The sequence below is a fragment of the Vigna unguiculata genome, chromosome 2 (genome assembly GCF_037176805.1).
Source record: "Vigna unguiculata cultivar grain cowpea cultivar isolate G323 ecotype 2 chromosome 2, ASM3717680v1, whole genome shotgun sequence".
Taxonomy (NCBI): Eukaryota; Viridiplantae; Streptophyta; class Magnoliopsida; order Fabales; family Fabaceae; genus Vigna; species Vigna unguiculata.
The window spans coordinates 47918-120006 of NC_140793.1; the positions used below are offsets into that span (position 1 = coordinate 47918).

At 36.9% G+C, this 72089-nt stretch overlaps 4 protein-coding genes, 1 long non-coding RNA gene and 1 pseudogene across 7 annotated transcripts; 4 read left to right on the forward strand and 2 right to left on the reverse strand.

Moving 5' to 3' along the window:
- Positions 1–1485, forward strand: part of LOC146888044 (uncharacterized) — a 6233-nt pseudogene extending 4748 nt beyond the window's left edge.
- Positions 1486–7123: 5638 nt separating this feature from the next.
- Positions 7124–9594, reverse strand: LOC114173891 (uncharacterized). 3 transcript variants are annotated; one of them, XR_003602625.2, is made up of 3 exons: positions 9369–9520; positions 7681–9129; positions 7124–7407 (listed from the first exon to the last, which is right to left on the reverse strand). It is a non-coding gene; the product is annotated as an uncharacterized LOC114173891 (long non-coding RNA). The 3 variants fall into 3 exon arrangements; XR_003602626.2 differs by having other exon boundaries at positions 9218–9461; XR_014988228.1 differs by having other exon boundaries at positions 7681–9594.
- Positions 9595–17869: 8275 nt separating this feature from the next.
- LOC146888045 (uncharacterized) lies at positions 17870–18576 on the forward strand. The gene is made up of 3 exons (XM_085669571.1): positions 17870–18098; positions 18176–18337; positions 18412–18576. The coding sequence occupies exons 1-3, from the start codon at positions 17965–17967 to the stop codon at positions 18518–18520; spliced, it is 405 nt and encodes a 134-aa protein (XP_085525697.1). The 5' UTR covers positions 17870–17964; the 3' UTR covers positions 18521–18576.
- An 11305-nt stretch (positions 18577–29881) lies between these two features.
- On the forward strand, positions 29882–35285 carry LOC114173884 (pyrophosphate--fructose 6-phosphate 1-phosphotransferase subunit alpha). The gene is made up of 19 exons (XM_028058544.2): positions 29882–30184; positions 30300–30472; positions 30564–30676; positions 30894–30968; positions 31126–31239; positions 31332–31399; positions 31589–31672; positions 31987–32040; positions 32172–32252; positions 32335–32428; positions 32506–32579; positions 32750–32860; positions 32958–33002; positions 33100–33156; positions 33606–33710; positions 33818–33934; positions 34063–34166; positions 34386–34551; positions 34894–35285. The coding sequence occupies exons 1-19, from the start codon at positions 30095–30097 to the stop codon at positions 35020–35022; spliced, it is 1854 nt and encodes a 617-aa protein (XP_027914345.1). The 5' UTR covers positions 29882–30094; the 3' UTR covers positions 35023–35285.
- A 2651-nt stretch (positions 35286–37936) lies between these two features.
- On the forward strand, positions 37937–41372 carry LOC114167349 (Pentatricopeptide repeat (PPR) superfamily protein). The gene is made up of 2 exons (XM_028052425.2): positions 37937–40793; positions 41059–41372. The coding sequence occupies exon 1, from the start codon at positions 38091–38093 to the stop codon at positions 40089–40091; it is 2001 nt and encodes a 666-aa protein (XP_027908226.1). The 5' UTR covers positions 37937–38090; the 3' UTR covers positions 40092–40793; positions 41059–41372.
- An 8273-nt stretch (positions 41373–49645) lies between these two features.
- Positions 49646–50155, reverse strand: LOC114173541 (uncharacterized). The gene has a single exon (XM_028058010.1). The coding sequence runs from the start codon at positions 50153–50155 to the stop codon at positions 49646–49648; it is 510 nt and encodes a 169-aa protein (XP_027913811.1).
- Between the last annotated feature and the right edge of the window lie 21934 nt (positions 50156–72089).

A 72089-nucleotide genomic window follows, 5' to 3' on the forward strand; every position in this document is an offset into this window, starting at 1 on the left:
GAAATGGAGAAGCTACATCACTCTCTATTGCAGTCAATCATTAATGAGCAACTACATGTTTATAACAAAATTATGACAGCAGTGAATTCAGATGTAGGAAATTTCTTTTTCTTATATGGTTATGGTGGGACTGGAAAAACATATTTGTGGAAACTTTTGTCAACTGCTATTAGAGCAAAGGTAATGATTGTGCTTAATGTAGCTTCAAACGGCATTGCATCTTTATTGCTTCCTGGAGGTAAAACTGCTCATTCTACTTTTTGCATACCACTAGCAATCAATGATGAATCAACGTGCAACATCAATCAAGGAAGTCTTCGTGCTAAACTATTGATGGAAATAAAACTTATCATATGGGATGAAGCTTCTATGATGAATAAGTTATGTTTCCAAGATTTTGATAGAACATTGAGAGACATTATGAGAGCTAGAAATGAAGATAATGCTGACAAACCATTTGGTGGAAAGGTTATTGTCTTGGGCGGTGATTTTAGACAAATCTTGCTAGTAGTAAGGAAGGGATCAAGGTATGATATTGTGAACTCATCAATTAACTACTCTAATTTGTGACAATATTGCACAGTTCTTAAGCTATCACAAAACATGAGGCTAAAAAGTGTTGTTTCAAATGAAAGTGCAATAGATATAAGAGAATTTGCTGATTGGATTCTTAAAATTGAAGATGTAAATATGAATTTGAATGAAAGTGGTGAAGCCAACATTTCAATACCAACAAATCTTCTAATTCAAGAAAGTGAAACACCTTTACTTTCTTTAGTGAAATTTGTTTATGGTGGTCTAATTGAAAATATCATGACTCATGGCTTCTTTGATGACAACGCTATACTTTTCCCTACAATTGATAGTGTTGAACAAGTAAATGACTTCATTTTATCTTTGATTCCTGGTGAAGAACAAATTTATTTAAGTTTAGACACTCCTTGCCAATTTGATGATGATCAAGAAATTCAAGGTGAGTGGTTTACTCAAGAGTTTCTAAATGATATCAAATGTTCAGGAATTCCAAATCATATGATTAAATTGAAAGTTGGCGTACCAATTATGCTTTTAAGAAACATTGATCAAGCAAATGGTCTTTGTAATGGTACCAGGTTGCAAGTTAATGATTTGGGAAAGAATGTTATCTCTGCTACTGTCATAACAGGCCAAAATGTTGGTGACAAAATTTTCATTCCAAGAATGAACTTGACACCTTCTGATTCCAGCATCCCGTTTAAATTTCAAAGGAGGCAATTTCCAATATCCTTATGCTTTGCAATGACAATAAACAAAAGTCAAGGACAAACTCTTTCTAAAGTTGGACTTTATCTTCCTCGCCCAGTTTTTACTCATGGACAATTGTATGTAGCAATTTCTAGAGTCACAACAAAGAAAGGACTCAAAATTTTAATTCTAGATGAAGATGGAAAAGTAAGCAATACAACTACCAATGTGGTTTACAAAGAAATATTTGAAAATCTTTGATAAGAGGTATACAACTTACTTAACAACATTATTATAATTTGTCAATTATTGTATCTTTAATTGTAATTCCTTTCTTTTGTTGCAGATTATAATATGCCATAGTGTATAGTATACACTTTCAGGATTTTTTTGATAGCTGCAGCCATATTGAAAAGTACATGGTCATTGATACATGTTTGAATTGCATTATTTGTTGTCCACTCATGGATTGATATTTTGAACACCATGGTTGCTGTAGTACATATATTATAACTCTTATAAAGATTCTCAATTGTTGTTATTTTAATTTTTGTTTGTGGCTTTAGTGTATTGTGAAGAAAAAATATCTACCTACATCTTCTTATTCGTTACTGCAGTACATGTGGCTTTACTGTTATAAGTCTTTTATGTATAACGAATATAAAATTTAATATGTTATAGTTATTTGTAAATGCTTTATTTTTCAGTTTCTTTATATATTAAAGTGTCTGTAAAAAACACATACAACATATATTTAAGTTACTTTACAATTACAGCCATTGTTTGCACGTGAAACTGAATTTGTGCTGCCACTTTCAGGTAAGATTCCTTTTCCACGTGATAATCTTTGCTCTTCCATTCCCAACTTCACCTTTACCATTCCATCCACAATTTTCACTTTCCCATATATTTCAACCTTGACTTTGTTCTGTAGTTAGAGGAATGGAGATAGAGCAAACCAGTACAGATGGAGCAAACAACAGAACAATTCTTTGGAACTTCAACACAATCTACATATGCTCTCAGGTATGCTGTAAATTTAACCGCAGAAATACATGTTTGGAAAGCATTGATATTTGTTGTTGTATGTGTTTTCTACTGTCAATTGTATCATCCTGATTCGTACTGTATCAACCACATTAAGATGTTCAGATTTTTCCCACATATATATATATATATATATGTGTGTGTGTGTGTGTGTGTGTGTGTGTTTGTGTTTATGTTTTCATTTCGTTGCAGAGATAAATTTGTTCATGTTTTTACTGTGTTTATTAATTTGTAGCCATTTGGATTTGTCGATCGACATTTTGCTGTTGCTTATGAACACGAATTAGGTCCACAGTGGCACTTGGTAGATGTAAATGGTAAGAGCACGACAATTACCTATAACATGGATTCAAATAACCCAAAAATCATAGAAGGTTGGAGTAATGTGAGAGATTTTTATGACATCAAAAGTGACTCTCACATGCAGTTTCAGTATTTGGGAAATTCTTTATTTTACGTAATCGTGTTTCAAGGCGGTTGTACACCAAGGAGTTTGTCAACATTTATGTGCCGTATCAGTCATCAAGAAACAAGATCTATATTTTCAGTCAAATTCACAAAGTATCAAAGCAAAGCAAGTCACTTGGTGTATGCCTTATGAATTCTTTTTATCATTTCAAGTATTATTTAATATCAATTTACATATAATAAAATGAAAATAATTAATGCACTGACAATAACATTTGAATCATACAGGACTTGCCATCAAAGTTCACCAACTTCATTCGGGACGAGAATGTACAAGATGTGTTTCTTATAGGGCCTAAAATTATAGTCAATTGAATAAGAATAGAAGTTCAACAAAGATAGGTCAAGGTTAGAGGTTATTTTGTTCTGAAAATGAGTTAAAAGAAGGTGATATTATTGTCTTTCAAGCAAACAATGATTTTATCGAACCAAATATTGAAGTGTTTGTTAATGGTTGTTGTTGTGATTAGATTAAGCATATTTCTATAATGTTGTTGTTCAAAATGGTGTATTTCACGACTTATGTTTATTATCATGTCAATAATATCATTATATAAGTTTAACATTTTATATATTTATATTTCATTCAATTCTTAAAACATTTTGTTACACATTTATAATTTATAATCAATAATAAAAAAATTGCACGGGTCAAAAAACTAGTTAAGATTAAAAGACAAGTCAATACATGGGCCATAGCCCTAAGAGAAAGCCTAGTTAGACGGAATCCAGCCCAAACAGGCTACGCAACGGAGTCACCATTTCCCTGTTGGCCACGAGGAGTTCTCGCATCTGCTCACATCAATAAATTGATGATCATCGCAAAAAGAGAAAACCACACACATAACAATCAAACAGGCAAAAGGGTAAGTTAGAGCATAAAATGATTTATCATACAGTTACATACAATTTCGTAGTCCAAGGTACATATGTCAACCAATCATGTTATGACTTACAAACAATACACAAGACACGACTCATTCGGATACATATAATTAGTCAGATTTAGCGAATGCTTGCACTTGTGGTGGTCTTTACTGCTCTACCGAGCTAATTGTTCTAGTGTTACATCCCCCACACACAAGGTTAGCCCTTAAAGTGTTTCAGGCTCCTGCTACTCTCACCACTTGAGTCAGTACACTCTATGTGAGACTAACTAACTCATTAGAGTATCAGGATGTAATCCTTAACTTGAATCCTTACTAAATTATATAAATGAGGCACCACCATGAAATCCCACTAACAGGGGTCATGGAATTACATCCTGACCAACTGAGGCACCACCATGAGATCTCACCTAGAGATTCATGGAATTACGCCCTAACCAATAAGGCACAACCACGAAACTATCGTGGAATTACGTCCTAACCACATACAAATCATGTTTCACCAACCAAGTATGTACTTGTCATGCATACCAATCTCATGCCAACATTTACAACCAACCTTCATTCATATTCCATACCAAACTCATCATATCCAGCCCATGAACCATTCCATACATGCACATCACTCATTTCATGCTTTTAACATATTAATTCACCCAAACATGTTGCAAACATACAAGGACAAAGAAGGAACAGAACCTGGGTACACTTTCGCCTAGGCGAGAACTCGAAAAGGGAATAGCGGCACTATCGCGTTCTCTCGCTTAGGCGAGACCTCCTCGCCTGAGCGAGATGACTTCTCGCTCAAGACTAGAGCTCGTCACCTGAGCGATAGCTCGCGCAACACCAGGGAGGGTTTCCTGATACTCTCGCTTAGGCGAGCACCACTCGCTTGGGCGAGATTATTAGATTTACTCCATTGTTCACGCATGCCAACGTACAGATTCGTCCAGAACAATCGCACAACACATATTCATCTCATTCCAAACATCATTTAATCATCACAGGCACAAAATAGAGTTGAAAGACCAATAATGTATAATGAAACTCGAAAATAGTAAGAGTCATAGCTTCCCTTACCTGGAAAGAGCTAGTACGAGGCTTCGACACCAAACAGTGGTGTACAACAACTCTAGGAACAAACTAAGAAGCTAGAAAAATTATAGGAACAGTAGGAAACGAAGTTACTAAGAGGAACCTTAGCTGGAACCAAGACAATAGTGCTAGAAATAGGCAAGTGCAGGATGAGGGACAGCTTACGTGGAGGGAAAACGAAGTTGAACAAGCTTGAAGATGATGTCCAAACCCTAACAGAGAGTTGCAGTTGCTTTAGGAGGGAATGAGGGAGACTGATTTCTGAAAGTGAGAAGAATGAGTTGGATTAGGGCAGTTTAGGGTCCTTGGTTCCCTTTGGCCCAGCTCTAGGCCCAACTGACTTGGGCAGCCCTTAAACATTAGAACTAAAATATAAGTGGGCCTTACATAATATAATATAATTAAGACTTATATAATTATATTAAGACTTGCTTGTTATTGTAAATAAATAATACATTTTAAATAAAATAAAATATATTTTATTTATTTTATTTTATTTTTAAATAATTATCATTATTTTTTGGTAGTAACTAATGTATAACATATTTAAATTGTATTATAAATATATTAAATACTAGTAAGTACACCATTTATTGTGAAATAAAATACTGTACATTTCTATTTTTATGAATTAAATGTATTTTTATAAAGTATCATTTTATTTAAATATAAAAAATCATTACAAATAGTAAAAAGAAGTATCATGGAAAAAGTCCAATATAAAATTGTGAAACAAGTAATGCACCTAATCCATCATTTTAAGTCAACACCATACTATTGCGTGAAAATTACATTTATTTCTCCACTTTCCGTTGGTGTCATTGATTGGTACAACTCTAACCCATTACAAAACCATTACAAACACATTTCACTTGATTAAATTTCTTTCTATGGAGCCATTCACGTTGGATTTGAATTCTTTCAAACCTAATACTCATTTGAATTTATTATAAAATAAAAGCTTATTTATGTAAATTATTATTATCATCATTTATTAGTTTTATCTGATCTTTTATTTTTTTCAGAACTAAAATAGTTTTATTTTATTTTATTTTATTTTATGCAAATAAAATTATTCACATCCTTTTCATTCATTATGTCATTGAAAATATTAATATATTTCTGGACCGTCCTTCAACTAACCATGTTTCCTTTCTTTTATAGTTTGATATTTTTGTTAAACTAGATTTCATTGTCCAACATTACAAAGGAAAAATAGAATAATACTATATTTCTAGCAAATGTACAAATTTGCTATTCTATGTTTTCAAGAATACATCACACACTAAATGTTAATAGCCACCACCTTTTAACTTTTCTTCACTAACGTGAACTCTTAATAAATAAATTAATTATGTTTTTATCCTACATATAATAATAATAATAATAATAATAATAATAATAATAGTGTTTTTTAATCAAAAAATAATAATAGTTTAGAACATATAACATTACAAGAAAAATTATTTTTAACAGGGGTTATTTTTGACATTTCCGGGACTTTTAACCCTGCTAAAGGCGTTACCTGCAGTTTGCTTTTTTCCTAGAAAAACCAGCGTCGTTAACATATTACCAGCGGTTTTGACTAACCCCTGGTAAAGCAACACTTACCGGCGGTTCTGGAACCCCTGGTATTTACCAGGTCTGAAAACCCTGGTATTTACCGATGGTTCTGAAATCCCTGATATTTACTGACCGTTCTAGAATCCTGTATAACGATATTGAAATTTCCTTTTTAGTTTTTTACCCTTGTAATGTAATTCATTATTTGGTGATGTTTTTACTTATTTTTCAAATTCCCTTAATTTTATCATTTTCATCCTTCCAGCCATAAAATTTGCGATTCTGTTTGCTGAAACTTTTATCCTTGCTAGCTCCCTCTCTAATTTTCTCTTCTCTTCCTAATTGTAGAATACAAATATAATTTAGCATTTCTATAACATTTAATGGTGTGATAACTTTAGTATTCTTAAGATTAAAATTCCAATTATTATATACAAAGTTATATTCCATAGAAGAAAATCGGAGATATAAAAATATCACGTCTTTTCGCTACTATATATGAAGACATTAATGAGTGCGTTACACATCACACTTTGACTTCCTTAATAAAACCTAGCTGCAACATTTTCAATTAAATTAATATGTTTATATATTATATTAACCTTCCAAATTGCAAATTGCAATTACGATACGAATTATGAGATCACACTTTAAACCTTAATATTATGCTTAGTTACAGAAATAATATCCATTCAATTAGAAAAATATTTTTTGCTCTACTTTTTTCACTTGTAAAGGTTTCTTCTAGATGGCATCAATTGCTTCATTTCTAGTTTATGTTTGGAAATCATAGACTTTCCTGAATTATTTATAAAATTCATGCTACAAGTCAGAGAGTATTGGGACCAAATGTCACACATCACACATAAAAAATTTTAGTAGTGTTCTAGAGTAATATAAATGCCACTTTACAAATCAAATTGTATATTAACTAAAAAATAAAAGATGCTTTTTAAGTGTATGAAGTTTATACTTGGATACAGTGGATCCAAAATGGAATAATAACTATAATCTAGTAAAATTCCTTATAGACATCACTTTGAAGGCATTCGTTTGACCTGGTCTTGAAGTTTCCCCAAAAATAATAGCAGACATAGAACTCAAAACTTCTATAGGCTTGCACCTGATGAGCCAAAAGAAGAGAAGCATTGTCTTAATAGAAAATCTATAACAAATTGACCACTTAATATTCTATTAGTAGAGGATCAAAATATGATGAATGACAACAAAAAGATCTTGTGGTTATTCTCTTAAGAATTTTTATTTGCTAGAAGGAGATTTGAGGTAAGCAAAAAAGCATGTTTAAGCAGAAGCTACGCAAATTCGGCCTCAAACAAATGAGATTATACATAATGAGTCAAAGTAGTTATCAATGTTAAGATGGATGTTTACTTACAGTCTCGTCACTTTTGTCTGTCAGTCTCAAATATTGCAAAGTGACATGATCCAAAGGAAAGAAGCCCATCGTTGCACCATACTCGGGACGTGTTTAATGATAATCAGGTAAGTGTTGGCTCCGGAAGGCACTCGTTTGGGCTTGGGGTTGCCATGTTGGAAGTTGGAAAGGCATTCTCCAATAGATTTGGGCTTCGTGACTTGGAGTTGTTCCAGTTCAAGATAAATCCTCTTGCTTTTGTGCCTATTCTGTTGGTTTCTGTTATTCTACTTCTTTGTGCTTTATCATGTATTGGCAACTGGATGCCAAGGTTTGTCCGGAGGCAATATCTTCCCATTTCTAGGCTTAACAGTGTTTCTGCGACTTTTGTTCTTAACATGTAATCTCCTTTTCGGTTCCAGCATTGGAGTCTAGTGAACTCTGGTAAACTATTTATTTATGCAAATGACGCAGACTGCAAACAAACCAGAACCTGCTGCTCATCCTTCTTCCTTGAACTGGTCTTACTACCTGCTCATCCTCAATCTCTCTCCACATTTGCAAGACCGAAGATGACCGGGTGCCTCCCCTCCCTCCATCTCCTTCCCTCCCAGATGACCGAGAAAGGGATTCCCTCAGGAAAGTAGATTCGAGCGTAGTGACAGTATGCACACCCGCAATAGCCATTTCTAATTTAGTTTCATAACAAGAACACAAATCTTTTCGATCCATCTAACTCAAATGCACTAAAACTTGCATATCAGGTGGAGAAATCAAAGTTACTGAGAAACAGGCCTTACATTTCCATGGATTTGTATCAATTTTTCCATTATCATTCCTCTTCCTGATATCATCATCGTCGTCGTCGTCAGTATTAGTCTAGTCAAGAAAAATAACTCAAACTCTGAATTTCGAAAAATTTTCAATTGAAAGGAATTACTGCTTACTCAAACTTACCTTAGCCTGCCAAAATCAAATATAATAATAATAATTAAGGAATACCAAATCATCCAATTCTTATTCTGTAAAAAAAATAGTGCTTATAAAAAATAAAAATAAAAACTCTAAAAAATAACTTGTCAATAACAAAAATAATCAACATGATTTTGAGAGTTTTCATACTGGCTATAATGCTAAGCTAATATTCTCAAAGAATGAGAATCTCAAATTTTCCATGAAAGCAAAACACAGTCGCAGATCATTCAATTTTTCAATAGTAAGCAAAGAAAAAGCGTGAGAGGAATGTTATTCCACACAGAAACTGAGTGTAAAACATTTGAGTATTGAAAAAAAAATCACCACTGAAGCGCGAGACTGAGCATGAAACATGGAAAAGGAACGTACCCGAGAAGTTCCGCCTTCGATTTTGAAGTAAAGAAAAAGTAACCTAATCTATAAAAAAAATCAGAGAGAGAGAATGAAATATCAAAGACACAGAACCTGCTGCAAACAAACCAGAACCATTGAAACCTACAATCGCACAATGCAAAACAGATTTCGATCAAAGAGGGAAAGTGAAAAATTAACATGAAAGTGAAAAAAAATTGAAAGCCATTACCAGATTTGCGATCGATTGATGAAGATTCGAAAAGAGAAATGAAAGCAAACAAAATTGGAAGCTCAGATTGAGCGATTGAGAGAATGAGAAATTCGAAGCAAACAAAAGCTTTTTTAATGAGATTGAGAGAGGGCAAACGAACTTTTTTTACCTGAGAATGAGAGATGCCAATGAAGGAGAGATCAAGCCGAGAATGAAGACTGTGTTAGGTTACCAGCAAGAGAGCAAGAAAAGACAATGTTCTATAAGTGAGAAAAGAGGAACAGTGAAAAAGTGAAAAATGAAATTTGCACGCGGTTCATTTTAAAAAATCTCTGACACGCAGCAAGAGTTTAAAAAACCTCCACTAGTGTATGGATTACCTGAGGTTATTATAACCTCTCCTAATAAACCCCTTTTATAATTCAGAATTTTTGTAGTGTAAAATAGTAACTTTATAATATTATCATTTATATAACTAACTTTAACTACAATTTGTGTTAGTAATGAATGTTAATAAAATATTGAAAAATTTTAGAACATATAATTTTTTTTTCATTGAGCGAATTAAACACAAACATATATGGAAGAAATAATGACTTGAAAAAGTCGTGATTTTATAAAAAAATATTAAAATTTAAAAAGTGAATGGAAAGTGAAACATTATGTAATCCGTCATAATGGACTGATATGAAGGAAAAAATGAAGATAATGAAGAAACCATAATTTATTTTTAAAAAATGAATTTACAATCGACACTTTATTTTTTAGAATATCTCACACATATTGTGTAGTTATTATATATAAATATTTTTTCTCTTATTTAAATTTGGTTTGTTGAGAAATAAAAGCATTATATTGGTTCATTTATTTTTTTATTTGTGAATCAGTTCAAACTTTACATCACATACATTAGACAATAGAGTTATCATATTCTTGTCCCCTTATGTGGATCTGCCACCTATTTTGGTATTAATTGTGTGAGAATTTGGAAAATGATATTTTAGAATGGATAGTGGTTTATGAATAGTAAGACTTACTTATTAATATTAAAAGGATTTATATAAATATGAAGTTTTATAAATGAGTTTTATTATTTTAAACACACAATCTCTTTAGAAATTACTTTTTTAGAGTTCTCTGACTTCTTTTTAGGATTTTTCACCCTTCGTTCGTTAGATTGAAGTTTTGAGACCATAGGAGTGATCTTTGTGGCGAGTTCCTCAATTTGGACATATCAGTTTCTTTGATAGAGTAAGTCATTATTTTCGCCATTTTCATATGACCAATCTATTTTTGTCGTGCATGTGGGCTTTTCTTACTTACATGAGCTATTTGAATGATCAATATGAATCTTTGTTGATCAATGATCATAATAGTATGTATTGATCTTTCTTGTGATGTTTCTATGTGTAGATAGAGCATCTTAGGGAGCTAGTGGTGTTTTAAGAATCTAGAGTTGTTTGAGGTGCTTTCACATGTGAGGGAAGCTAAATTTGCAATCTTTATATTTTGTTTTATATCAGACAATCACAATCAACAATAATTCATAGCTCATGCTTCAACCACATACAAATTGTAAAAGTTATAAAGATTGCAAATCAACCCAAGTTCTCTCCTCCACATTGTTGATTAAGAATTCACCAAAGGCCCACGCACACCCAAAGTCTCTCTTTGCTGAAACGCCTCTTGTTGAAGGGCTTTAGGGTTTGTCTCCTAAAGAGGGTCGCTCAAACGTTAGGATTCCTTTGCCACATGCGTTCTCTTCATCTTTGTTAGGGGTTCCACCCTTTGATTAGCTAGGGCTTTGTTCACGTTTCTTTTCCTTTGTTTGTACACCCTTTCCATTAGGGTTTCATGGTTTCCTTTTCTTTTATAAAAGGAAGATTGATGAATTGTAATCGTTAGCTTGATGAATATATGAGAGTGGTTATTATCCTTCATTTTTCATCTAGCTCATCTTCTAGAGAGGTATTTGTCTCCTTAGGGTTTACAAACTAGTGAGATTCTGAGAGGTTCCTCCGTTGGAATGAGAGAGAGTTTCTAAGTCTTCCATTGCGAGATTCATTGATCTTCACTGATACATCGATGATTTGGAGCTTCACGGAGGTTTTCCACTAATTGGATCGTCATTCTGATGAATCTATGTGAAGTCAACGTCATTAGCACCAGTCTTATTTTATGACAGAATGGTGGTTTTGTATCGTTGAGCACTAGTCTTATTTAGTCACAAAGCATTGAGCAGTGGTTTGTACTAATGAGCACCAAACAGTGTAGTGTCTTTGGTTGTTGTGAAATCCTGATTTTTTATAGTTTAACTGGTTTTGGTGGTTCAAATGTTTGATATTATTGTTGTTTATTATTAGAACATTATTACTTATATGTCTATATATTAGAACATTACACTAGATAATTTACAACAACCTTATATATTTTACAATATTTTCCATATCCTATATTTTACATTCTACATTTTTTCTTTACTAGGAAAAGAAATAATGTTGTTTATTTACAACTCCCTTCTTTATCTACTAATACTTTTACTATTTTTCAAGTGGTTGATGGAAAAAGTTTAATGAGAGGATTGAAGTGGATAGTTGGCGGCATGTAAAAAGATACCCACATTGGTCATTTCAAATAGATCAAAGCATCTAAGGTAGTCACAAACGTACGTGTCGAGAAAGCTATCCCATGAAAAGTTATTAAATTATCAACCACGTTAATTTGCTTGTTGCGGGAAAAGTAGCGATAATTTCTATTATGAAAGTATTTGGAGCATTTGGTGCCACTACACCATTTTTTGTCTTAAGCAACACGAACTTGCCAACACATAAAAAAGTGTTGCTTAAATATATAAAAGACAACAATTTTATTCATATAGTTTAAAATTTACTAAAGACCACACTTTTCTGTAGACGTTGTTTATTACTAAAGACCACACTTTTTTGTAAATGTAGTATAAAAATTACTAAAGACCAAACTTTTTTGTAAATATAGTATATAAATTATCAAAGACCACACTTCATAAAATGTTGACTACTTATATCTCACTTTTTAAAATGTTATCTTCAATGTGTGGTCAAAACCATAAGTGTGGCCTTAAATTAACAAATAACCTTAGACAAAAATTCCTAAATCTTTTTACACATAATATTGGTTTTTGTTAAATAGTCCAATGCAATAAATATATCAAAAACTTATTTTCATGAAAAAAAAAATCTTATTTTTACTTTTTTTTATTAATAAACTAATTTAAATATCAGAAATATTATAATATTTTTTTAAATATTACCATAAATCATTACACTTTTTTTCTACTTTTAGTAACACTTTTTTTATTATAATTATTGAAAATATTACTGTAGATCAATTTGATAAATTATAATAACATTTTTTAAATAAATGTTTTTATAAATTATATTAAATTATATTTGAAATAAATATTATTATAAATTATTAACTTATATTAATAGTTATATAAGAAAATTTCCCAACAATTTTTATATGGAAAATCATTTGTCAAAATATAGGTAGAAAATAAATATCATAAAAAATATATAAAAAACATAAATCAACTTAAATTCTGATTCGTATGATTTTACATGAAATAAACCTTTACTCCTAAATAAAAAACTAAGCATTAGTTCTACACACCACCCCTCTCTTCACTCTCTTTCTCTTTTTCCATTTCTAACATTCTCTTCTTTGCCACAACCCTCCCCAAAATCCCTTTCCTTGTTGACTTCGCCACCGCATTCGTCGAACCAGAAACCAAAGACCTCAAGAAGTTCATCAATTTGAGGGTTCCTAGTGGATTCACCATGCAGACAATCATAAGAACCAGTCGCCATAAAAGCGTCATCGCTCGCGTCATTCTCCAAGAAGGAACATGCAAATTTATCAATAATTACCGCGAGGCCAAGGTCTCGCTCCCTATCTTCCTACTTTCTTTCTATGTTTCTTTCCAACTCTCACCCTACTTTATCAGTTTCGTTGATTTTGTCATTAATTGGAATTTTGAGTTGTGGTTTTTAATTTTCAAAAATGTGAATGGCATATATCTAAGTGTTTAATGTTTAGTTAGTTGAATTGAGACACTCAGTTTGTAGTCAATCACCATTTTAGTTTCTAGAAGTGCATAGTCTAGTCACGTTAGCCCTGAAGCTCAAGAAATTGTAAATAAATGTGGGAAAGTGAAATTTGCATATTAGTTCAAAATATAAATTAAAAGTGTGACTTAAATGATATATTAACATATATTTAGGAATTAGAATGATAGTAACTGGATAAGTTTAGAGAATTAGATACAATGATTCAATTGGAAATTTTAGGACTTCTTTGCCAAATTAAGTTGATTTTTGTTTACTTAATAATTTTTTTTATCCAGAAAGTTCTGTTAGTAGCTCAATCGTCAGAGTCTTATGAGTTTATTACAGTTCTTGATATATGTATGTATTGTGCTACACTATGAAATTTAGTTGATTCAGAATCTTTTGATTCATAAACTCTATGGTATTTCGTGTGGTATTGGAAGTTCTTTGACTTATTGTGTCCATTTATTGAGTATGTTTTTACTTTGTTTTGGGGAGGGAAGGGATGTATCTGAGATATTGTGTTCATTCATTGGAAAGATGCTATAGTAAGATTCTAATGATTTTTTTTTTGGATTATTGAGTTTATACAAAATCTCTATTATGATTTAAGTGATTATTGAGTTTATTCTCAGTTTATATTTGAACCTTATGGCTTAAAGTCCATGTATTTGTTTGCAGTTTGGAATGCTAATAGATCACCTCTTTGACACGTTTACAAACCCATAAGATTTTAGTGAAACAATACTTGGGATCTTCAAGTGAGAAAATATAAATGGAGGTAAAAGTACAATGTGATTATTCTTGGAATATCTTGAAATCTACGATGGACTGGGTTGGTTCTTTCCTTGTAGTAAAAGTGCGGGTATTGTGTTAGTCTTGAGATAATGTTTTCTTAATCTATTTTCTCTATTAGAGTATCGTGCTTTTCTAACAATATTAAACTGAGGTGGTTATATTTCTACCACTAAGGCAAATAAAGCTTTTGTTTATGCCATATTGGGTTGATCGTGAGTTGGACCTTATACAGTGGCCACCATTTCTACTTGCTAGCAATGTTTATTTGTTGATTTTTTTTTTTAAATCATGTAAAAATATGCTATCCTTTTTGTCCATTTAAAAATCATATTTTCTGACCATCATATGTATTTTGCTATTAAGGAGTTCTATGTTAAGTAGTTGGTTCAAGGGGATCGTCACTAGTGCAGATTTGGGATTTTACCTCGCCTTATAGGCCTCGGTTATGGCGGAACCGAAGCCTATAAGGAGGCGGTGGCAATTTTGAAATTAAAGGGAACTTATAGGCCTCGGTTCAGTCAAAAACCGGTGCCAAATGCCGCTTTAGGCCTCGGGTCTTAAGAAACCGGTGCCAAAGAGGGCTTATAGGCCTCGGTTAAGGAGGCCCGAAACCAAAAGGTTGCCAGAAATTGACCTATAGGCTTCGGTTAGGGAGAAGCCGGTGCCAAAGAGGGGTGATAGGCCTCGGGTGTTAGGAAACCGAGGCCAAAGAGGGGTTATATGCCTCGGTTCTGCGTGGAACCGAGGCCATATCGTTTGATTAGGGCTCAAAAACAGAACCCCTTCTTCCTCGCGCGCGTAGCTGCCATTTCTCCTCTGCAAATTCCGGCGACCACGCGAGCCTCCTGCCACCACGCGAGCCTCCTGCCACCACCACGCGAGCCTCCACGCGAGCCTCCACCAGCCACCGTAGTCTCGTCGCGCCTCCAGCCACCACCACGCGAGCCTCCACGCGAGCCTCCACCAGCCACCGCAGTCTCGTCGCGCCTCCAGCCACCACCACGCGAGACCACCACGCGAGCTCTTGCGCCCTCTCGTCTGGCGTCCGTCCACCACCACGCGAGACCACTGCCGCTGTCTCGTCCCTCTCTCTGTCTCTCTGCAAGTGTTCCGGCGTCCCTCTACCACCACGCGAACACTTTCGTTCTTTTGCCGCAATTGTCGCGCCGCGGTTTTCTTTAAGGTAAATTTCGAACGCGTTTTTGTTTGATTTTCTGTTTTTGTGTATGTTAATTTTAAATTTTAGTTATTGTGAGTGTTAATTTGGATTGAGATAGAAATTGTTTGGAGTGTTTTGATTAATTTTGTGAAAGGATTGAGTCTCAATTTAAGAGCATTGTGTCTTCAGACGTAGAGCATTAAGTCTGAATTTAATTTAAGAGAATTGTAAAAACACTATAATTAAATAGGTAATATATGATGTTAAGGAAATTGTTGTTTTTGCTTTTATTTGTTACTTATGACTTTCTCTTGTGTTTTTTGTTATCTCTTGTAGCTTTCGAACGCGTTGAATTGCATCATCTTCCAGTGTCATCTGCTCTTTTTACGTGCTCCCAGGTTCCTAATTCTAATATTTTCCTATTATGCCAATCTGTTGTTTGCTTTATATATTTTATTAATTATTTGTTAAAACATGTTGTTTGTTTTTTCTTATATGTGAGTTAGCCTTAGTTTCCCGTTTGAGATTCAATACGTAAATTATGTATTGTCCCCGAGTTTTCATTTTGAAAAAATTACATTTTTTTAAAATTAGATATAAGGGGATACAATACTAATAATTTAAATGTATTGAATCTTGAATTGTCCAATTGGACAGTTTAAGAAGATTAATCACTTTCTAGTAATTTATTAGTGCATATATATTTAAAATACATATCTTAAAATTCATGAATATTTGTCAATTGTGTTTTGTATTGATCTTCGGGTGCATATTTGATTGTGGTTTATAATCACTTTCATTTCGTGTATCCTGAAGGCCAATGCGAAATGCTGGCAAAATTTCGTGAAATTTAAGATATGTATTTTAAAAGTAATATGTACCAATAAAATAAGGAAAGTGAATCTTCTTAAATGGGATAGGGTCACACCTTGATTACGACGTGAGCATTGATTCAAAGATTACTGAAATTGTTCACGCAATTTCAGTATGGATCGAGATTGGATTAATTTACCACGTATTAGCGCTGAGTATGAGAATGGAGTAGAAGAATTTATAAAATTTGCGCAACGTTATGAGGGGAGAAGTGACGATGAAGTGAAGTTCAGATGTCCGTGTGTCAACTGTTTGAATGGAAGAAAATTGAATGCAACTCAAGTTAGGGAACATCTTATTTGTGATGGTTTCCTTAAAAGTTATACAATATGGACATGGCACGGCGAATTAATACACATTCCAACTATTTCTCGATCTGAATATCTTGCCAATTCCTCCATGAAAGAGCGACGAGAAGAGCGACGGGAAGAGCGATGTGAAGAGCGATGTGAAGAGCGAGTAGAAGAAGACAATATAGAGGACATGATACGGGATGTTGGCTCAGAAGCTTTTGCACAAGCGCATGTGTATGAGACGATGTCTGTTGATGAGGAAACTCCGTTGTATGTTGGTTCAACTAAGTTCACGCGATTATCAGCGGTTTTAAGACTTATGAATTTGAAAGCGACCAATGGTTGGACAGATAAAAGCTTCACAGAATTGCTCGTGCTCTTGAATGAAATTCTTCCCGAAGGAAATACTCTACCCACTCGAAACTATGATGCCAAGAAAATTCTTTGTCCGATGGGTATGGAGTATAAAAGGATACACGCATGTCCTAATGATTGCATATTATACAGAAAAGAATTTGAAGATTTGAAAAAATGTCCAAAGTGTGGGTCATCACGGTACAAGCAGAAAAGAAACAGTGAAGATAATGGTCAAATAGAGAAGGAAGGATCTGCTTTGAAAGTAGTCTGGTACCTTTCAATCGTGCCTAGACTTAAGCGTTTGTTTGCAAATCCTAAAGACGCTAAAAACCTTAGATGGCATGCAACTGAGAGAAGATGTGACGGACTCCTTTGTCATCCAGCTGATTCAATGCAATGGAAAAATATTGATCAGGAATTTCCCAAGTTCGGTGAAGAATGTAGAAATATTCGTTTTGGCTTAGCTACCGATGGAATGAATCCATTTGGTAATTTAAGTACAAATCACAGTTGTTGGCCTGTTATATTATTCATTTACAACTTATCTCCTGGACTCTGCATGAAGAGAAAATACATGATGTTGTCTATGATGATATCTGGTCCAAAGCAGCCTGGAAATGACATAGATGTATATCTTAATCCTCTAGTTGAAGGCTTGAAGGTGTTGTGGGTTGATGGTGTTGAAGTATTTGATGTTGTTGCTTCTGAAACTTTCATGATGCATGCAATGTTATTTTGCACCATTAATGACTTTCCAGCTTATGGTAATTTGTCAGGGTACAGTGTCAAGGGTCATAAAGCATATCCTATATGTGAAGAAAACACTGCATCTCATCAATTGAAAAATGGAAGGAAGACCGTGTATCTGCGCCATCGAAGGTTTTTACAAGCTAATCATCCTTATCGAAGGTTAAAGAAAGCATTCAATGGACATCAAGAGAATGACAAAGCACCAACTCCATTAACTGGCATTGAAATTCATGAAAAAGTTAATAAAGTACATCATGTATTTGGTAAAACGTCCAAGAAGTCATCTGCATCGAGCCCTTGGAAGAAAAAATCAATATTCTTTGAAATTGCATTTTAACTGAAATTGCATCAATATAGGAAAAACCTCAATCAAAGAAGATTCTTCTCTCTTTGGATGATCCTCTTGGTGCATTGCTCCAACTTGCAGAAATCATAGCTGATAAGCCGATGCAGGTTCCTTGGGATGCTAACATTTTTGGGAGAGATCTTGACATCCCACTTTACTTGCATTCCCAAGATGTCTTGGAGCTTGCACGAGGACAAGAAGAACTCAATATTACCATTATTCAATTATGGATGATGTAAGTCTTTTAGTCATTATATATAGTTATTTGATATATTTATGTATTTACTTATATCAAATCAATTTTTGGTTTAGGTATCTGTCTGGTGTCACTGAAACTATGGGGCTGAATGATGTATATGGGTTTATAGACCCCCAACTCACCCATGAAGGCAACAAGTTTGATGACATTCAAGCATATGTGACCAAATGCTTTCAACGTGGAAAAGAAATTTATTTTGTCCCTTATCTTGCTGGGTAAGTCATTTTTGTTAACTTATGAATATAATAAGTCATTTTAATGCATAACAATGAATTTATTTTCTTATCAGGCGTCATTGGCAGTTACTTGTGGTTTCCCTAAGGGAGAACCTTGCTGTGTGGTTTTGCTCTTTGCATCGCCCTCCCCCCAACCATCTTAGACAAGTGATAGATTGGTAAGAACCTCAATATCAATCTTATGAATATGACATGTTATATAAAAATATCCTAACTTATTCCCTATATCATAGTTCAATTGCTGCACATAACATGTTGTTAAGGAGATCAACGGCTAAGGCAAAAGGTCTTGTATGGTGTTCTCTCCAGGTTTGATATTTCTATCCATATCTTCATGATTGTTTGCTTGATTTTCTTCATTAATTAATTGTAACGTTGTTAATATAATGTAGTGTAATAGACAAACCGGTTCATATGAGTGCGGTTACTATATAATGCAATGGATGACAACCACTGTGCGTGCTCGTATTACAACAAATTGGGAATTGGTAATATATATTTGATACTTTGCAATATTTCCTTTTTATATACTAACTTAACTTAATCTATTATTTTGTAGACATTCAAGAGTCCTGCAGCAATTCCCGCAAAGTCCATCAAGTTTGGTAGGATAGCATGTGCCAAATATATAATTGAAATGTACAATACTATTGATTAGAACATGTATCTTGATTGTAAATGATTTGTAATTGTCTTTTAAATGAATTTGAATTGTGGATGTGTTTTAAAATATTTTGTTCTGGTCTATTCTGGTCTGTGCTGAACAAAATTTGCAGGTTTAAATGTGGGAATAACACCAAAACAGAAACTGCATTTAAAAAAAAACAGAGTATTAGGCCTCGGTTCATACCACAAACGAAGCAAAAAGTGTGCTTTTGGCCTCGGGTGCAGCCAAAACCGAGGCCAAAAGGGTATCGAATTTAAAAAAAAAAAAAACACCATATGGCCTTGGGTGCAACAAAAATCGAGGCCAAAAAGAGCCCATATGGCCTCGGGTGCAGCCAAAACCGAGGCAAAAGGCAGGGTCTATGGCCTCGGGTGCTTGGAAAACCGAGGCAGAAGCGCCCTCTATGGCTTCGGTTCTTAACCGAGGCCAAAAACTATGACTTTTTGGCCTCGCCCCAATATGCTTCGGTTCCCGAACCGGTGCAGAATATTAAAAACAACCGCTGCCAAAGGCCCTTCCTGCACTGGTGCGTGAAAAATAGTAAGTCTCTCAAAGAAGTATTATGTAGTTGTTTTTACATTAAGTAATATTACTTGTAGTATTCTTTTGTAGATCTAACTAACTTCTAAATGATTGAATTTTTTTATCTAAACTTATTTTCTAGTTTGGTAATGTTTAGTAGCCTTATCAAATTTTCATTTCAGTTTATAATCTTTAGCTTGTTAAATCTTATCCAGCTTTTTACTGATTAAAGTGAGAGAATAAGCATGAAGGTAGGGATCAAATTGAGCTTCTATTCCAGGATATGCTGGAGGTAGTGATTAGTGATATAAAGATGGAGGATCATATATTCAGGTACTAATAATGGATCCCATGTCTCCAACACTTTTAAAGGGCATCGTCCCACGAAATATTATTTTGTATCATGTTTTTTAGTAGCTTGGTAGATTCAATTCATGGTGCATCTGGACATTAGGGAATGCTTCTTCTTGAGCAACAATATCAGTTATTTGCATTTAACATCAACATAGAAGGGGATATCAATCTTCCAATTGAACGACTTTACTCACTTCTTACAACAAAAGAATCAGCAATGGATGTACCATCTAACTTAGAAGCCAAAAGGTGCATCTCGTTTATTATGTATATTACATGTTTTGTAATAATTATATTTGTAATATAACAAGATTTAGTCACATTTTAAAATTATAATTAATGTTACATAAATCAATAACAAAAAAATAATATAAAAATTGCTTAAATGAATAATTATAATTTTAAAACTATCGATCTACATGTACATTTATATTCTTAATCAATTTAAAAACATGTTGTCTAAACATGAAGCAACATTTCAAGTTTGTTGTCTAAAAACAATAAGCAACATTAAAATGTGTTGCCTATAAACAACAAGCCACATTAGAAAAGTGTTCTTTAAAGGATAGATAAGAGGTATGGTCTTTACCTATGACAACATTTAAAAAAACATGTTGTCTAAACATGAAGCAACATTTCAAGTGTGTTATCTAAAAACAATAAGCAACAATGAAAAAAATGTGTTGCCTATAAACAACAAGCAACATTTAATATTTTTTGTTTATAAACAATAAGCAACATTTAAAATGTGTGCCTTATTCTAACACTATAAGGCAATAGTTTTGTAAATTGTGTGGCCTTTAGTACAAAAACTATTGCTTATAACCTAAGTCCACAACCATATCCTCCACGCCTACAAAACTGTTGCCAAAATGTTGCCTAAAGTTTAGGCCCCACTTTTTTAACTTCAAACAACACCTTTTACCTATTACTTAAAGTGAAAAATGATGTAGTGTGCTTCCATATTTAATATGAGATTTTCAAATTTATTTTCCATACACAAACAACAAAACAGAGAAGTGACAAAAATATTATGTAAAATTACATCATATTCAAATAAAATAAAATAAAAAGTCGTTCAAATCTAATAACCTAATTTTTATCACACCTTATAAAGACTTTTAGATTAATTTTTAGTGACTAGTCGGCAAGTAGGAGTCTTGTTGTGTTTTGTTGAGATTCTTGTGGGATTCAAAAGTCTTGGTGTGTTTTGTTTGAAAGTGTAATCTTGTTGAATTGTGTAAATCTTTTGAAATAGTGCAAAGTCAGAGTGTGCATGGTTTCTTGACCACATTTCATGCATTGATGTGGTGGTGTGTTTTTGTTATGGAATTATTGTTAAGCATGATGTGATAGTATGTATTTTGTTGGCAAATTATAATTTTGATGGGTTGCATGTTGAGAGTGTTATGCTTGACTTGAAACCTCTTGGTGGAATTAAATGTTGTGTGAGGTTTTCCGTACCTAGGAACTCAATGAAGAATCTTTCGCCTGTGTGAAGTAGTGGAAAGGGGTCCTCTTCACTTGTGTGAAGCAGTGGTAGAGGATTGGTTCGAGTGTTGTACCCTCTCGCCTGTGTGAAGCAGTGGGGAGGGAAAAATGTTTCACCTTATTTCGGCTCGTTGCGAGTATAGTGCTCGATGATGCATCAACGTTTTTACTCATAATTCCTTGAGGAATAAGGGAGACAGTCTGGCTGCGATAGTGGGACACATCAAACCATATGTTCTAGGAAACTAGACGTTGTTGTGGGGTGAGAGGCCGCGGAAAACCAAAGTTGATTATGATCACTATATTTGAAGATTTTAGATGAATATGATGCTCTGTTTGGTTTGGCATGATTAATTGGATTTTGATTAAGTGTTACTTGAATGCGATGTTGAGTATTATTGGACATGTTTTATTTATGAATTTCTTTTATGAATATCATTGTTTATGGTTAGCTTACCCCTATTTGTTTGTTTATGTGTTTGTTGCATGTGTGATGATCGCATAACGTGTGTTATACGGGAGCAGACGATAATGCAGATGTTTCTGACTCAAAGTAGATTGCGAAGAGGATGGAGTGAATTTGGGGGATTATGATTTATTTTGTTGATTTCAATCAAAATGTGAAGACTATGAAAATTTCTTTTGATTTCTAGTATTTAATTGGAACTTTGTTTTTTTTTATTATTACTATTTCAGATCATGTTTGGATTATCTATTTACATTTAAATTTTAAGTTTCTTTTAAGTGCCTTTTTGTGATATAATCGTTTTACTTTTAAACAAAAAGGAGCAATGATAACTTCTCGTGACATCCTAAATTTGGAATGTTACAATTATACACTAAGTTTTAGGTCATCTTGATTCAATTAAAGGTGTTTTTACAAGTTTAAAAGGAACTAAAGTTTTCAAAAACACCAATTCAAACCCCTATTTCTTGGCTAATCACTTCTTTCATTACTTACAATGACAACTATCAAAATTGTCCTTTCTATAACTACCTCCAATAGAGGGTATCATTATGAAATGGATGTTAAAAATGTCTTTCTTCACGGTGAGTTAAATGAACATATTTACATGACTCTTCAAGTTTTGTTCATTTTATCTCCTATCATGTGTAAGCTCAATTCTTTTTATAGTTTTTAAAAGGCTCCCAAAGCATGGTTGGACAAATTTTGTTCTACTTTCCATGGATTCTCCTTTACTTAGAGTTAACATCACTACTCTTCATTCATTTGTTACACACTTATGGTAATTGATTGTTCTTCTACTTCTTTTTGTTGATGATATGATTATTACTGACTCTAATAACCATTGCATTTCATACGAAAGACCATGATCATTTGTATTACTTCCTCGGCCTTGAAGTTCATTGTACCTCTAAAATACATTTTTTCATAAGCACAAATGTACCACAAACCTAATATTTATGAGGCCTCCAATTAGTTAATCCTATGGATGTTCCTTTTGAAGTTAATGTTTGAATATCACTATGATGAGGGTGATCTTTGGTCATTCCTTCCTATTTGTTGATTATTTGTGAGTAGAATTAATTATTTGAACATAAACTTAAGCCATTATTTGTTATTCAATATGTAAGTCAATTCACAAAGTCCACTCAGATACCATTGATATGAGTATGTTGTATAATTTGTTATTTGAAAGAAACTTCTCAACACGGTCTATTCTTTATCATTAGAACAACTCTTAAATTGATTGCTTATAATGATGTTGATTAGGTTGGTTGTCTCAATATTCGATGATCGATGATCAGTTGATGCATGTTTCTTGGTACCTTTAGTTGATTTTAAGAAAAAAATAAGAAACGAACACAAAATTTCTAAATAATATACTAAATTAAATTATTGTGTTGTATTTATTTCTTATCATGAAATAAACATTTTTATATTCATAAATATTTATATAAAAATTATTTTATATAAATAATTTATTGATATAAAAATTAATTATACAATTATTTAATTATAATCGAACACTTTTTGTTTGCCAGACAATTTTATCTTAGAAATTTCCATACTTCAAAACTAATTGTGGTTAAGATGGATGAAATTGTTTTCACTTCATATTTATACAATATTTTGTTTTTCTAAGTATCTCCTTATAATTGACATATTTTTTGTGGTTGGCTCTACCGTTTTATAAAAGAATTAAATTATACATGTTTATTATTTAACTATCGTAAAATCCTCTTTTTCTGCCCTAATTTTTAAAGGGTTGCCCCTAATCTAATGGGCCTAAGGGCTGGCCCATATGGTGTCCAAGGCCCTTAAGGCAGCCAAACCCCTCTCACTTCTGTCATTCTTGCAAAAACAGTACTCTCACACTCTCATTTTCCCTAAAAGGCTCTATTAGGGTTTAGCCCTAATCTTGGTCAAGTAGCTCAACCTCATTTCTTGCTCCACAAGTTATTCTCCAGTTCATACTTCTCCTCTCTAGGCATATTTTCGTATTTTCCAGTTAGGGTTTCGTAGTAAACTCATTTTAAAATCTGTTCCGCTATCTTGTTCAGTTCATAAAATTGTTTCGTGAGCTGTCGTGCTCGGCTATTGGGTGTCGAAGTCCTTGCTAGCTTATTTCCAAGTAAGGGAAGCTAGGGTTTATGTATTTAAAGTTATTTTGCCGATTTTTGGTCTGTTTGTATGGATGTGATGCTTGAATAAGGTTGTTGGTCGAATAAAAATGTATGGTGTGTGAGTATGTTTGATTGATGTGGCGCTACTCTTTTTTTACATTGCACACTTTTCGTAAATTGAAGATTCCTACTACGTTAACCGTTGGATCGAGTTGACATTTTAACAGCTGATTCTTAACACAAAATTCTTGACTTTGACCGGTCGGATCTTTAAGTGGAGCTCTGTAGTGAGAGCAGTTTTTATCGCAAGGTCACTGTAGTTTGGTTGTTGACAACACTACACACTTTTCGTAAAATGAACATTACTACTTTGTTAACCGTTGGATCGAGCTGATATTTTTAAAGTTGATCCTTAACAAATAGTTTTTTGACGTTGACCGGTGTGATCTTCAATCGGAGCTCTGTAGTGAGATCAGTTTTTATCTCAAGATTAATGTAGTTTAGTTGTTGACAACATTGACCTTGTTGCTTGTTTGGTTTACAACTTTCTTTATAGTTATTCAATTAAGTTGGTTCTTGTTTCATTTGGTTCTTGATTCAATCATATTTAATTTGAATATAAATACAAAAATTTTCTGAGCTTTACACAAGTTGCAGTTTTATTTCTAAAATCCCTAAATCGTTTGCATAATGTGATGTTAAGTTGGATTACTATGTTAAAGCATGAGATGAGTGAATATGCATGAGTAAGAGGGTGTATGAGTTGTGAATGATGAGCTTGGATAAATCTTGGCATGTGATTTCAATGAAATGGTTGGTATCAAAATGGCATGGTATTGGTATGAGGTGAAATTCTATATTCATGGATTGGGAATGATGAGTTGGAATGGATTCAACATCGAATATGAATGAGGATTTGGTTATAAAGGTTGGCATGAGAGTTATGTGCATGATAAATCTTTCTTGATTGATTGAGTATGATTGGTTTGTGTTAGTGCGTAATTCCTTGGAATCTCTAAGTGAGATTTTAGGGTCGTGCTTCAGTGGTCGGGACGTAATTCCATGGCCCCTGTTAGTGGGTGTCCATGGTGGTGCCCCATCTATATAACTTGGTAAGGATTCAAGGTAAGGATTACATCCTGACACTCTAAGGAGTCAGTTAGTCTCACTTAGAGCGGACTGACTCTTGTGGTGAGAGTAGCAGGAGGCCTGAAACTCATTAAGGGCTAACCTTGTGTGTGAGGGAATTGATTCATTGTAACACTTGTAACACATAGCTCAGGGGTGAGCATCTCGGGGGTGAGTAGTGGTATCCACCACAAGTGCAAGCATCCGCTGAATCCGACCAGGTTATATGTATCTGGATGAGTCGAGTCGAGTCTTAGTGTATTGATTTGAAAGTCATAACATGCTTGGGTGTTGTATGTATATTGGACTGTGAAAGTATACCTGATTGCACGATGAAAATCTTTTTGGCTCTAGCTTACCCTTTGCTTGTTTGATTGCTTGTATGTTGTTCTTCTACTTTTGTGATGATCATCAATTTATTGATGGGAGCATATGTGAGAGGAAATCGTGGTCAACAGGGGAGAGATGAATTCGCTGCATAGTCTTCCTGGGTTGGACTTCTTATGCTGATTGGGCTTTTCTTTTAGGGTAATGACCCATGTATTGTCTGGCCTTTGGGCTTCTTTTTTTGAAAACTTTGTCGTTATTTCTCTATGTTTTATTTTGGCATTGTGGTGTGCCTTGGTTATTATACGAAGTTGTGATTGTACTCCAGGACTGCTTAACATATTATTCTACATGATGTTTCCTTTTAATTTGGTTTATTAATTAAATGGAACGTTACAACTATTATTATTTTGTAATTTTTTTGTGAAGAAACAATAACAACAAAAATACCAAAATATGCACCGAAAATAATTTTTCCAAACTTGCAAGAATTTATGATGAACAATAACAAAAGAAAATGACAACAATAATCACAAAAAGAGAACACCAATATTTTTAACTTTCTTTACTTAGTTTAAAGAGTGAGACAAGATGAATTTGACTAAATTAGACTTTTTAGACATATATAGATGTGAGTGCAACTCAATAAGTTTATTAAATAAAATTTATTAATTTTCTAACTTCATGATGTATGATGAAAATATTTAAAACATAAAACGTGGTTTAAAGAATAATATTTGCAAAAATTAGTATCAAAAGTTTTAATTTGTTGAAGTATTTGAATTAAAAAAATAATAGAAAATGGAAAATAAAATTATACTAAAATATACAAAAAAAAAACAGTAGTAGTTAAAGCGTAAAACATATACTAAAAAAATCTAACAAAAGAATCTCATCCATAATTTTAAAGGAAAGAAATATAACTTTTGAAGCATTCGATTCATGGCTGTGGAATGTGACACCATAGCAGAAGAAATTTGGAGGTAAAATATAAGTACCAAATTTTACCCATTATTCCTTCTTGAGATAAGGAATCTGAATCCAAACATGCATAACTTAACCTTTTTCAGATCTAAATGTCTATACTTTTGCATCACACTTTTTAGTTTTCAAAACTATAAAGTAAATTTGGTTTCTCTCCCTACTTTTTCTTGTACATGGAAAATGACAAAAAAGCACAACCTAGTGGGAAACAAAGTTAAGAATAAAAAACCTCAAAATTGAAGAGTGGCTTTGCATGAATGGCCACATGGTATGAAAAGTAAATAGATTACAATTAATTTTCCTAAATTAGGGCTTTAGTGTTTATATGTCTGCATTTTAACATATAAAAATACAATTTGTAAGAAAATAGAATATAATGATTTTGTAAATATAAACTTTAAAAGTTGTGTGATTATTTAAATTGAAAATTAAGCAATTACTTTTGATCACATATTTATCAAATAATGATGTTATTTTTAGTTCAATAAAATATAAAGTTACATGATTAAAAACAATTTATAAAAGATTTAATATATATTGATATTTGTATTTGTTACACTATTTTTTTTTTGTGAAAGACTTTTTGTAAGGCCTATTAAAATTGTTTTATTCTTTTTTGCCCTAAGGTAAAGGGCTGCCCCTTGTAATTGGGCCTAGGGCTGGCCCAAATGATAAAATCAAACCCTAATCTGTCCTAACACACTCACTCTCACTCTTCACAAAATCAGTCGTCACTCCTTCTATTCCGAGAGAGAGCTCTGGTAGGGTTCAACCGCATTTTCGAATCAAGTGAGCTCGAACCAGTTTTTCCGCTTCTCGTAAGTCTATTCCAACTCATGCTCGTACTCCCTTCTGTGTTTCTTCATATTTGTTTTCAGTTAGGAATCTGTAGTGAGCTTATCTTGAAATTTGCTCCATTGTTTTCCAGTTCATAAGCATACCCCAAGAGCTGTGGTGTCCGTGTTTGCGGTTAAGTTCCTGTTCTAGCGTATTCAGGTAAGGGAAGCTAGAACCCCCTTGTCTGGTGTGATTGTGATTTGTACTATTTTAGTCCCATGATTTTCGAGTTTGATATACTGCCATGGATGCTTGGACTGGCTGGTTTTTCTTGTTTGGTATATGTTTAGGTGTGATGTAGGCGTGAACAGTGACGAGCACTGATAATCTCGCCTAAGCGAGCTTGTCTCGCCTAGGCGAGATGAGCGGAGGCTCGCCCAGGGCTTTCTGCGCAAGCTGTCGCTTAGGCGACCAAAACCTCATTTTGAGCGAGCAGATGTCTCGCTTAGGCGAAGGGGGTCTCGCCTAAGCGAGATTGTGTAAGGGCTACTGTTCTCCTTGTCGAGCTCTCGCCTAGGCGAAGGGGAGCTCACTTGAGCGAGAGTCCGTCTCGCTTGAGCGAGACCTTCCAGCCTGAGCGAAGAGCTGGGCGAGGATGCGTCCCGAGTTGATTTTCCCTCTGTGTTTGGATGTTTAGCTTGTGCTTGTTTGGGTTATTGAATGAGTACTCAATGGGAATGATTATGCATGATTTAGGAAAGGATTATATGTGGGGAATTGTGAGCTTGGCTTGATCTTGTATGAATTGTACATGATGGGTTGGATGCATATATATATATATATGTGTGTGTGTGTGTGGTCACGAATTTGGCATGAGCAACAATGGACCTGGATGGTTGGTAATCCGGTGGCATGGTATTGGTATGAGAGGAAGTACTTTATGCATGGTAGGGAATAACGAGTTGGCATTGATTCAACCTGTGATAAATGAGGGTTGGTTATGGAAGTTGGTATGAGGATTTCTAAGCATGATATCTATATTTATTGCCTGGTTGTTTGTATATATATTTGGTATGGAGTCAGTACGTAATTCCTTGAAGTCTCTAGGTGAGACTTTAGGGTCGTGCTTCAGTGGTCGGGACGTAATCCCATGGCCCCTGTTAGTGGGTGTCCAAGGTGGTGCCCATGGTGGTGCCCCATCTATATAACTTGGTAAGGATTCAAGTAAGGATCGCATCCTAACACTCTAAGGAGTCAGTTAGTCTCACTTAGAGCGGACTGACTCCTGTGGTGAGAGTAGTAGGAGGCCTGAAATTTATTAAGGGCTAACCTTGTTGGAAATTGATTCATTGTAACACTTGTAACACATAGCTCGGGGTGAGCAGAGGTATCCACCACAAGTGCAAGCATCCGCTGAATCCGACTATGTTATATGTATTCGGATGAGTCGAGTCTTAGTGTATTGTTTGGAAGGTCTTAACATGCTTGTGTGATGTAAGTGAAATGGACCGTGAATATGTATCTGATTACTTTGATGAACTGGTTTTGGCTCTAGCTTACCCTTTGCTTGTTTATTTGCTCTGTATGTTGTTCTTCTACTCTTGCGATGATCATCAATTTATTGATAGGAGCATATGCGAGAGGCATCGTGGTCAGCAGAGGAGAGATGACCCCGCTGCATAGTCTTTTTGGGCTGAACTTCATGTTTCTTTTGGATTCTGTTAGGGCTAGGACCGATGTATTGCTTGACTCCTTAATACTCTATTTCCTCCTGTTAGACTTTTATCTAGTTTTCTTTGGCATCGTGGTGTGCCTAGAATTGTAGGGGTTGTGTCTCAGACCCCAGGGCTGCGCTATTGTACTGTGTGTGACGTTTCTTTTAATTTCGCTTAATAATTAAATGGGATGTTACACTTTTTTTTCCCCATTTTTTTTTCTGAAAATATGATGACGAAAAATATATTTTCTATTTTTTAATTTTAGAAAAAGTTTACCAGGAAAAAATGTCTTTTGAATGATTTTGTTGTCAATATTACTTCTTTAGAAGAATAACAATCTACCCTGTTTGAGTTCTATGTTGGTTTATCAAATCGTTTAATCTGATCATTCAAACTTTTTAGTATAAAAATTTATATATAAACACAAACATCCTAAGGAATATTTTACAATTTGCAAGATTCATCTTCAGGAATTTGCATGTAAAAGAAGTTTCTTTTGTGCTAAACATTTGTTAATTGTTTCAAAACAATTATTTTGTGTATTTCTATTAGGAAAATCATTATACTGTATGAACATTAAAAAACAAGGTAGATTATTCATAATACAAAAAAACACCAGGTGACAATGGAATTTATTGCTATTACTCTTAAAAAAGGAAGTTTCCTATTTTTTTCCAAGTGAACACTGTAATATTTTAAAACAGTTAATAGTGTTGTTAAACAATGAAAAAGTTAAGGCAAAAAGTAGTGTTTTTTTTTTAAACCAAAGAAAGTTAGGGTGAAGATAAACATAACAGGAAGAGGTTATGTTTGTTTTGTTTATCTTCACCAAACTTGTTTAGAGTAATTTATTGAAAAAGAAAAAGAAAAAATGAGAATAAGGAGAATATTCGAATAGCTATATGGTAAAAAGACCCTAATTCGGTGGGCTTGGTTGGTCAGTTCTTGTTGGATAGAGTAGTCATTTGTTTTGAAGAATCAGAGAAAAAAAAAACGAGTTTGGTAGGTGCACTTAAAAGGGTACCCTACCCATCACCCAACTTTCACCACTCAACAACTGCACCAAACCACAATAGTTACACTCACACAGTAGTAGCTTAGAACAACAACAACGTCGGAGTGTGTTTCTTTCGTACGTTTTTTTGTTCTCTCTGTTGAGGCATCAAAGGGGTTGAATCCATGGATTCTGATTATGGTATTCCCAGGGAGCTTTCAGATCTTCAAAAGATTCGGTCTTTGTACCAGCCGGAGCTTCCCCCTTGCCTGCAGGTGCTGGCTGGTTTCAGATCTTGTGGGTTTCAGGGGTTGTGGGAGCAGTGGGGTTTTCAAAGTTTTGATTTTTATTTTTCATTTGGGTGATGACCCTTTTGGCTTTTTTGTTCAGGGAACCACTGTGAGGGTTGAATTTGGTGATGCTACCACCACTGCTGACCCCACTGACGCCCCCACCATCGCCAGGGCTTTTCCTCACACCTACGGACACCCTTTGGCTCACTTTCTCAGGGCCACTGCCAAAGTCCCTGATGCTCAGATCATAACCGAGTTCCCTCCTATTAGGTCTGTGTCTGCTTATCATGTTCGTGTTTCCTGGGCATTGTTATGAATCTGTTTTGATATGAATTTCATAATACTGATTGGGTTGTTGTAGAGTGGGAGTTGTCTTTTGTGGGAGACAATCTCCTGGAGGACACAATGTTATCTGGGGTCTCCACAATGCTCTCAAAATTCATAATTCCAACAGTGTTTTGCTTGGATTTCTTGGTAATTGAATTTATTTGCTCGATGGATCTTCAGCTTTTCTTTTTGTAAACAATGTTGTAATTGGGCGTCTTTACTGTCTTTAGTTTACTTTGAATATTCGTATATCTCATGCTATGTATTACAAACAATAAAAGTGTTTACATTAACCATGAAATACTGTTGTTTGTTTGACAAATGAATAACCAGGTCTGCATTTCCTTGTTTCTTCCAACTGCAGGTGGTTCAGAAGGTCTGTTTGCCCAGAAAACTCTCGAGATAACCGACAGTGTTCTTTCCACATACAAAAACCAAGGTTGGTTGTGGCAGGCGAAGTTTTTTGATGATGGTCATTAGTTAATCAATTGGGTTATTAGCTCCTTATTGGTCAATTGTGGCAAGTGATAATAGCCATTAGTTTATCATTTGTGTTATTAACTATTTGCTGTCTGATTATGGTTGTTGTTTCACAGGTGGTTATGATTTACTTGGCCGGACAAAAGATCAAATTAGGACCACCGAGCAGGTTAATGCTGCGCTTGCAACATGCAACAATTTGAAACTGGACGGCCTTGTCATCATCGGAGGTATGCCTAAGCGTCTTGAACCTTCATGTATCAGTTATTATCATTACATCCTCAAAAGAGGTTTCTAAATGCTGAAATGCATTATCTTTCAGGGGTGACTTCAAACACGGATGCTGCACAACTTGCAGAAACTTTTGCTGTAGCCAACTGCCCCACTAAGGTATTTTTATTCGTTGTTTTGAATTTTGTTCATTTTCTGTTAGAGTGGTCTTTACTGAAGCTTTATATTTGGTATCGCTTTTTTGTATTCATAATTAATTAATTTTAATTTGTTTAAGTTTTAGCTGTTCTTTACATCACACTTAATTTCATATAAATTTCCAATTTATGGATTAGTTCGATTCTGCAGGTGGTTGGTGTACCTGTGACTCTTAATGGAGATCTTAAAAACCAGTTTGTGGAAACGAATGTTGGTTTTGATACAATTTGTAAGGTATTTTTCTTGTGATTAAGACATTTATTCATAATATAAATATTATTTTTGCGTTAACATATGGTAGATCACAGTATATTTACTATTCTAAATACTTTGTATGGAAAACATGATTTTATGTAACTGGTAATCTTGACACTGTATACCATCTACCATAAAATTTGATAATGGCTTAATTATTTTCATCATGACACGGCCATGTGTGAGAATTTTTCCCCTCTCTTCAGGGCATTTTGTTTGATAAAATGATTGCACATGCTATGAAATAATGAGCAATTGAAGTACCAGTAAAATTTTACTTTCTGTTTACTCAGGTCAATTCTCAGCTCATCAGCAATGTCTGCACTGATGCACTGTCTGCAGAGAAGGTAATGAGTCTAATGTATCTTGCATGATTTTCTTTGATATCATTGTGTGTACGCGTGTGTATAAATTTGTAAAAGGGTAGGCATTGCTACTTTCATTAGTTTTCTTTTCATTACTTTCTTTCGTTTTCCAGTATTATTATTTTATCCGTCTTATGGGGCGCAAGGCATCACACGTTGCTTTGGAATGCACTCTCCAGTCCCATCCAAACATGGTGTGTATTATTGTCTCACATCATTTATGCTTATTTTGTTATGGTTCCATGCTTACATTTATCTTTAATACGTTTTATGCAGGTAATTCTTGGTGAGGAGGTTGCTGCATCAAAGCTGACCCTTTTTGAAATAACAAAACAGATTACTGATGCAGTTCAGACTAGGGCAGAGCAAGGTTTGAACAATCTGAATTGCCTCTTTATATATATGTGTGTATTGAGATCTAATGTCACATTCCTCTGTTTTTCTCAGACAAATACCATGGAGTAATCCTCCTTCCAGAAGGGCTGATAGAGAGCATTCCTGAAGTGTATGCACTCTTGAAGGTATAAACTCCTCTTTCTCGATGGTCAAGTATACATTGTAGACTGTTGAAGCATCATAAACTGATAGTTTCTCTCATTGTGTTTATATATTAGTTTTGCAATTTTCGTCTCTTGTGGGAGAGATTAACCATAATCTAATCTGTTCCTTCCAATACCTTTTTGTACCTCAGGAAATTCATGGATTACTCAGACAAGGTGTTGCTGTTGACAAGATATCTTCTCAGCTTTCACCATGGGCATCTGCTCTATTTGAATTTTTGCCTCCCTTTATTAGGAGACAGGTAAACTCATCTACCATGCTGAACACCAGCTGGTATTTTGTCAATTTAGTTCTAAAGTCTATGATAGAAAATCTGACTATGATCTTCAATACTGCAGTTGCTCCTTTACCCTGAATCCGATGACTCAGCACAGTTATCACAGGTAATAATCACAAGAAGATACTTTGCTTGTATGAATTGATAGAGAATTTCAGATTCCTTCATTCATGTCTCTGTTCTTCCTTTGTAATGATTTGCAGATTGAAACTGAGAAATTACTAGCATATCTTGTGGAAGCAGAGATAAACAAGCGCCTGGTATGGTCACTCAATCTCTGTTCCATTCTCTCCCCAATACTCCTTCCTTTTACTTGACTCTCCATCATCTTTGTACTTCTAATGATTATTAACATGAGTTTATTTGTTTGTGATCTCTGCGATGCATATTTTGATTTAAATAGGCAACCCTGTCTGTCGTGCACATGCTTTGTCACAGTTTACCATGGAACTCTTTTTATTCCTTTTCTATTCCTTGTGATTTATAAAGTAAGAACATTTTCTCTTTGAATATCATCATGAAGGGTCAACTATGTCAGTTATGAATGATATAATCTTGAGCCATACTTTATATGATGACTATCTTGATTAATTTCATTTTGTTGATGGTTTGAAAAACATTGTAGAGCTGTCTTTGCTTTTAGTGACTTAAAGGTAAATTTTCCACGGCTGTGTTGACATTTAAAATATTTTCTTGTTCCTTTTGACAGAAAGAAGGCACATACAAGGGAAAGAAGTTCAATGCCATCTGCCACTTTTTTGGTTACCAAGCTCGTGGATCGCTACCATCAAAATTTGACTGTGATTATGCATATGTATGTTGATTCAGTAATCTCCCTTTGTTTATTAGCTCTTGTAGTCAATATCATCTGAAAGTGTTTCCCATTCAAACTTTTGTTATTAACCTTTGATATCATTGCAGGTCCTTGGACACATCTGCTACCATATACTGGCCGCAGGTCTTAATGGATACATGGCAACTGTAACCAACCTGAAGAATCCTGTAAACAAGTGGCGATGTGGGGCTGCTCCAATCGCAGTATGTCATTATTATCATTATTTTTCTTGTATTATTTACTTTATGTTTATTTATGATGATAGCTTTGTGTCATATCTCAATGCTTTCCATGGTAGAGACTCATGGATTTTGCCTCTGGTGAACTTTAGGCTATGATGACTGTGAAGCGATGGTCTCCAAATCCAGGAGCCACATCGATTGGAAAACCTGCTATTCATCCAGCTACCGTGGACTTGAGAGGCAAAGCTTATGAGTAAGTTTTCTTGTCATGTTGTGTGATGCATGTGTGCATATATACCTTTACATGGAATATAAGTCTTTTGCTAGAGATTTTATTTGAAAATCAGTAAGTTCACATACATGGATTAAACATTTACTTGACAATAGTAATCAGCTTGCTTGGTCTCATTTCTTTGTAGTGTTTCTATTGAGGGCATTTCTCTGACTGATGCATGATTTTTTTTGGTTGCAGGCTGTTGAGACAAAAAGCAGCAAGCTTTCTCATGGATGATATTTACAGAAATCCAGGTCCACTTCAGTTTGATGGTCCTGGTGCAGATGCCAAAGTCATAACTCTCTCTGTTGAAGACCAGGACTACATGGGCCGCATTAAGAAGCTTCAGGAGTACCTTGAACAGGTCTTGCCTATAAAAACTTTCATTTTTACAGAACTAGAGCACAAGCCAAACTTTTGCAGAACCTTATATAGAGCTAGTTTTTACATTAACATTTTCTTTATGGTTATTGCTACCTTTTTATGGAGTTAGGACCTAGTTCTTGAGTACCAAGTTAACTCTTGATCAGCATGTTTTGTTGGTATGAGGCATAACATTGTCAAAGAGTTGTTTACTTTCTATGCTGCATCACTCTAAAAACTTAAACTATCAACCAGTCAGAAATCATCATATAGCATTATGGTAGTTATCATTGAAGGTAAAACTATTTTCTCATTCTGATGGAATTTGTCCTTAAAATTTCAGGTCCGAACCATTGTAAAACCAGGGTGCCCTCAGGAGGTTTTGAAGGCGGCGCTCAGCGTGATGGCGTCGGTGACTGAAGTTCTGGCAGCCATGTCAACCACTTCTACGAACAGTCTGGCAGCCCTTTGAGAGGAGCAGATGGAAGTTGTATTCTTTTCCAAAATTTTCAGGCCTAAGGTTTAGTTTCTTCATTTTGTAGCCATGGAAGTAGCTGATGATTGGAAATAAGTTAGATCTGACATGGTGCATGTCAAGGGTGAGATTATACTGTAGTCAAAGTTTTGGCTGTGTTCCCAAATATTTTTTTGTTTTTTCAAGACATGAGAGTTCATTCCATGTGAGACAATGTTTGATAATTTAGCTTGGTGCTTAAGATTGTTACTGTTTTGTTATCTTTGTTCTTCCTAGGACATTTCTCTTTTCATATTCTGATCTTATGTTTTTGTTCCAAACGTTTATATCCCAAAGTGAAATTCCAGCCCTTTAAATTCTAGCATTCAGAACTAGCACGTGATTTATTACATGTTGCTTTTAGAACTTTGCATCTGCGACCGAACACGTGGAAAGTGCTCTGCTTTTCTATAGGAGAATGATACCATTAATGTTGACCAAGTTTCCTAATAATTATGCAATATTCACCTTTCTATGATGCAAGAATAAGAAAATAATTCTTTTCATAAGTTTAAATTAATCTATATACTTGTTTAAATTAATTTTTTTGAGATATTATGAGAGGGCTATTACATATTAGCTTTAACTAATATATAAATTAGTTTTTTTGTTTCTATTTTAGTAAGAATTTACAGAAAAGTTTCTCTAAATAAATCTTAAGTCGTTTTGATTAAAGAAATCAATAAAAGATATTTCTCTTCCACCCAGTATTAAATTAAGGTTAAAATACTTTCTTGATCCATGTTTTTGTTGAAAAATTTCAAATAGGTTCTAAGATTTTTTTTTAGTCTCCCATATTTTTATAAATGTGTAATAATTAAGCTTATTCCGTTAGTATGGTGTTAATGGTGTTAAAGATATGTCACGTGTCAGCTTCTCATTTTTTTGAATTTTTTTGAATTTTTTTTGAATTTTTTTAATTTTTTTTGAAAATTATTCATGTCATGTGTCACATCAATATTGTGTCACGTGTCAAGTCAGTAAGGTAACACGTGTCAAGTCATTATTTGAATCTTAATTTGATCTATATATTTGTTATTGTAATTATATTTCAGTCCATTTTTTTTTAATTTTCAATTTCATCCTCTCCAAATTGAAATCAAATTTAACTTTTATATAAATGTTATAATGATATTTTTATTAAACATTTTAATAATATAAGTTTATTTTATATTTTGTTTTAAAATTTTAAAATATTTATTTTAACTTGTTATAAAATTGTTTTAAATAATTTATATACAAATGTTAGAGTTGGTTTAAAATTAACAATTTTATAAATTTAAATATAAAATTTTAAAACAATTTTGTAAAAAGTTAAAATAAATATATTTAAAAAATTTTAAAAAAATGGACTGAAATACAATAAAAATAACAAATATATGGACCAAATTGAGATTCAGATAATGATTTGACACGTGTCACCTTACTGACTTGACACGTGGCACAATATTGACGTGACACGTGTCATGAATAATTTTCAAAAAAAAATTCAAAAAATTCAAAAAAATGTGAAGCTAACACGTGGCACATCTTTAACACCGTTAACTCTATACTAACAGAATGACGGAATGGACCTAATTGTTACACATTTTCAAAAATATGGACCTAATTGAGACTAAAAAAAAATCTTAGGACTTATTTGAGATCTTTAACACCGTTAACTCTATACTAACGGAATGACAGAATGGACCTAATTGTTACACATTTTCAAAAATATGGACCTAATTGAGACTAAAAAAATCTTAGGACTTATTTGAGATTTTTCAACAAAAACATGGACCAAGGAAGTATTTTAACCTATTAAAGTATATACCTAATTGTAGTTTTAGTTCATGTATTTACCAAATTTACAGTTTTGGTTTGGAGAATTTTATTATTTTGCGTGTTGAAGTGATTGTTATGTTTATTTTAAAAATAATAAAATACGATATGCGGTAAATATATTATATATGAATATTAAAAATTTACAATAAGTTTTAAAAATATAATAAATATATGATTATTATTGTGCGAATCTAAATTAAAACTATATGTACTAAAGTTGTCAACATAAAAAATATAAATTATTGTTATTATACAAGTATTATTATAAGAAAACTCTTAAAGAATGATCAATTTTAATAACAAAAAATATGTTAGAAACCAATTTTCTAATTAGAGATCAATTGTTTTGGTAGCCAAAACTTTGGTAACTAATGTTAATGATCAATTTATAAACCAATTCATAATAAAGATTATTTTAATTATCAATTTATAGATCAATTATAATTTTTTTTAACTATTTTAGTTGTCAATAATTTTTAAATTTTAAATTGATACTTAAATTGGTCACTATATAGTGACTAATTATTTTTTGTCATTGATATTGGTCATTAACAATGATTTCATGTATTGTACTACGATTTGATAAATTAGATACTTTGCTAATAAGTATCGATAAAGTATCTTAAAGTATCAAACACGAATACATATAAGATACATATACGTGACCCTAATTGAAATATCGATTGCACCGTGTATATATATATATATATATATATATATATATATATATATATATATATATTAATTTTAATTATATTCTAAAATTAAATAGAATAGAAAATAAAAATACATTATCCAAATAGTAAAAGTGATTGCACCGTATCTTAATAACATCAAATATTATAAGTTATCTACATATTTTAAGAGTATAATTTTTTGCATATTTATAATTATTCTTTCATAAATATCATTCAAATTTCTTCTAATCTTGCCTACTTATGTCTAAAATAACAAAATAACTACCTAAAATTGAGTAAAATTATAAATATTTAAAAAAGTTTTAGGACTAAAAAGTATATTTGCATTAAATAAAGTTATTTAAATGAAAAAAATATAGGTGCAGTGACAGAGTAAAAATTGGTGCTTCACTTCTCCAAGATTCTCTGTCAGGAAAACGCAGCGTAGGCCATAGTTTCCCCGATCACAAGTTCGCATTCCGTTCTCCAGTATTCCTTCGATTTCATTAACCTAAAAGCCATACAATGTACCTGAAAGACGGTTATTCCCTTTTACTAAAACATCGCAAACCGTCAATCCCCTTCGTGCTCCCCACGCGCCACCTCGAACCACCACCCTCCTCCCCCATACCCGAGCCCCACGTCGCCCAAGCGCTTAGCCGCGAGCATGACGTCACGCGCGCGCTCGAATACTTCCAACACGTGGCCACTTCCACGGTCTTCAAGCACACACCTTTAACCTACCACATCATGATCGAGAAACTTGGAAGAAGCAACGTTGAAATCGACAGCATCCACTATCTTCTTCAGCAGATGAAAATCGAAGGCGTTCCGTGTTCTGAGGACTTGTTCATATGCGTTTTGAACTCTTACAAGAGAGCTGGGTTGGGCGAGCGGGCTCTGAAGTTGTTTTACAGGATCAAGGAGTTTGGGTGTAAGCCCACTGTGAAAATTTACAATCACTTGCTCGATGCGCTTGTTGGTGAAGCTGAAAACAGGTTTCACGCCATTGGGGCTGTTTATGAGAACATGAAAGGTGAAGGGTTGGAGCCTAATGTGTTTACTTACAATATTCTTTTAAAGGCACTGTGTAAAAATGGGAAGGTGGATGGTGCCTGCAAGCTGCTTGTGGAAATGTCCAAGAGAGGGTGTGTCCCGGATAAGGTCAGTTACACGACGGTTGTGGCGGGGATGTGTAGGGATGGTCGGGTGGATGAGGCGAGGGAGGCGGCGAAGAGATTTGGGGTGGAGAGTGTGGTGTCTGTTTGCAATGCTTTGGTTTGTGGATTGTGCAAGGAGGGGAGAATTGGGGAGGTGTTTGGTTTGGTGAATGAGATGGTGGTGAAAGGGGTTGATCCTGATGTTGTGAGTTACTCTAGTGTCATTAGTTGCCTTTCGGATATTGGGGAGGTTGAGTTGTCGCTCGCGATTTTCGGGCAGATGGTGAGGAGAGGTTGCAGGCCAAATGTTCACACTTTTAGTTCTTTGATGAAAGGTCATTTCTTTGAAGGGAGAGTGGGGGAGGCGGTTGGGTTGTGGAGGTTTATGGTGTTGGAGGGGGTTCGGCCGAATGTTGTTGCATACAACACGCTGTTGTATGGCCTGTGCTGTAATGGGAATGTGGATGAGGCTGTGATGGTTTGTGATCGGATGGAGAAGGATTGGTTTTGCAGGCCTAACGTGACCACGTATAGTACAATTGTTCATGGGTTTGCGAAGGCTGGCGATTTGCAGGGCGCTTCTGAAACGTGGAACAGGATGATAGATTGTGGGGTTCGGCCTAATGTGGTGGTGTACACCTCCATGGTGGATGTTCTTTGTAAGAATTCTATGTTTGACCAGGCTTATCGGCTTATTGATAATATGGTTGCTGATGGTTGTCCTCCTAGTGTTGTTACATTCAACACGTTTATCAAGGGCTTGTGTCGTGGAGGGAGAGTGCAATGGGCTTTGCGTGTGGTTGATCAGATGCAGAGTTATGGGTGTTTTCCTGATATAAGATCCTATAACGAATTGTTGGATGGGCTGTTTTGTGCAAATGGTTTTAGAGAAGCTTGCGAGCTTATTAGAGAATTGGAAGAGAGGAAGGTGGAGCTAAATTCTGTCACTTACAACACTGTTATGTATGGATTTTCTAGTCATGGAATGCAGGAATTGGTTTTGCAGGTTTTGGGGAGAATGTTGGTAACTGGCGTGAAGCCAGATGCAGTTACGGTTAATATAGTTATTTATGCATACTCCAAACTGGGTAAGGTTAAAACTGCCATGCAGCTTTTGGATAAAATAACAGCGGGAAAGGAATTCTGTTCCGACATAATAGCACACACTAGCCTCTTGTGGGGCATATGCAATTGGTTAGGCATTGAAGAGGCAGTTGTTTATCTAAATAAAATGTTAAATAATGGAATATTTCCCAATATTGTCACTTGGGATGTGCTGGTACGAGGCTTCTTTAACAAATTGGGTCATATGGGACCAATCCGCATCTTGGATGATATCTTGGGCAATGGACAATATAGTATATGATTTTTCAGCTTCTTCTAAGGTAAAATATTGGCCTTCAGATATTTTCAACCATATGCAACAGATGACCATGTCTCTGTACGGTGTACACCTAGTTTAGAGCAGGAGCAAGTAGGTGGAATGAATGTGATTGGAAATATCACTTGGTGAGATATCGTATGTTTGGATCCCAGAAACTGGTTCTGACTTTTGAGGGATAGAGATAACAAAAGACAGAAAGGAATGAAAAACGAATGTTTAGGCAGTATCTATTAAATTATAGGTAAAGAATTGAAGAAGTTTATCCTTAAAGGGGTTTCCTCTTTCAAAAGCAGAGTTGAAGCTTAGTTTCCCAATTTATAATGATCCCGAGATTTCTCCCTCTTCTGCCTTCTCTTTAAACTAATTCCGATAGATGGAGAATCCAGTCTGGATAGGCTAGTTCACTAGCCAAACTGGTGAACTGGTTATCAGTCAAGCCATCATTGGAAACAAGTGGAGTGAAAACGGATGCACTTGTTGCATTCAACAATTTGAAACTTGATGACGAGCTTGTTATCATTGGGGGTATGCTTAATCATCTTGGAACTACATGTATGATTGATTACCTTTGCATTCTCCAAAGAGGTTTCTGAATGTTGAAATACAGTATCTTTAAGGGGTGACATAAAAACCGATGGTGGGCGGCATGCACCAACATTTGCTGCAGCAAAATGCCCCAGCGAGGTATTTTTACTAGTTGTTTTGGATTCTGTTTATTTTGTCTTGTACACAGACGCAAAAGAGTTGTATTTACTAGAACTTTCTATTTGGGCATTTGCCACTTCTTTGGTTATCAAGCTCGTGGATCTCTACCATCAAAATTTGACTATGATTACGCATATGTATGTTGATTCAGGAATCTCCCTTTGTTTATTAGCTCTTCTCGTCAATTTCATCTGAAAATGTTTCCCATTTCCATTTTTGTTAATAACCTTTGATATCATTGCAGGTCCTTGGACACATCTGCTACCATATACTGGCCGTGGTCTTAATGGGTACATGGCAACCGTAACTAACCTGAAGAATCCTGTAAACAAGTGGCGATGTGGGGCTGCTCCAATCGCAGCTTGTCATTGTTACCATTATTTTTCTTGTATTATTTAATTTATGGTTATTCTACACTTTTCTTTTTATTCTTCTTAATATCATTTTGATTCACTAGCAAAACACCTTTAACATGACCTTGTCTTATCAAATTTCTCTCCTTATAGACATATAGATCATGTAACCAGTAATCTTAGAAAGATCCTTTGCATTTTCTAACAAGACCATAGATGTTTCATACTTCACTTTGTTTCATAATTCATTATGCTTTAGAGGATTCTAATATCAACTATTAAAATTATAGTAAAAGAATAAAATAGAAAAGAAAGGAAGAGAGAGTAAGGTGAAAAATTTTGAGCTCCAAGGAAGGAATCTAATATTTTATTTACAAACAGCGTTATATATTTACATTTATATTGATTGAAAGAGTAAAAACAGACTCAAAGATTAACAGATATAGTTAATAAGTAACTTACTTTCACCTCAACTAAAAGTAGTAATAAATATAGATGGCAGTTGCTTCTCTATTAAAAGTGCTAATTCACTATCACTGAAATTATTCAGAAACTGAAAAAATATACATAGTCACAAATAACAATAAATAGAGTAAATATCTATGGTGGTTTCTCTCTTAGCCCTATCAATGGATATCTACTTAGCTTTTGAATATGCCAAACACAGAAAGACCACGCAAAGTACTTCTATTGAATAAGAACGATGAGTAAACAATTCAATTAACAGGTGACGAGGGAGTAGTTAAATGATTGAGTAAACAATTCAATTAATAGGTGGTGATGGAGTATATATAAATGATGAACCTCCATGGCTTTGTTTTCATGTAATTCTTCCATGCAGGTCACATGATGAGATGCCTCAAACCAAGGGACCTACAACAAGAGCCATGGCTAGGAGAATACAAGAGGAATGAGTCTTAGATGCGCATGCAAGGCCTAAGATGAACTTCACATGAGTCAGGGAAGATGTGAAGACCTAGCCTAGGACTTTTTGCTTGTAAATACTATATTAGGATTTTATTTTGGGCTTTTTATTTTAGGTCCAGTAGAATAGGGTTTTCTTGGGCCATGTATTGGGCCTTAGAGGAAATTGAGCTTTAGAAGTAATTTTGGACCAAAAAGGGGAATTGGACCAAATGGGCTGAGAGTAGTGCATCTACTCTAGAGAAGTCTACAAGCTTCTCAAAATTGCTCTCCAAGGATGAGAGTTAGCTTCCCATGGCAAGACAAGTGTGACTTGCTTAGGTGACAAGTCACACCTCCCACATGCTCCTTTTTGGCTTCAAAATTCAACTTTCTAGACTCCTTTTTCCTTCAACTTTTTGGAGACTCCTTGGTCTCATTTTAGCCTATAAATAGAAGGTTTTGGACATGTATTTTTGAGCTTCAAATTGAGTAATGAATTGCTGCCCAAATTTGTGCACAAATATCTTTTGAGCTCACCTTAGAGTAAACTCTTCTCTAGTTTAATCTAGTCTTCTTCCTTAGGAGTTGGCCTCACCTCTCTTAAGAATCCTTTCACCTACACCAAACCAAACACCTTAAGCTTCTTTCCTTCATACTTCCGCATCCAACACCATCCATGACGCCTCCATTCTTCATGCAAGCTTCAATGGAGATAAGAAGAAGCCATCATGTGGTATCATGAGCCTCGGTTGCTCTCGGTTTTAGTGATTTAAGTGCTTCTTCTCCATTTTTCTTTCAATTTCGTGTTGTTCATCCCTTCTTCTACTTGTCTTGGTGTTTTTGTTCCTTTTATTTTGAGTATTCATGTCTTTTTACTTTGGTTCATCTTCATTTGCTTCATCTTGAACCATCCTTGTGTGCTTTAGGTGTTCTATTTGGTTTCTACCGTTTACTTTTCATTTTAATTGAGTAATTGTTGTTTTTGTTCGGTTTATTCCCTTGTTCTTGAGTTTATTTTGATTTTAAGATCCATATGTTTTGTCTAGAGTCATGTTTAGTCCATATATGTCATTAATTCCTTGTTTAACTTTTATTTTGCTTTGAATTTGTTGGTGATGTGCTGCTAAATTCTCTTTCAGATTTGAGTGCAGTTTTTAATCCTTAAAAAAATGAACACTCTCTTCTCTCTTGGAGCCAAGGAAATGAACCTTCATGTAAGACTTGTGAAAATTAATTAATTAAATAAATAAATAATTAATAAATGTGGGTAGTGGGAGCCTTTATGGAATCTAATTTTGACTTGTATGATGTGGAGAAGTACTAGCTCAAATGGTTGAGAGTACTTTATTATGTGAAAGGACTTAGGTTCAAGTCTAATGTATGCCATTAACAATATGCTTGATCATGTTGGTTGATTATTATTTTATTTTATTATTATTTTATTATAATTATAATGATAATGATAATGATAATGATAATTATAATTAAAATTATAATCACAATCATAATGATAATTATAATAATAATAATAAGTATTATTATTTCTATTATTCTTATTATTCTTATTATTATTAATTTTATTTTATTTAATTATTATTATTACAATTACTATCATTTTTATTTTTATTTTTTATTTTTTATTTTTTATTTTTTATTATTATTAATTTCATTTTATTTTATAAATATATTTATTAGTATTATTATTTTATTTTACTATTATTTTATTATCATTTTTTGTTTTATTGATTATTTTATTATTATTATTATTATTTTATTTTATTAATATTACTGTTTTACTGTTATTTGTAAGACCCAATATTTTCTGTCCTTATGTTTAAAGACTGTCCCAAATCTAATTAAGCCTAAGGACTGGTGTAACATCTCTAAGAAATATTACTGATATTTAATAAATAAAATTCGAAATACAATAAGTGTCGCATTTAATATAAACTATTTCCCAAAACACGGGAAATTTAAAACTTTCATACATAAAGCCATAAAACCAGGAGTCCATAATTCATAAAACTGAAATAAAAGTCAATGTCTCCTGTCAGGTTTACATAATATTCTCAAAGATAAAATAATAAACATATAACATATGTATCTACAAAATTTTCCATGCTAGCACTCGCTCCGAGTCTAAGCATCTCCTGGCCCACTTGTCACATCATCTGCTTCCGGATAACAAGTTATCCGATCATCGCCACACACACACAGAAAGGGTGAGCTATGCACAACATATAAAAACAAAACATGAATATAAATATGTTTCCCAACCCAAAATAACATAACTAAATTCATAATTTCCAAATCACCCAAACCATGACCTCATAGTCCTTCATGAATCATATGCATGAACTAGGTCTTGGGACTTCTCTGTGCTCCCACGAAACTAACTCATTCGTGGTCCAACCCTATGAGCCTATCCCGCTCATAGTCCTGCCCTACAGACTCCTCGTCTGTAGTAAAACATCCAAGTCTCACACTTGGACCCTGGCACACACGCAATCACCATACTATGGACTCCTCGCCCAATAGTAGCCAATGGGAACCCAACAATTCCTTGCCCATCGTCCACCCGACACATGCAATCACCATACTAAGGACTCCTCGCCCATTAGTAGCCGACGGGAACTCAATGAGTTCCATGCCCATCATGTGTCCAACCACCGAGCACATCCCAGACCCCTACTGGACTTAGTCCTTCAAGCCCAAACACAACACATATGCATAAACATCCTACACATAGGATCAAAGACCCAAATCGCACATACAAACACACACCCAACATGGCATTTCACACATACTCACTTAAGCTAGGGACTCTCGCCCAAGCTAGACCCTCAGTCTCGCTTAGGCTAGTCTGCCTCGCCTGGGCGAGCCCAAAACAACAACATAGTCACGTTATTTCGCTTAGGCGAGATCCCCTCGCTTAGGCGAGATCATCTCTCGCCCAAACAACTAATTAAATCTCGCCTGGGCTAAAATGCAAGCAGAACATCTCTCATGACCATGACATCTCGCTTAGGCGAGGCCATCTCGCCTGGGCGAGGCCATCTCGCCTGGGCTAGACCCTGGTTCGCTCAAAACCCAGAAAACCCTCGCCTGGACGAGAAGTCGCACTCAACACGCGCAACTTCCTCACTATCTCACTTAGGCGAACCTCCCTCACCTGAGCGAGAGTCTGTGTCGCTCAAAACCCATCCTCTTCGCCTGAGTGAGACGCTCGTATGGCAATAGGGTATGCGTCTTTGCCAAGCTCGCCTGAGCGAGAAATGCAGACTCCTTCACTGATCACGCACTCAACTCATTCCAACGTTGCTCAATTCGAACACTAAAACGTACCAAACATAATTTCGATCATACCAAATCAATTTGCACAATTTACCACATTGCATTGGCATAGCATAGACGCCAGAAAGTCCCCAAATTCCAAGTTCTACCCCATTTCCGCATATACCATGTATAACCCCTCTTTTCATGCATTTAGTCCAAAATTCAAAACACAGCAGTACCAAAATTCACAACCCCAATTTCCATCATATGCATCAACAATTTCAGCACATAATTCCATCAAAACATACAATACACACAAAAACACGAATTTTGGGTTCAGCTCCCCTAACCTGGAATGTGTGATCAAAATTATGAAGACAGGACCCCCTTGATTCACGATTTCCCTCTTGCTTCAGCCCTTTGCACACTCAAAACCTCCTCTCACAGTCTCAATTTCGTGTTCTTTCTATAGCAGCTCACCACAATTACCAAAACCCTTCCTTTTTTCTTAAACTTTGGCTTTTATAGGTGCCTTTAAAATAGGTTTTAAAAATAAAACGAACTTGGGCTTAGGGTGGGTTTTAATTCCTCTTAATGTTAATTATTTGATAGTTTTCCAACCCTCGGAATATGGGTGTCTGATCCTTATGGACTAACTGGAAGGATACAATGTCCTTTCTAGGAGTATTGCTGCTGTCTTTTTTGCAGCTTTTGTCGTTGCTTGGCTACCCTCTCTATCTTTCCACATTCACTCCAAATCAAATTTTAAATTTAGTAAAAATAAAGGTTAAGTTCTGTCTACCAAGGTTTTGAACCCGTGACCTTCCACTCACAAGGCCAAAGCACTACCACTATGCCAATTCCCATTTAATGATATACACAATCAACATAAGTTTACATTTCAAATTCCACGCTCTTACATATTATCAAAAATAAATCATAAAACAACAACACATAATTGGCATACATAGGACTCAAACCCAAGTCCTCTCACGGAATCAAGTACTCTCAACCACTTGAGCTAGTGCTTTTCCACATCACATTAAACCACAATTAATGTCATAAAGACGCCTTCTACCCGCATTTATTAATTAATTAATTATTTAATTAATTAATTTTCTCGGGTCTTACAATTCCCCCACCTTTAAAAGTTTTCGTCCTCGAAAATATGACTTACCAGTAAAGAGGTGAGGATAGGACTTCCTCATGAGATCTTCCATCTCCCAAGTCATCTCTTGGTTGCCTCGTCCTAGAGAACCTTCACAGTCTGAATCTCCTTCCCTTTGAGCTGTTTGACTTGAGAATCTAGAATCCTCACCGGTCCAACTCCAAGAGTTAGGTTCTCACGCACTTGAACATCATCCTGCTCCAGCACATGAGTAGGATCTGCCTCGTACTTCCTCAAATGTGATACATGGAAAACATTGTGCAGGTTTCCCAAGTGCGGTGGCAATGCAATCTCGTACGCCACCGGTCCAATTGGCCTTGTGATCTGATATGGACCGATGAATCGAGGGGTCAACTTCCTCGACTTCAATGCTCTCCCAATACCTGCTATAGGTGTAACTCTGAGGAATACGTGGTCACCAGCCTCAAACTCAAGTGGCCTCCTCCTCTTATCTGCGTAGGATTTCTGTCGACTCTGAGTTGCATGCATCCGTTCCTGTATTACCCTTACCTTCTCAGTGGTCTGTTGTAAGAACTCTGGACCAAGTACCACAGCCTCCCCATCCTGCTGCCAACACAAAGGTGTTCGACACCTCCTGCCATACAAGGCCTCGTAAGGTGCCATCCCAATGTTGGAATGGTAGTTGTTATTATAAGTGAACTCCACCAGTGGTAGCACATCACTCCATATCCCGAGATGATCCAGAACACACGTTCTCAATAAATCCTCCAGCGACTGTATGGTTCTCTCAGACTAACCATCCATCTAAGGATGATATGCCGAGCTCATTCTCAACTGAGTGCCCAAAGTGTTCTGCAATGACTGCCAAAACCTCGAGGTAAACCTCAGATCTCTATCCGATATGATACTCTCAGGCACACCATGTAATCTGACTATTTCCCTGACGTACAATTCTGCCAGTTTATCTAGAGACATCTTCTGATTAATAGGTAGAAAGTAAGTGCACTTCGTCAATCTATCCACTATTACCCATATAGAATCATGTCCCTTCACTGACCTCAGTAGATGAGTAACAAAATCCATGGAAATGCTGTCCCATTTCCACTGAGGAATCTCAAGAGGCTCCAACGTACCACTTGGCCTCTAATGCTCTATTTTCGCTTTCTGACACACTAGACAGGATGCCACATAATCTGCCACATCAGTTTTCATACCAGTCCACCAAAAAGTCGCCTTCAAGTCCTTGTACATCTTAGTCATACCTGGGTGTATGCTAAGACGACTCTTATGCCCTTCATCCAAGAGCATTTTCCTCAATACCCGACTGCTGGGTATACACACCCTCTCTCTGAATCGCAGGATGCCATCTCTACCCATCCTGAAGTCTTTTCTCTTCTTTGTGCCCAACTCACTAATGATATGCTGCAATTCCTGATCCTTACCCTGTTCCACCCGAACCTCATCCAAGAACTCATTAGTGATCCTCAATATGCTGCACCGTATGTGATCTGTCTCCATATCCAATCCCAGATTCATATCTCGTAGCTTTTCGATCAACTCCAACTCCTTAATCATCATGGCTGACACATGAGATTTCTTCCTGCTCAGAGCGTCTGCTACGACATTAGCCTTACTAGGATGGTATAACAGCTCAAAGTCGTAGTCCTTCAGGTATTCCATCCAGCGCCTCTGCCTCATATTCAATTCCTTCTGATCAAACAAGTATTTCAAGCTCTTGTGATCACTGAATACCTGAAACTGTGCCCCATACAAGTAGTGCCTCCATGTTTTGAGAGCAAAAACCACCGCCGCCAATTCTAAATCAGTTGTAAGATAGTTTTTCTCATGCACCTTCAGCTGACGAGATGCATAAGCAATAGGCCGTTTCTCCTGCATCAACATACAACCTAGACCCTGGTATGAAGCATCACAGTATACCTCAAACGTCTTGGCGGTGTCAAGAATAGCTAATATGGGTGCAGTGGTCAATCTCTTCTTCATATCCTCAAAACAGACCTCACACTCGTCTGTCCAAGAGAAAAGCTAGTCCTTCCTAGTGAGTTGAGTCAAGGGACTCACCAGCTTGGAGAACCCCTCCACAAACTGCCTGTAATAACCTGCCAGACCCAAGAAGCTCCTCACATCAGTAACTGTGTGTGGTCTCTCCCACTTCACCACTGTCTCAATCTTTGCTGGGTCTACTGCTATGCCTTGGGTTGAGATTACATGGCCCAAGAACTGTACCTCATCCAGCCAAAACTCACACTTTGACAGCTTCTTATACAGTTTATGCTCTCTGAGAATTCCTAGCACCACTCTCAGATGATCTGCATGTACATCCCGACTCTCCGAGTATATCAGTATGTCGTCAATGAACACGACAACAAACTGATCCAGGTATGGTCGGAATATCCTGTTCATGTAGTCCATGAAAATAGCAGGAGCATTTCTCACCCCGAACGACATCACTACATACTCATAATGCCCGTAGTGTGATCTGAATGCCGTCTTCTGCACATCCTTTGGTTTGACCAAGATCTGATGATATCCAGACCTCAAGTCAATCTTAGAGAACACTGCGGCTCCCCTCAGGTTATCCAGCAGATCATCTATCCTCGACAGCGGATACTTATTCTTTATGGTCAGCTTATTCAACTGACGGTAATCCACACATAACCTTGAACTGCCATCCTTCTTGTTTACTAGGAGTACCGGTGCTCCCCAGGGTGACGCGCTTGGCCGAATGAACTTCTTCTCAAGCAAATCTTCAATTTGCATCTTCAACTCAGCCAACTTCGCTGGTGCCATTTTATAGGGCGCCATGGATACTGGGCTAGCTCCAGGGATGAGATCAATGGAGAAATCCACATCCCTACTCGGTGGTAACTCGGGTATTTCATCTGGAAACACGTCTGCATACTCCTCCACGACTAGAATCACACTGATCTTCTCGGCGGTACTATTCTTCTCTGCATGAGCCACTATCATAAAGCAGGTGGCTCCAGCTTCTGCTTCGTTTATCGCCCTCTGAGCCGAGATTAGCTCCAATCCTTCATGTTCTGGGAATACCAAACTGCGCCGTCCACAATCAATTATGACGTGATTGTTAGACAACCAGCCCATCCCCAAGATTACATCCAGTCCCTCCAAAGGCAAGCACACCAAGTTCACCTTGAATCGGCGACCTGCCACTTCCATAGAACACCCAACGCAGATTGAACTGGTAGCCACTTGACCTGAGGAGGGAGTTGAAACAAGCAACTCACATCCAAATCATGTGTCACCAATTTCAATCTCCCCATGCACACATTAGAAATAAAAGAGTGGGTTGCCCCGGAATCAAACAACACCAGTACTACGTTACCAAACAACACACAAGGTTCAAGGATAAGATTACCCAACTGTGTAGCCTCAGTGGTGGTCAGGGCAAAGACTCTGCCCGCTGCCCTAGCTCGCTCTGCTGGCGATGCTGCTGGTTTCTTCGTGCCAAGACTCTTCTTTTCATAGCAGTTGTTGGCGAAGTGTCCCGGTTTATCGCATATAAAGCATTTGCGATGGTCGCCTGACCCTCCTACTCTGCTTGCCAACTGAGGATAGTTCCTCTTCAGATGGGGTCCACCACACTGGTAGTAAGAGGGACCCTGGGATGTCTGCGGTCTACTATAAGGCTTTTTCATCTGCCTAACCTTAGCGACATTTTTCTAGTGTCGGCTCACAACTGGACTGGGGCCCTTCTCAAGGTGCTTCGCACTGTTGGCCTGTTCCACCAAGATAGGAAATCTCCTCTCTCTCAACAGTGTCACCACCCTCTTCAGCTCAAGTCTGAGTCCTCGCTTAAACTTTAAACACTTTCATTCTTCAGTGATGTTCTGGGAGGAATACCTCGCCAAGTGCTCGAATCTATTCACATACTCCTGCACTGTCATGTCTCCCTACTACAATACTAGGAATTCAGCCTCCTTGTCCTGTCTCGCCGTATCTGGAAAGTACTTCTCCAAGAAGCGAGTTCTAAAGTTGGCCCAAGACACTGGCTCTTCACTATTCTCCATATGTTTTTGCATGCCCGCCCACCAGTATTCAGCATCCCCATTCAGCAGGTAAGCAGCGAATGACAGTTTTTGTTCATCTTCGCAGTTCATCACTTTGAAGATTTTCTCACACTTGCGGAGCCATGCATCCGCTTCATCGGGGGAGGCCTTGCCAGTGAACTTAGCTGGCTTGTGGCGTAAGAAGTCCTCCACAGTCGACACTCTGACTGGTGCAATCGCCGTCCTAGGCTGCGCTGCTACGGGTGGCTGCATCACATCCACCATCCGGTGAATCGCCTCAGCGATGTCATCAGCACCACTACTCCTCCTCCTCTTGTTAGCAGCCATAGCCTAGATACGCCACATTACAACTATTAAAAATCAGTCGCTTAGTCAAACAAAACCACACACTTTTTCACATTTAACACACAACATACCATAAATAAACACATCAATAAGCTTACTCCCCACTAGCCCCAAAATATTTTAAAAATATTTTCAAAACTTTTGCTCTGATACCAATTGTAACATCCCTAAGGAATATTACTGATATTTAATAAATAAAATTCGAAATACAATAAGTGTTGCATTTAATATAAACCATTTCCCAAAACACGGGAAATTTAAAACTTTCATACATAAAGCCACAAAACCAGGAGTCCATAATTCATAAAACTGAAATAAAAGTCAATGGCTCCTGTCAGGTTTACATAATATTCTCAAAGATAAAATAATAAACATATAACATATGTATCTACAAAATTTCCCATGCTAGCTCTCGCTCCGAGTCTAAGCATCTCCTGGTCCACCTGTCACATCATCTACTCCCAGACAACAAGTTATCCGATCATCGCCACACACACACAGAAAGGGTGAGCTATGCATAACATATAAAAATAAAACATGAATATAAATATGTTTCCTAACCCAAAATAACATAACTAAATTCATAATTTCCAAATCACCCAAACCATGACCTCATAGTCCTTCATGAGTCATATGCATGAACTAGGTCTTGGGACTTCTCTGTGCTCCCACGAAACTAACTCATTCGTGGTCCAACCCTATGAGACTATCCCGCTCATAGTCCTGCCCTACAGACTCCTCGTCTGTAGTAAAACATCCAAGTCTCACACTTGGACCCTGGCACGCATGCAATCACCATACTATGGACTCCTCGCCCAATAGTATCCGATGGGAACCCAACAGTTCCTTGCCCATCGTGCGTCCGACGCATGCAATCACCATGCTAAGGACTCCTCGCCCATTAGTAGTCGACGAGAACTCAACGAGTTCCATGCCCATCATGTGTCCAATACTGAGCACATCCCAGACCCCTACTGGACTTAGTCCTTCAAGCCCAAACACAACACATATGCATAAACATCCTACACATAGGATCAAAGACCCAAATCGCACATACAAACACACACCCAACATGGCATTTCACACATACTCAATTAAGCTAGGGACTCTCGCCCAAGCTAGACCCTCAGTCTCGCTTAGGCTAGTCTGCCTCGCTTGGGCGAGCCCAAAACAACAACATAGTCACGCTATTTCGCTTAGGCAAGATCCCCTCGCTTAGGCGAAATCATCTCTCACCCAAACAACCAATTCAATCTCGCCTGGGTTAAATTGCAAGCAGAACATCTCTCATGACCACGACATCTCGCTTAGGCGAGGCCATCTCGCCTGGGCGAGACCCTGGTTCGCTCAAAACCCACAAAACCCTCACCTGGACGAGAAGTTGCGCTCAACACGCGCAACTTCCTCACTATCTCGCTTAGGCGAACCTCCCTCGCCTGAGCGAGAGTCTGGGTCGCTCAAAACCCATCCTCTTCGCCTGAGCGAGACGCTCATATGAAAATAGGGTATGCGTCTCTGCCTAGCTCGCCTGAGCGAGAAATGCAGACTCCTTCACTGATCACGCACTCGACTCACTCCAACTTTGATCAATTCGCACACCAAAACGTACCAAACAGAATTTCGATCATACCAAATCAATTTACACAATTTACCACATTGCATTGGCATAGCATAGACGCCAGAAAGTCCCCAAATTCCAAGTTCTACCCCATTCCCGCATATACCATGTATAACCCCTCTTTTCATGCATTTAGTCCAAAATTCAAAACACAGCAGTACCAAAATTCACAACCCCCAATTTCCATCATATACATAGGACTCGAACCTAAGTCCTCTCACAGAATCAAGTACTCTCAACCACTTGAGCTAGTACTTTTCCACGTCACATTAAACCACAATTAATGCCATAAAGACGCCTTCTACCCACATATATTAATTAATTAATTATTTAATTAATTAATTTTCCCGGGTCTTACAGCTGGCCCATAGGGTGTTAAAGGTCCCTAAGGCAGCCAAACCTCTCTCACTTCCATCATTCTTGCGAAAACAGTATTCTCACTCCTCTCTTTTTCCCCTCCATAGCTCTGCTAGGGTTTGGCCCTCAACCCTCTTCAAGTTGGTTCAAACCAGATTTTTCCACTCCATGTAAGTCTCTTCCAACTCATGCTCTTTCTCCATTCGGTTTCTTCTTTGTGCTTCCAGCTAGAGCTTGTCTTAGTGAGCTCGTTTTGAACTAGTTTCACTGTTTTTCAGCTCTCGAAGCTGCTTCTTGAGTTACTGTTCTTCACGGTCTGAGTGTCGAAGCCCTTAGCTAACACTTTCTAGGTAAGGGAAGTTAGGGCTTTGTATTTTAATTGACTTTTGACCTATTCTTGATTTTGTTTGGTGTTGTATGGGCTATATGTTACTATGAACATGCGAAGTGCTTATGTTTGTTGTTTGGTGCGAAAATGTGACTGCTGCAAGTGAGAACAGGGGCAAGAACTAATAGTCTCGCCCAAGCGAGCTAGTCTCGCCTTAGCGAGACTGGTAGAGGCTCGCCCAAGCCTTCTGCACGAGTTGTCGCTCAGGCGGGCCATCGTTGTTTTGAGCGAGAGAATGCCTCACTCAAGCAAGGAGACCTCGCCTAAGCGAGCTAGTGCGAATAGCCACTATTCCAGATTGTCGAGCTCTCGCCTAGGCGAAGGGAGCTCGCCTAAGCGAGAGCCCCTCACGCCTGAACGAGACCCCTCAGCCTGAGCGAGGAGCTGGATGAGGGTAATGTGATATCTTGTTGTTTCTCTATGTCTTGGATGGTTGGCACTTTCTTGAATTTAATTCTTATGTTAAAAGCATGAAATGAATGATTGTGCATGAGTTATGTGGTTCATGGGTTGTGAATGATGGGTTTGGTATGGTCTTTGTAACATCCCGGTCGGATATTACTAATTTAAGTAATAAAATTAAGAAATATTATGAAAACCTCATTTATTATACTTCGCTTCCCAAAAACGCAGGAAATTTTAAAACATTTATTATTCGGAAGTTATCCAAAAAATCCATAATTTATGAAACTCCAATATAGTATCCAAATTCACAAATTAGTAAAACACTGTTTACAAAGTTAATAAAAACAATAATGATAAAACTCCAGTAAAAGCTTTTCCCAACTAACCCTCTCTCTGATGTTATGCCTCACCAGCACCACCTACAACATCATCTGCTCCCGTGTAACACATTACACGATCATCGCCAAACACAAGCAGATAGGGTGAGCTCATAAACAGTTAATATAAAAGTTAATAACAAAATCAAGATACACCCATCTATTTTATTCTATTTTACAACACACAAATAGTTAGCCTCGGATTCAGGGTTTATGATGCTCACAAAAACCTGCCTGCTCGTGGTCCTGCCTCTACGAACCTCCCCGCTCGTAGTCCTGCTCTACGAACCTACCCGCCCATAGTCCAACACATGTGATCCACCAGCTACGTACCTCCTTGCACGCAGCATCTCTCAAGTGTGAGCACGGAACATACGAACCTACCTCGCTCGTATCCCCACACGAGAGTAATAGGATATGAACCTTCCCGCTCATATCATCACGTGTTCACCACCATCCATGAACCTACCCGCTCATGGCACAACATCCCCTGATTCAAGTCTCATATCACAGCACGATAACGAAAATTAGAAAAGTACACTATGCTACACAAGGTACATGCTTAAGCTGGTCCTAGGGATTCCAATGCTTCCACGAATCTGCCCGCTCGTGGTCCAACTCTACGAACCTCCCCGCTCGTAGTTCAACTCTACGGACCTACCCACACGTAGTCCAACACACGTGATCCACCAGCTACGTACCTCCCCGTACGCAGCATCTCTCAAGTGTGAGTACGAAACATACAAACCTACCTCGCTCGTATCCCCACACGAGAGTAATAGGATATGAATCTCCTCGCTCATATCATCACGTGTTCATTACCAGTCATGAACCTACCCACTCATGACAACATCAAGCATATCCCAGACCAGGACCAACACAACAAACCATGCAAAACATATCACAATGCACCTTACCACTACACCATCGCCTAGCACAGCCTAAGCGTCACTAGGCGAATTGGCAGTACCGACCACCTGGCGGTTCCACCTCACCGCCGGGCGCCACAACTCACAAGACATATACTATCGTCTGGCGGTTCACTCTACACCGCCAGGCGCTACACCAGTAATGTGACACTACTGGTTTTAGGTACTCTAATTCATTTCATAGAATTCAACCATTCAATTCTCAAACATCTAGAAATCGACATACATATTCATATATTCCAAATTACAACATCACAACACATATGCATCTTTCAAGTATAAGCACACATTCCTCTCTTTTATAATTCATATATACTTACCTCTTAAATTAATTCCAACACACTTTATTTTCCCCTTCTTATTTTCCCAACCCTTTTCATGCTTACAATTCACACACCCTACATAAGACACAATCAAAGCTATATACTTACTTCATATGCCCTCACAATTCCATTACATTTAAAGTATGATTATCATGTTACCATACTTTCCCAAAACCTGTCATGATCATGCAACACTCGGTCATATTGATATCATCAATAATGGCCTTTTTAACACACTTATAACATCATACATTCGAACTAACATATATAGGTTCATATATTCAACATGTATCAGCAAGCACTGCCAAAAACATAATCATCAATCACACATCTTTATATATATATATACATTCACCAATCAAGGTCATACCAGCACTTGAGCACACTTAATCATCCATTAGTAATCATACTATTAGGGAATTCAAACAACCAATCATGCGTGATGTATATCTCCATCTGCAGGCATCCAATTCAAATCTCCACCGTTCAAAGTGAAGAACAACATGTTGTGAATCCCCTTCCAAAATTTAACCTAAATCGGACGGTTAATGAAATGGGAAATGCAGTTTTACAAAAACTGCGTGAACTAGAAAAATTGGTGGCGCCTAGCGCCCAGAATCAAGAAGGTGGCGCCTGGTGAGACTATACTACCGCCGGGCGGTTCCTGTTCCGCGAAAAATACGAAAAACAACGTTTTTCCTGAATCAGACCGCCACACATCACTGGTATGGTGCCTGGCGGCCAAATGGGTGCCGCCAGGCGATTCCTACTGTTCTAGGAACCCAGAAATTTCCTCAACACCTGCGAACCTTATTCCAACCCCTACAATTCTGATTCCCTTCGATTTTAGACTCCATACTCACAACTCAAGTGTTTAGGTTTGCAATTTATTTCATACAACTTCCAATCACACGAAATTCCATTAATTTAACCCATTCAATTTAATCCAACTCTAAATTCCCAAATTCACAACCCTAACATGACGTCTATGAGATTTTCATCCAATTTGTCCCCAAACCACGTTTAATCCAATGACTATGACATATAATCATTCTCACACAGTTAGGGTAGCATTTTTCCTCTGTCAAAATCATCCCAAAGAGCATCAAAATTGAACCAAAATTAGTTCGCGTCGCCTAACGGGTCAATCACCACTGCAAGACCCTTCATCAGAACCCAAAAAACTGGGTTAAATAGCTACGTGTCGCCTGGCGGTCGGGAGCTTACAGCCAAGCGGTTCCTCTTCAGGAACCCAGAAATAGGCTAACATGCATGTGCCGCCTGGCGGGCTACTCATAGCCGCCGGGCGGTTTCTGGAAAATTTCCAGAAACGTGAATTTTCATACAATTTGGACAGATTACTAACACCCAATAATCATATATTTCATGAAATCAAACAATACAAAATTAAAGGTACGGTTCCAGCTCCTCTAACCTGTTAATCCTTGCTCAATTTGAAGAATAAAGGCTTCTCTTGTGTCACCAATAGTCCCACCTTGGCCTTCTCCCAATACACTTGATGCTCTTATCAATTTCACACGAAAACTCCCCTTCAGACTCTCTTTTCCACTGTCAAATTCGTTTGTCCACTACCCTTTCACGTTTTCCTCTCTTTCTTCTCCAAAACTACACTAATTAGACCATTAACTAAGCCTCAATGCTTGTTATTGTTAGGGAAAACGAAAATGATTTCAATTAGGTGTTAATGATCATTGAAAGACTATTATTGGCTGCCTTCTCAGCCCACTAGGTTGTCCTTCTTATAGCTAGGGTTTTCTCTGCCCTTTCATATTCATGCCAAAAGAAAATTTGGCAAAAAGAAAGTTAAATTCGTTCTTAGGAAGGTTTGAACCCACAACCCCTCAGTTACCAAGTCAATGCATAACCAATTCAACCAATTCATGTTTCATGATAATTCCTATAATTTTAGGATTACATTATCACTAAGCACATTCAAACATAACATTAAAATAATACAATTATTAAAATAGCATACAATTAGCAAACATAAGACTCGAACCCAAGTCCTTTCAACATAACTAAGTACTCTCAACCATTTGAGCTAGTACTTTTCCACATCATAACAAACCACATTAAATGCCATAAAGGCTCCCAAGACCCGCATTTATTAAATAATTATTTATTTAATTATTTAAATTTCTCGGGTCTTACATTCCCCCCACCTTAAAAGATTTTCGTCCTCGAAAATTGAGCATACCAGGGAAGAAATGTGGATAGGATTGCCTCCTGAGGTCTTCCATCTCTCAAGTCATCTCCTGGGTTGCCTCGTCCCAAAGGACTTTCACAGTCCGGATCTCCTTCCCTCTTAGTGGCTTGACTTGAGAATCCAAGATTCTCACTGATCCAACTCCCACAATTAGATCCTCACGTACCTAGACGTCGTCCTCCTCTAACACAGGTGTAAGACTTGCAATGTACTTCCTTAACTGTAAATCCCATATAAAAGTTTGCCAAGTGCGATGGTAAAGCGATCTCATAGGCTTCTGGACCTATCCTTCGTGTTATCTGATAATGGCCAATGAATTTCTGAGTTTGCTTCTTGAGTTTTATCGTTCTTTCGTTGCCAGCAGTTGGAGTAATCCTGAGAATCACATGCTTTCCAGCCTAAAACTTCCACGATATTCTCCTCATATTTGCATACAACTTTTGTCTGTTTTGTGGCACATTCATCTAGTCTTGGATTAAATGAGATTTCTCTGTGTTATGCTGCAATAACTCGGTCCAATAATCACCAACTTCCAATCCTGGTATTCACACATATGTATTTTGCCTCTTTTACCACTCAATGTCTCATATAGTCCTATTCTGATCTTGATCAATACTTCACTTAAGTGGTTTAACTCACTAGCTTCTTCTTAGCGACCAACTAAAGCTTGTAATCATTACAAGGTTTACATTGAGTCCTTGCCATCAAGTCTTCAATATCTAATCCTCTTCTTTTCTTTCTTCCCATTCCCCGTGAAACCATCAGATTAGAAACTATTTGTTGGTATCGCGCAACGGAATATTTAAACTGTGGTAAAAAACCAAGAGGGGGGGTGAATTGGATTTTTATAAGTCTTAACAGGTTTTAAAATTTTTCTCAAAATTTAAATGATTAACTTAAAATCATAGTTACTTTAAATTCAATTGCAGATAAATAAAGAGTTTAAAGGAGAAAGATGCACACTGATATTTATACTGGTTCAGATCAAAAGACCCTACGTCCAGTTGTTAATCTCTTAAACAAAGAGATTAACGAGATTAACTCAATCACTATAATAATCAGATTACAATAGATTATAAAAGAGTAAAGATTAGAAAACACCTCTCTTGAACAACCACAAGAGATGAACAAAACTCCCCCTGAATCACACAGAGGATGACCAACTTTCCTAGCAATAACACAACACTCAATCTTCTAAGAACTCACTTAGAAAAAGTTATCACTCACTCACACTAAGTTTTTCAAAGCTTTCTTTAAGAATCTCATAGAGCAACACTTTGCAGTCACAACACAAGAACTCTGAATCTTAAAAGGGTGGTTTGAAGTTTGGAAACTGAGTTCTATTTAAAGAGGTTTTCGCAGGCTGAGTTAGAAATGAAGAGTTTAGTTGAAACTGCCAAGGATAATCGATTACCCAAAATGGTAATCGATTATCTCATGTACAAATTTGAGCAAATATTTTTATAACTGCCAGTGGTAATCAATTACCAGAAATGGTAATCGATTATTTCAAGTCGTTTTTCAAGAGCCAAGTTATAACTGCCAATGATAATCGATTACCATTCGTGGTAAACGATTATCTTAAGTAGGTTTTGAAAAATAGAATTTTTTGAGTTGGTAATAGATTATTATAAGTTGGTAATCGATTACCATACTGAGTTTTGCAAAAAAATGAGTTTCTCTCAAAGGAGTTGCGAGCTGGCTGTTTAAGTCTATTACAATAAGAATCTTTAAACATAAACTATATTGTCTTCAATATCCTCAAGTGTTTTCTTCAGCATCTTTATCATCAAAATCTTTTAACCAATCTTTGTCAACAATCTCCCCCTTTTTGATGATGATCAAATATATGTTTAAAGTTTCTGAACTTCTTGCAATTTAAACAACTTATGGGAAGGAATCAGTGAGACAACCCTTTAAACTTTTTCTCCCCCTATTTTGATTAGAAGATAAAAAGGGGTCATCGATTATTTTCTCATAACTTGAAAAATAAAATTTTCAGAGAAGTTTGGTAATCGATTGCCGTAAGTGGTAATCGATTATTTGCTCATAACCTGAGAACCCAGAAATAGAAAGAGGACCTGGTAATCGATTACCACTACCATAAGTGGTAATCGATTATTAATGTTGTTTTTCGAAAAATTTTATAAAGTGCGAATTTGTGCATTTTTGTTCAATTTGGTGCATTTTTAAGACACTTCTAAAATTCCCAGATCTCTTCTAAGTTCATAAAATCTATCTTTGGCTACAGGTTTGGTAAAAATATCAACTAATTGGTGATTGGTATCTACATATTCTATCTCACAATTGCCTTTACTTTTGTGATCCCTTAAAAAATGATGTCTAATTTCAATGTGTTTTGTCCTAGAGTGCATGATGGGACTTTTGGTTAAATTAATAGCACTGGTATTATCACATTTCAAAGGTATATGATTTAGAAAAATATTATAATCTTCTAACTGTTGTTTCATCCAGAGAATTTGAGCACAACAATTTTTAGCAGCTATGTATTCAACCTCTGTAGTTGACAAAGCCACACAAGCTTGTTTCTTGGAGTGCCAAGAAACTAATGAGCTTCCTAAGAGGTGACAAGTACCACTGGTACTTTTTCTATCTATTTTACAGCCACCATAATCAACATCAGAGTACCCTATTAAACTAAGTGAGGCCCCAGAAGGATACCAAAGTCCAAAAGATATAGTTCTAAGATATTTTAAAATTCTTTTTACTGCTATAAGATGTGATTCCTTAGGACTGGCTTGATATCTAGCACAAACACATACAGATTGCATAATATCAGGTCTACTTGCAATAAGATATAAAAGAGACCCTATCATACCTCTAAACATAGTTTGATTTACCTCAATACCTGATTCGTCTTTATCTAAATAGCAGGAAGTTGCCATAGGAGTACTTGCTGCTTTAGCATTATCCATTTCAAATTTTTTAAGTACTTCCTTACAGTATTTAGATTGAGATATGAATGTCCCTTCTTCCATTTGCTTAATTTGCAAACCAAGGAAGAAGGTTAATTCTCCCATCATTGACATTTCAAACTCACCCTGCATTATGCTTGCAAAACCTTCACATAGAGATTTATTAGTTGATCCAAAAATTATATCATCAACATAAACTTGAACCAATAAAATGTGTTCACCTATCCTTTCAATAAACAAAGTTGAGTATATTTTACCTCTTTCAAAATCATTTTCGAGCAAAAATGTGCTTAAGTGTTCATACCAAGATCTAGGTGCTTACTTTAAACCATAAAGTGCCTTTTTCAATTTATAAATGTGATTTGGAAATTTATAATCCTCAAAACCAGGAGGTTGTTCAACGTACACATCTTCTTTGATAAAACCATTTAGAAAGGCACTTTTGACATCAATTTGATATAATTTAAATTTCATAATAGAAGCATAAGCAAGAAGTAAGTGTATAGCTTCTAACCTTGCAACAGGGGCATATGTTTCATCATAGTCTATACCTTCTTCTTGTCTATATCCCTTTGCCACAAGCCTAGCTTTATTCTTAGTAATATTTCCATCCTCATCCATCTTATTTCTGAAAACCCATCTTGTGCCAATCACAAGAAGTGATTCATCTCTTGGAATCAACTCCCATACTTTATTTCTTTAAAATTGATTGAGCTCCTCTTGCATTGCAATGCACCATTGATCATCTTGAAGAGCTTCTTGAACATTCTTTGGTTCAATCTGTGAAACAAAGACAACATTCATACAGAAATTATTCATATTTCCAGTGATTACCCCTTTTGAAATATCACCAATGATATTTTCTAGAGATAATCCTCTTGGTGACTTCCAGCACTTTTCATGATCTTCAGATCGAGGAGGTGGATTCTCATTTAAATACATTTCATCAAGGGACTCCTGAATATATTCTTCATCACCTGTAATTTGCTTATTTGACTCAAGAGGGTTCTCCTCAAGGTCTACAACTTCATCAAAGACAACATGCATGGATTCTTCAACATTCAAAGTTCTTCGATTAAAAACTCTACATGCTTTACTCGTGAGAGAATATCCTAGAAATATTGCCTCATCAGCTTTAGAATCAAATTTTCCTAAATTTTCTTTTTCATTATTTAAAACAAAACATGTGCATCCAAAAATTTTAAGATGGGCAACATTTGGCTTTCTACCTTTAAATAATTCATAAGGAGTAATTTTTAAAATAGGTCTAATAAGCATTCTATTTAAAACATTATTCTAGCTAGTTCCTCTAAGGACCTATTTTTCCTTTCTACAACTCCATTCTGTTGAGGTGTCCTAGGTGCAGAGAAGTTATGCAAAATTCCATTTTCATTAAAAAATATTTTCAAATGACTTATGTTGAAATTTCCTACCATGATCACTTCTTATAATCTTAATTTTCAAATCTTTTTCATTTTGAAATAGTTTTGGAAATTTTTTAAATGCTTTAAAGGCTTCACTTTTTAAAGTAAGAAAGAATGTCCAAGTAAACCTAGAGTAGTCATCCACAAGAACAAGAGCATAATAATTTCCTCCATAACTCTTAATCCTAGAGGGACCAAATAAATCCATATGCAAAAGCTCTAATGGCTTTGAAGTAGATAAAATATTTTTTGAATGAAAGGATGATCTTACTTGTTTTCCTTTTTGACAAGCAACACCTATTTTATCTTTTTCAAATTTTATTTTTGGTAAACCAATTACTAAATCCTTAGAAATCAACTTATTCAATTGTTTCATGTGAATATGAGCAGCCCTTTTATGCCATAACCAAGGATTTTCTTCTTTTGCAACAAGACATATTATATTACTAGATGATGCATAATCAAGATCAATTAAATAGATATTGTTGTGTCTCATACCTTTCAGAGCAATTTCCTTAGAATTCTTTTGGTGGATAGTGCAGTAGTCACTTTCAAAGATAACTTTGAGACCTTTATCGCATAGCTGACTGATACTGAGGAGATTGTGCTTCAGTCCTTCTACAAGTAGCACATACTTGATCTCCAAGGTATCCCCTCCACCAACATCTCCAATTCCAATTATTTTCCCTTTGTTGTTACAATCAAATCCCCATGGCCGCATCCGACATGAACAAGACCGCCTTCATCACAAACGATGCCAATTATTTTTACAAAGTTATGCCTTTCGGTCTCAAAAACGCTGGAGCAACCTACCAACGGTTGATGGACAAAGTTTTCATCCATCTGATGAGACAATGTGTCGAAGTATACGTCGATGACATGGTTGTCAAATCCCCAAGCCATCACCAACACATGCAGGACCTCTCAACAGTCTTCTCTGCATTACAACAATACAACCTTCGCCTCAACCCCGACAAGTGTGTATTCGGCGTCGACTGCGGTAAGTTTCTCGGCTTCATGCTAACCCAGCGCGGCATAGAGGCCAATCCTGAAAAATGCAAAGCAATTATCGAAATGCGTAGTCCCACCAACATCAAAGAAGTCCAACGCCTCATAGGCCGCCTTACAGCCATCTCCCGCTTCCTGCCCAAACTCGCTGAACAAACCCAACCCATAATACAACTCTTCAAAAAATCTGCCAAGTTCACGTGGACTGACGACTGTGAACAAATCTTCCAAAAACTAAAAATAACCCTTACCTCACCATCGATCCTCCACAAGCCGGATACTCATAAACCCCTACTAATTTACATCTCAGCCACCAACCACACAGTCCGCGTCGCGCTGGTCCAAGATGTACGCGGCACGCAGCATCTTGTGTACTTCGTTAGCAGAACGCTACAAGATCCTGAAACCAGATACCAAATGGTGGAAAAGCTAGCCCTGTCCTTGGTCCACGCAGCTCGCCGCCTGCGCCCATACTTCCAAAATCACAACATCATCATCAAAACCGATTACCCAATCCAAAAGATATTGCAAAAACTAGACCTGGCAGTACGGATGTCATCCTGGGCTGTCGAGTTGTCGGAAAAATCAACATTCGTTATGAACCTCTTGACCCCATTAAAGCCCAATGTCTCCTAAACTTTGTTAATGACCTCCAACAAACACCCACAGAGGACCAGTGGACGCTTCATGTAGATGGTTCTTCAAATCCGAAAGGTGTTGGAGCTGGTATCGTGTTAGAAGAACGATATTCTCATTGAGAAATCCCTCCACTTCGCCTTTAAAACATCCAACAATCAAGCCGAGTACGAAGCCGTCCTCGCCGGCCTTTCCCTTGCCCGCGAAGTTGACGTCAAAACTTTAACGTGCAAAACTGACTCCAAGTTTACTGTGGGCCACCTAAATGACAAATTTCAAATAAAGGACCCCATCCTGTTACAATATTACCATCTGGTCCGCGCGATCATTCAATCTGCTTTTGAACGAGTCCGCATCGAACACATTCCTAGGACCGACAACATCAGAGCCGACATCCTATCCAAATTAGCCAGCACCAAATTAAAAAGCCGCCACTGATCCCTATTGCAACAAACACTATCCACACCTTCCATCACAAATACTTGCCACAACCTAACCCACACCCCAGCCGACAACATCACCCCTCCCCAAACCTACAACTGGACCACCCCTTATATCCAATATCTCAAAACTGGCAACCCCCCACAAGATGCTGACAAAACTTGGCTGGCTAAGGTCGCCGAATATACCATGGTAGGCTATGACCTCTACAAACGCGGATATGGCCAACCACTTCTCAAATGTGTCACTGTAGAACAAGCATAATATATAATTAAGGAGTTGCATGAAGGCATTTGCGGCTACCATTCCGGCGCATGTACTATGAACACCAGAATCCTTCGAGTCAGTTACTTCTGGCCGACTATAGAAGCGAATTGCCAGGACTACGTCAAAAAATGCAAACCATGTCAAAAACATGACAACCTCATCCACCAGAAACAAGAACAACTCCATTGCATACTATCCCCATGGCCCTTCGCTAAATGGGAAATGGATATTCTCGGCCCCTTCTCCCCCGGCAAGGGCCAGGTGAAATTCCTAATAGTAGCCGTTGATTATTTCACCAAGTGGATAGAAGCCAAACCACTGACCACTATCACAGCCCAGCAGGTCCAACAATTTGTCTAGAAAGATATTATATGCCGATATGGTGTTCCACATACTATCATCACCGATAATGACTGACAATTCATAGATAAAGAACTAGCCAAGTTCTACACTGGTCTAGGGATCAAACACATAACCAGTTATGCAGAACACCCACAAACCAATGGGCAGGCAGAGGCGGCCAACAAAGTTATCCTAGTGGAACTACGCAAACGGTTAGAAAGCGCCAAGGACTGATAGCCCGAAGAACTAGTAGAAGTACTATGGGCCTACAGGTGCACCTCCCAGTCAACAACAAACGAGTCCCCATTCAGCCTAGTTTACGGGGCAAATGCCATGATACCCGTCGAAATTGGCGAACCATCCATGCGCCGAGAACTATATGACCCAACCCACAACCATCAAAACATGGCCACTCACCTCGACCTCCTACCCGAACTCAAAGAAAAAGCCCAGATACGCAACTTAGCCGCCAAACAAAGAGCTGCCAAAAAGTATAACGCAAACATATGTCCAAGATCGTTCATAAAAGGGGACTTAGTATGGAGAATGGCCAACAGCGCAAGAAAGAAGGATGACAAGTTCTCCGCCAATTGGGACGGCCCATACCGAATACGTGAAGACGCGGGAGGAGGAGCATGTCGCCTGGAGGATTTATCTGGGAAGAAATACCCAATACATGGAATGTGTCCCATCTCAAGTTTTACTTTAGTTAAACATGTACTGTATCACATTGAAACACTTGTAGCCCCGGGTGTACTCTTTTTCCTCACCTGGTCTTTTTTCCCTAAGGAGGGTTTTGGCTAGGGAGGTTTTAATGAGGCACCCCAGATTCAATGAATAATACAAAGGGTTCCCAACTTTACGACCATTCTTTATTTCACTTCTCATATTCGTTTAGGTTCCCCACCCTTACCACAAGTAAGCGGCCTGGGTCGAACACCCTTAATTGGTTGGTTAATTCGTTTAAGTTCCCCATCCTTACCACAAGTAAGCAGCCTGGGTCGAACACCCTTAACTTGTTGGTTAATTTGTTTAAGTTCCCCACCCTTACCACAAGTAAGCGGCCTGGGTCGAACACCCTTAACTTGTTGGTTAATTCGTTTAAGTTCCCCACCCTTACCACAAGTAAGCGGCCGGGGTCGAACACCCTTAACTTGTTGGTTAATTCGTTTAAGTTCCACACCCTTACCACAAGTAAGCGGCCTGGGTCGAACACCCTTAACTTGTTGGTTAATTCGTTTAAGTTCCCCACCCTTACCACAAGTAAGCGGCCTGTGTCGAATATCCTTAACTTGTTGTTAATTCGTTTAAGTTCCCCACCCTTACCACAAGTAAGCGGCCTAGGTCAAACACCCTTAACTTGTTGGTTAATTCGTTTAAGTTCCCCACCCTTACCACAAGTAGGCGGCCTGGGTCAAACACCCTTAACTTGTTGGTTAATTCATTTAAGTTCCCCACCCTTACCACAAGTAAGCGACCCGGGTCGAATATCCTTAACTTGTTGTTAATTCGTTTAAGTTCTCCACCATCATCACAAGTAAGCGACCTGGGTCAAACACCCTTAACAAACAATCGTGTTGGCAAACATCCCATACATCAAACACCAACTCACAAATATATAAGCAATTAACCCACAAGTAACCAGCCTCAAACAAACACAATGTAAACATAAACGAACATTTATAGCAAACACCCAAATAAAGCAATGTATGGTTTATTACAGACTTACAATCATTAACAAAATTGGAAACATTAAAACAAAAATCCTAAGCCGCCTCCTGCTCGGCGCCCTCTGCAACCACTTCACCACCACCTGCATCGGCACTAACCGCCTCCTTCTCTCCATTCCCTTCTGGGCTGGGCTAGATTCCGCCTCATCTATAAGTACCTCATCAACAACATCCTTATTTACATCAAACCTAGCGTCATTAAGATCAACATTCCCATAAAAAAGGACGCTTGCCGAACACCCTTCTGAAAACCATTAATATGTTCTTGTATTATACAGCTCTTCAGGTCATCTAGCTCGCTCTCCGTTTCCCACTCCTCCTTCTCCTTCTTCCAAGCCTCTTTTTCCTCAGCATGCTTGTCCACCTTCTCCTGCAACTCTTCCACCTTTTTCTGGGTTCCTTCCTTCAACTCCCTCTAATATAAGGATCCGACACACCGACTAAGTATCAAGGTCTTACTGCTAAACTCGACCATAGCCTTCACCAAGGCATTCGGCTCCATGTTGTCAATGGAATTTATCAGCGACTCCGGCACGTTAATCTCGATATCCTTTCGAACAGTAGTCTTTGGAAGCTCAATTAGCCCAGCTTCCGGCCCCTTCACTCCACTCTCCGAACCTGCTCCCATCAAAACAGCTCGCACCTTCTTCACATATTTTCCCTTGCCAGGCCTGGCCGACAACTCTGCTTTCCTTTTGGTACCACCGTGCACGTGGACATCTACCAACGGATCTTGCAGGTTGGGAACCTCAGTGTTTCCCGCAGCTCTAGCCTTCACCGTTTTTTCCTTGCGCAAAGTTTGAAAAAGTGTCAAGTTTTTCTTGCCCATTAGCGCCATATGCCCTGAAGTACACAACACACAAATCGTCAAAATACTCGAACATATATCAATGCTTAAAGTTACAAAAAGATACCTTCAATATCTATAATCGGGTGAACCGAATTATACACCCTAACTAAGCCCTTAGTGGGCATCTTATCGCTAAATTGCATCAAGGTATCCACCACCTCTTTCTCCGCCACCGACAAATCCTCCCTCGATATCACCTTATATCTCCAAGGATTGCCGATCCAGAAAAACGGAAATTTAGTGTTACCATCAGTTGTGTAGAAGTGCGACCAACTAGCCGGTTTCACCACCACCTTGAAGAATCCATCTTTAAAATGCTTGAACGACTGAGTGAAAGCATCTAGTCTGTTGAGACCAGGCTGGCTTATTAGCGACAACCACGTTGTCGGACTCTTCGGCCTCGTAACAAAAAAGTACATGAATGCTCGAGGAGACGGTTTCAAGTACAACGCCATGCATAGTAACTGGAAAGCTTGTAAGTACGCCTAGCTATTTGGGTGAAGCTGAGTAGGGGCGACGTTCAACAATCGAAGCACTCCCATGGTGAACTCATCAAACGGCAACCAGATGTGTAGCTGTGAGAAATGGCACATATACATATAAAAAAATTCTTCGGTTGATCCTTCTCGACCGTGGCAAACACATTCCACAGCGGTCACCTACTCCGGAGCAACTATGTCCCTCCGAGCACCCTTTTCAAAAATTGGTGTGCAGTTCAACCACGACCTCAGCAAACACGACCACCGAAACAACGATTGCTGTGTTCGCACGTCCGCCGCCACCCATTCGTATCCAGTCTTCGCCGGCCAACAACTCTTCGCCAACTCCTCGGGTGGGTCTTCCCTGAGTTCAACCACCCTCTCCATTGGAATCCTCCCTATACTAACCATCTCTTCCCTATCACTAGTATCGTCTCGACTACTTCCACTATCTCCATACCGCTCACTACCCGAACCTGACAACGAAACCCTATCACTACTACTAGACATACCTGATTCTTTTAAAGATGACAGAGGAGGAAAGAAAGATATCAGACAGCTCTAAAACGCACGTGAACAGATTTTTTGCAAATGATACAAAGTGGATGCATTGCCAACATTATCTTCATTTATAGATACGAATCTCAAACGTCATAACTCTTTCCCGCCAAAAAGCACAACTTATTTCAATCATCATAAAGTATCAAAATGACGGCGCTAAACCTCTCTAAATCAGACTTCTGACACCCCTTCACCTGCCACAAACCCCTTCACCTGCCACAAACCCCTTCACCTACCCGAAACTCCTTCACCTGTTCATCACATTTAAAGGCTGGGGGACTAGTGTATCACACCTAGCCGGTCACGACTAGCACATTAGCACATATCATCCTTCACCAACATATTATACCGGCAAAGGCTAGGGGACTGGTGTACCGTACCTAGCCAACTTAACCAGATAAGTAACAACAAACAATCACCACATATATACCGAAAATAACTAAGGTACACGGCTCGGGACGACATAGACCTAACCGGCCTAAACCCATAACAAAGGTTGCTAAAGGAACGACCAACCTAGGACAGTACACGAACAAGGACGACATAAGGCAACTAGGGAAGTAACCAGATCAGACCATTCCAAAAGACTTAATGAAATTAAAGCCCACAATAGTGAATACTAAGGGCCTGGGCCAAGGGCTAGGCCCACCCATAGCCCAAACCATGGCCCAGCCCATGGAATAGGCAAACATAATTAATAATCTATAAATATGCATGGACCCCACGAATTAAAGGTACGCATTCATTACTCCCTTAATCACCTGATTTAAAGTTTAAGGAGGATCCTTGATTCTCCTGCTTATTGCTCTTGAATTGATTTCTGCCTTTGTCCTTCATGAACTTTGTGAACTTCTTTATCATGAGACTAAGATTCTCATCATCATCAGAATCTTCCTCCTCTTTTTGCTTCTTTCCTTTGACAACTTCAGTTTTGAAAGCAATATTCTTCTTTCTTCCTTGATCTTCTTCATCTTTCAATCTTCCCAGTTCAAGCTTGTGCTCTCTCAGTTTTCCAAAGAGAGCCGCCATGGTCATTGTTGCAAGATTCTGTGACTCCGTGATGGCCGTTACCTTGGGCTGCCAAGTCCTATTCAAGGATTTAAGAATTTTTATGTTAAGTTCATCAATATCAAAGGTTTTACCTAGCCCACTGAGATGGTTGACGATGTGTATGAACCACTTCTGCACATCATAGATGGTTTCTCCCTGCTGCATGTGAAACATTTCATATTCTTGAATCAAGGAGTTCTTTCTAGCCCGTTTGACAACATCAGTTCCTTCATGAGTTACTCGAAGGATTTCCCACATCTCACATGCACTGGTGCAAACAGAAATTCTGTAGAACTCATCAAGAGTTAGAGTATATGATATGATGTTTCTAGCTTTAACATCATATTGAGCTCGCCTATTTTCATCAGCAGTCCATTGAGCAAAAGGCTTTGGTTCTTGCATTTCATTAACAACGTTAACAGGAACAAATGGTCCATTCAAAACAGCATCCCAAATACCCCTATCAACTGATTCTAAAAATATTTGCATTCTGACTCTCTAGAAAGGGTAGTTTTCACCAGTGAAAAGTGAAGGTCTATTGATAGATGATGCATAATCAAGATCAATTAAATAGATATTGTTGTGTCTCATACCTTTCAGAGCAATTTCCTTAGAATTCTTTTGGTGGATAGTGCAGTAGTCACTTTCAAAGATAACTTTGAGACCTTTATCGCATAGCTGACTGATACTGAGGAGATTGTGCTTCAGCCCTTCTACAAGTAGCACATACTTGATCTCCAAGGTATCCCCTCCACCAACATCTCCAATTCCAATTATTTTTCTCAAAATTTAAATGATTAAATTAAAATCACAGTTACTTTGTATGCAATTGTAGATAAATAAAGAGTTTAAAGGAGAAAGATGCACATTGATATTTATACTGGTTCAGATCAAAAGACCCTACGTCCAGTTGTTAAACTCTTAAACAAAGAGATAAACTCAATCACTATAATAATCAGATTACAATAGATTATAAAAGAGTAAAGATTAGAAAACACCTCTCTTGAACAACCACAAGAGATGAACAAAACTCCCCCTGAATCACACAAAGGATGACCAACTTTCCTAGCAACAACACAACACTCAATCTTCTAAGAACTCACTTAGAAAAAGTTATCACTCACTCACAGTAGGTTTTTCAAAGCTTTCTTTAAGAATCTCACAGAGCAACACTTTGCAGTCACAACACAAGAACTCTGAATCTTAAAAGGGTAGTGTGAAGTTTGGAAACTGAGTTCTATTTAAAGAGGTTTTCACAAGCTGAGTTAGAAATGAAGAGTTTAGTTGAAACTGCCACGGATAATCGATTACCCAAAATGGTAATCGATTATCTCATGTACAAATTTGAGCAAATATTTTTATAACTGCCAGTGGTAATTGATTACCAGAAATGGTAATCGATTATTTCAAGTCGTTTTTCAAGAGCCAAGTTATCACTGCCAGTGTGGTAATCGATTATCTTAAGTAGGTTTTGAAAAATAGAATTTTTTGAGTTGGTAATCGATTATTATAAGTTGGTAATCAATTACCATACTGATTTTTGCAAAAAAATGAGTTTCTCTCAAAGGAGTTGCGAGCTGGCTGTTGTTCTAACAGTTTTGCACCTAACTAGAAAAAGCACCTAACTAGAAAAAGTTTAAGTCTATTACAATAAGAATATTTAAACATAAACTATATTGTCTTCAATATCTTCAAGTGTTTTCTTCAGCATCTTTATCATCAAAATCTTTTAATCAATCTTTGTCAACACTATTGACACCAACTCTTTCTCGGGTACTAATGTAATAAAGAACTTCACCACTCCAAAGTGAAATTGTAGTATCTACTTTAAAACGAGTCTAGGACTCTTCCACCATTGAGATAATCTACATCTATTCTTCTCTTGTCTTTGCTAAGTAACTTTAGTTCACATGACATTCTGTCCTCACCTTTTTGATCCATCTGCAATTGATACACCGTCATCGATTTATCTCTTTGGATCATTGTACACCACCTTGTTGAGTACCACATCGTTCCAGAATGAGATTGGAAAATAACCTATCCACTCTTGTTTTGATGTCCCAGCCTCACAAAAGAGTCAATTCCAATTAACCTTGAGTGTGGATTCTTCGATCATCCTGAGACACCACCAAACCCAAGTATTCTGCACTTAGCCGCAACTGTAGAGTAAACCAACATCTCACTACCAACTCCCTCTTGCAGACAACAAGAACCTAATTCTCATAATGGTAATACCAAGGAGTATATGATCTCGATTAAAACCAAATGCCTACCCCAAACACTACTTTTATACTTTGTATCCTTTTAGTTATTTACTTTAACCGATCCAACACCAATTTGTAGAGCCACTCCTTCAGCTACACAATACTTTCCTCTTTTCCTTTCATCCCCCCTTGTTTCATGACATTACCAACTGCCTCATTCCCATAAGAATAACTTAACGAAGTACTTCTTCTTCCGATACTTGAAACCGTTCATCTCATGTCCCAAGTCAAACCTTTCTCTCCTGTGAGCCACCTTACTTAGGACATCCATTCTACTCCTGACTTAAATTGTGGGTATTGCCGAGAAGATTTAGCTGCCTCTCATGGAGGTTGATCGAAATAAAACCTTGAACATACGGTATTCTTACCACATGATTGGTTTTCCCCTTTTCTTAGAACATTGCCTGGTCGACCTAATCTTTCGAGCTCTGCCTCAACTTTACCTTCCACTTGAGATTCTCACTTTCTTGTCTCTACCCTCTTGGTTTATCCTTAAACTCATAAGTTTCACTACTTTCCACTCTGACCTCAGACCTTTGTTAGGATGTAGTACCAATTTGACTTCTCAACTTTGCTGCACAAGCATGCACTAAACACCTCTCCTT

Bases quoted from the DNA above. Each gene is read 5' to 3' on its own strand.
- LOC146888045 (XM_085669571.1), top strand. From the start codon at position 17,965: ATGCAGGTTCCTTGGGATGCTAACATTTTTGGGAGAGATCTTGACATC. The intron at 18,099-18,175 runs GTAAGTCTTTTA...TTTTTGGTTTAG, and splicing joins ATTATTCAATTATGGATGAT to GTATCTGTCTGGTGTCACTG. The intron at 18,338-18,411 runs GTAAGTCATTTT...TTTTCTTATCAG, and splicing joins TTTGTCCCTTATCTTGCTGG to GCGTCATTGGCAGTTACTTG.
- LOC114167349 (XM_028052425.2), top strand. From the start codon at position 38,091: ATGTACCTGAAAGACGGTTATTCCCTTTTACTAAAACATCGCAAACCG.
- LOC114173884 (XM_028058544.2), top strand. From the start codon at position 30,095: ATGGATTCTGATTATGGTATTCCCAGGGAGCTTTCAGATCTTCAAAAG. The intron at 32,041-32,171 runs GTAATGAGTCTA...TTCGTTTTCCAG, and splicing joins ATGCACTGTCTGCAGAGAAG to TATTATTATTTTATCCGTCT. The intron at 32,861-32,957 runs GTAAACTCATCT...TCAATACTGCAG, and splicing joins CTCCCTTTATTAGGAGACAG to TTGCTCCTTTACCCTGAATC.
- LOC114173541 (XM_028058010.1), bottom strand. From the start codon at position 50,155: ATGAAAAAGCCTTATAGTAGACCGCAGACATCCCAGGGTCCCTCTTAC.